The sequence below is a fragment of the Girardinichthys multiradiatus genome, chromosome X (assembly GCF_021462225.1).
Source record: "Girardinichthys multiradiatus isolate DD_20200921_A chromosome X, DD_fGirMul_XY1, whole genome shotgun sequence".
NCBI classification, from domain to species: domain Eukaryota; kingdom Metazoa; phylum Chordata; class Actinopteri; order Cyprinodontiformes; family Goodeidae; genus Girardinichthys; species Girardinichthys multiradiatus.
Window position 1 is genome coordinate 3,759,774 of NC_061817.1, and position 72,089 is coordinate 3,831,862.

At 42.6% G+C, this 72,089-nt stretch overlaps 2 protein-coding genes across 2 annotated transcripts; both read left to right on the forward strand.

The window, feature by feature from the left end:
• The first annotated feature begins 13,911 nt into the window (after window positions 1-13,911).
• Window positions 13,912-15,339, forward strand: LOC124863030 (vegetative cell wall protein gp1-like). The gene has a single exon (XM_047357270.1). The coding sequence runs from the start codon at window positions 13,912-13,914 to the stop codon at window positions 15,337-15,339; it is 1,428 nt and encodes a 475-aa protein (XP_047213226.1).
• A 42,960-nt stretch (window positions 15,340-58,299) lies between these two features.
• LOC124863031 (homeobox protein XHOX-3-like) lies at window positions 58,300-65,174 on the forward strand. The gene is made up of 3 exons (XM_047357271.1): window positions 58,300-58,360; window positions 61,374-61,591; window positions 64,716-65,174. The coding sequence occupies exons 1-3, from the start codon at window positions 58,300-58,302 to the stop codon at window positions 65,172-65,174; spliced, it is 738 nt and encodes a 245-aa protein (XP_047213227.1).
• Window positions 65,175-72,089: the final 6,915 nt, after the last annotated feature.

Below are 72,089 nucleotides of genomic sequence, written 5' to 3' on the forward strand. Positions count from 1 at the left end.
TTGGATATACTTGTTTATATTTTTGCAAAAGATAAGACAGATAACATGTGGCAGATAATATGTGGCTCCACACAGGCCTCTCCAGTCTCTCAGCTCCAGAATATGAGAACATGCTTGTTTCACTCCTCACTGCTTCTACTGTGTGTTTTACTAATTATTACATGGATTACACATAAGGATATAAGGATATTTATTGTAACTTTTATGGAGTTAACTGTGAGCAGTTACTAAATGTTGCATGGATTACATGGAAAGATCTCACCTTATTTTGACAAAACGGACCACAGTTCGTTTCCCCCATTGGTCCGGACCTTTTGTGCAGGTGTGAATACACTCAAGTGAACCCTGGTCCGGACCAAACAACCGGACCAAGACCCACTTTTTGAAGTGGTCTCGGTCCGCTTCCAAACAAACTCTGGTGCAGTTCTCTTATGGTCTGAATACGATCCGGCCCCGATCCAAACGAACTGCAGAAAACGTACGTCTCTTTGGCCAGCTGATTGTTGTAACACCGGGCATGTGGGACCGGGCACGCAGAGCACACCGTCTTCTTCGGCGTTCAGCACACATTCTCCAACGCTGTTCCAAACTTATAAATAGAACGTCGCAAAATCTGTGTTGAATGAGCTGCCCTTCACCCTCACAATTATATTGCAGCTGTAATAACGGCACAAATATGCATGCCTCTGGATCACGACCTTGTTTCTGCCTCTCGACCAAAGCCTCCTGCCTCACCCCTGGATTTGTCTGCCTGAGTCTGCCTCCCTGGTTTCACCCAGTTACTGCCCCCCCCTTGACTACCGAGCCTTGGATCTTTCCCCCTGTCGGCAATCCGACTTCTGGCTGCGGCGTGTTCTGCACCGATCCTCCCGGTCTGGAGACTGCCAGGACCGCACCCCGCAAAGGCGCCTATTCTGATTCCTCCGTCCTACACGGACTCTGTTAAGTGATCCCGGGTTCCCGGCTGGTGGAGTCCTGAGTATTTGTGCGCTGCTCCTGAATAAATCGTTTAACTTTTATTCTGTTTTTGGCTGAAATGCTGGGTCCTCCATCCTGAACCTCACATATACAGCTTTTATAATGCTCCAAACATGCAGATCTGGGCAGTCTTCTATCACAATCATTGCTATTTCAGGGTCTCCATTTAATAGCGTATGGATTATAGCAGGGCTTATTCCTGTTCCTGTGATTTGGGGGCCATCATGCAAAAAGATGTGGCCTAACATTTGTTGTGGAATTTTCTTATCAAAGTGGGTAGAAGTTGACTCACAACAAGAGAAAATCCGGACTTTGTCTTATAAGTTTTATTCAAAGGCATTCAGCGTTTGAAGACCCTGACACTGAGGTTAGTCAGTGAAACAGAGCCCCGATCAACATTTACACACAGTATTTATACCAGAACATGACAGTGTTATCTCAACTGCAAAGAGTTTTAGAAATATGGCCCCTAGACCCTCCCCGGGTCAGAGTTAACAAAGTTATTTATGAGGGCACCCATCTACCTTCCCTTGAAATATACACTTCAGGAAGTGTTAACCATAAAACTCTCCAGCATTTGAATTTAGAGTTCATCTGCTAATAAAAACAGAACACTAATCAAACACAGAGGTCAGAGGTGAGAGGTAGATGGAAGGTCACCTGTGAGTGATACAACACAGAAACAAATGAGAGAGGTGAAGGGAATATCAGAGCATTTTAAAAGAATTTTCCATCACACTCCTTTCTTCTGATTACAAGATAATCACAAAACTAAAAGAAAATTCTACAAAACCATCACCCAAGGAAAAATGACCTCCACCAACCGGTTATCTGGAAAGAAAGTAGCTAGAGCATAAGTAGTATCAATAGGAACTGGTACCAAAAATGGTTGATCATTAATAGCACGTGGAATCAAACAACAAACATAGCAACTATCATTTCTTATCTTCCTCACGGTTTGATGCATCAGTTGCCACCAGACATTATCAGCATGATCATAGATCAAAGTGATGAATCTCTCTTCGAATCCGCTGATGAGTATTATTAGCACAATTCCTCAAATTAGCCTTACATTGTCTTTGCTGTACCTTTTCCCAAATGAACACAAGAGTTATAAAAATACTTGAAATACCAATCATTAGCATCAGAACAGACAATCTTCCATTTAACTGCATCGTGACCTTGAAGTGGAATGTCCTTTCTTCTGGTACTGAAAGCAAACAGTTTCTTTTTTTAAAGAAAACAAATTATAAACAACTTTAAAAAAAAAAATAATAATAAAAAAAAATCCTGCTGCCTCTCCTGAGTGGCTTCTGCGCTTCAAGCTGCCCTGTTACCAGTCTGGTACAGGTGGGCGGTCGTAGGAAGCTCCTCTAGAAATATATTTAGAAACAGGAACTCTAACCTGCTTAAGAAATTAAGGAGAATAAGCATCGTGGCGCATATTTGACTGTCTCTCTGTTGCAGGCGTCACCAGTTCATCATCCAGAGAAAGGTTATGTGCAATGTGTAGAAGTCTTCCCTGTATGTTTCCTATGTGTCTCTCACTGTGGTGTGTGTGCAGTGAGGCAAATGACCTTATGACTTCTAACTTTCAGGTAATGCGATGGCCTTAAGTAGATTCTGAAAAACGTGGCACTGCCCAAGGGATTATTGTGCCCTTGTAAGAACAGTGTTCTTCAACCACCTCTTCAATCACTCGCCAGTGATCAGCTTACAGTTCTTTGTCTTGTGGTGGTCCGCTGTCCTCACACCTTTCAGCCGTGGATGATCCAGTTGGAAGATGACTTGTCCTGGAAGCCAGATGAAGCTGGAGGAGCTGGAGCTTTCCTGCAGCTTTCCTGGGTGTCTAGTAGGATCTGATATGGGCCATTCCAGCGCCTGGACTTCCTGTGTTTTCTCCTAGATTCTCTGACCAGAATCCAGTCGCCAGGAATAACGGACTGGAGGGTGGAAGTGGCTGTTTCTGGTAATGCAGCCTTCACCGTCTGTGAAACTTGAGAAAACACAGTGGACAGGTTTTGACAGTAAAACAACATCCTATCTTCACACAAAGATGTGGAAGAAAATTATCTTGGCAATATCCCCATGTCCAAAATAGGAGACCTGCCACACAGCACTTCAAAAGGACTGAGATTTGCCTGTGTCCTTTGTCTCAATCTCATATAAGTGAGAACAGGGCCTTCACAACGCTTGGCTAATTTTCAATTCAAAGTCCCATTCTCAAACCTAAGTGCTTAACTACATGAACTTCATCAAAACATCCAACAAAATCAAAAGAATTGATCTTCTGACTTCACCTGATATACTAGCAGTGACCATCAGCTAAATATTCTGAATATCAAAAATGTGACATGATGTTTGAGGTCAACATTTCATAGTTTCAGAAAACCCAAAAAGAATTTCAAAAATGGTCTAATCTGTGGAGATGTAAAATTTCACAAAAGAATCAACACCTTAATTTCAGAGAGGTTTTCAGAATGTGGTCTTAGGGAGCTATGCACCATTTATATAAACAAAGTACAACGTCTCTCTCGCATTGTCACTAAGTCCTCACTGGAGGTCTGAGCTACCCTTTTTCCCATGAGTGCTAAAACTTTTGGAACCCCATGTTACTTTATTCTGACATTCCCCTCTTCTGGCGCAGGGTCCAACCCATGTGACAATCCAGCAAAAAGTTTGTACAAAAATGTTCTAGTAACCAAGATCACATAACCTAGAACCAAAGAAATGAATTCTGACATAACTATGTGTCACTATGAATTTAAGAAAAGCAACATAAAGAAAATCCAGATGTTTTTAACTGCAATTCAGTTCCATTAACAACTAAACACAAACATTAGTTATTCACGTCATCAATGTCTCACTTAGAAATTAGTCACACATCATCCTAATTTGTCTTGTACAAAGATGAGTATTAGATTAATGGACATCCAATGTAATTTGGATGAATAAACCCTACAAATTGAATCAAATAAATAATTCCCAAGTATAAAGGCATGACTCTGATTCTTTATCAAAAATATATTCCTTACTTTTGCATATCTTGAACTGTCAGCTAGCTTAATGGCACCAGGGAAACTTTCAATCTAATAAATCACCAATGATTCTGCATGCAAAACTAATTCTTCAAACTAGTTTAAACTATTTCATTAACCTTTTAGTAATAAAACACATAAATCTAAAAGTCATGCTACATCCTTAATTATTATACAAAAAAACATGTTATTAAGGCAACAATCAATACAAGCATTTTGATTCTATTGTCTCTTAAACAGTGTTTAAACTCAGGAAGGGAGGTGCTGAGCGTTACCATGACAACAAAGGCATGAACCAACCTAGTAGGTGGGCGGAGTCAGGCAGAACTAACCTCTGATTGACAGCCTATGGGCGGGACCACAGTTTCTTCATCCCATCCCACATTAGTGTAACTTAAACTGCTTAGCTATTAACATGCACCTACCTCAGAAACAAGCTGCTTCTTAACTCTCCTGAAAACTCAAAGTTTTAATCAATCTGGGATTTAGAAACATTATTCTAAACATGAATTATTGTCATGCAACATATAAACAAACATTAATTCCAACAAAACAAAGACAAAACATCAAAGACAAACAAATGGCCAAATTTGAAGCTTCAAGAATTCAAAGAAATTTTTAACAATCTCTTTTCAGAATATGTTTTCTCAGCCATATCTTTTAATGCTATAATTGATCAATTTTGTTATGACAATCGTCAGGATCCTTTTTAAAAATGAGTGCACATAGTCCAAAGAGATCTCAAACTATTTAGAAGCACAGCAACAGTTTTCTCTTAAATGAATCCAAATTTACTGATGCTGAAACCTTTTGCTAATTCTTTGTACTGTAACTCTGTAATAATAACTACAATCCTGAGAGTTATTGTTATAGTTCTCTTTTGTTTGGCTCAATTTGATCGCAGCTGCATTGCAGAATTTCAAGTTAAATGCAAAGAAGTATTTTTTATTTAATTCAATTCAAATTCAAAGATACTTTATTGATCCCCGAGGGGAAATTAGAAAAGTCGGCATTGACATTTCTATGGTATACCCAAACTAAACAAAACTGCAGTGTTTGACTTAATCAGAAATTAAGATAAGAAGCTTGTCTCCAAACTGGACTTCTTCCCACATAGTGTTTAAAAAAGAACAAACATCATTTTCTTTAATTTGGCTATTTAAATTTTGAGAGTTGGGGAAAACTTATTACTAGAACCCCTCTTTAATAATCCAAATGCTGATAAATGTTTCAATATTTTATCTCTTAATAATCTGAAATTACCTTGTGTATCTTTGTACTCATATGTATTCTTTTAATCTTTAAACCTTAAGAAATCAAACAAGGAGACTGGAGTTTGAGCCGACCATCCTCTTACTGTTAAGAGGGCCTTTATTTCTTTTATTTTCCTAAAATAAAGAATTTTACTTGTCTTGATTCTGTTATAAAAATCCTAACCTTGGTTCCAAAACTAAACTCTTCAACCCCAATCTGTGTCCCCAGAGTATAATTTTTGAGTATTATTGCATTTCAAAGTCACCAAAATGACTGGAACTCATCATTGACTTAGATCTATTCTAATAGGTAATCGGTCTACCTTTAATTAAGTCTTATAATTTCATGGACCCAAAATCTATGGCTTACAGGCTTCAGGAGTCCAGGAACCACAAGTTGAGTACTACTGAATTGAACAATGGTGTTAACTTTCTGCAGAGATTGAAGGATTGGCTAAATATATTATTTCTGCTTGGACAATAATCAGATTTAAAATTATTAGTTCACAGCTCCTAATTTACCTCAAATCATATTTGCTTCTAACCCAGTTCATAAGAAGCTTCAGACAAACATTATGCTAAAAAGTCAAAAACAAAACAAAACCCAGATCTGTTTTAAAATAAAGAAAAAGCATCCTTAAAAACTTGATACTGTGGTGGAAAATAACTCCACGGTTCTGAAGGCCTTTTCATGCAGAGTCTTTTAGGAAACATGAGATTAGTTTAATTTTTGTGTGGTACCACTGTCCAAACAGATTCTTTCTAAATAACCCAATTTTTTCATACTCATTTTAAAGGTTTGTTTTACCAAGGAAAATGTGTTTAACAAAACCAATTACTCTCAAAAGTTTTAAAAGTTTTTAGCTGCTGATATCTTAGAAAACAACAAGTGTTTTAATATTTCTATGCAACACAGAACTGATCAGGTGTCCTTTCCTTCTCCAAAGGGAGAAAAAAGAACCTGCAGAACCAAACCTTTCATAGTTTTTATCAGGATCTGATATAAGGTACAGTGTAAATCAACACGCTGCATGAATCAGAAGAGGGAAGAAAAAAGAACCTAATATAACCTCTTCCCAGCAGCTGCTGTGAAAAACAATGAATTTGTACTTTCCATAAGTGTCAGTTAGCACTTGCGGACAAAAACTGCACCAAACTTTAAGTACTGTGTCAGAGACTGTATGAAGACCATCTGCAGTAGAACTAAGCCTGTTTTAATGAGGTCTCTACCCATTAGATTTATGGGATACAAACTCTGACAACAGAAAATAATATCTGAAGGAGAAACCCATCAGGTTTTACGCATGCGCTGGGTTTTAAAAATGCTCCTTCATGAGATCTGTCCTGAGAATAACATAGAAACACTTGGTTACTGCTGAGTTTTGGAGATGTTGTAACTTCCTCTGCTTTTAATAACTTTTAATAACTAGAATAATTGATCCTGAATATTCCACGACGAAAGAGAACTTGTTTCTCTGAAAGAATTAACCGGAAAGTATCAAATGAGTTAAGTTATCACCCTTTTAAAGATACTTTTCTAACCCTAAAATAATATTTTAACCCGCTATATCTGTCAACGTCAAGCAAGCGTAACATGAGCAGCGGTTAATAAGCGTTCTTCATTGCAGAAAATAGGAAAAGATTTATGCAAATGTGTGTGTTTGTACGTTACCCCCTCGGTTTCTTAATCGCTCCAGAGTCAGACTGTCATGGCACACAGTTCTCTATCAGTCCAAAAAACAACCAGGCCCTTCCCAGGTCTGTTGGTGAGACATTCAATCATTCTTTGTCCACTTTAACTTCTCCAGGAGGGAGAAAGAAGAAACTTTGCTCCGGTTTCTCTTCTGCCCGCATAAGATGCTTTCAATATAAATCCAGTGTATCGCTCTTCTGGCTCTTGCAAACAGCATGGATCGTTGTCCATCTCAGTGGGTCCAGACTTCTTCTGAGTTTCGTTTTTTTGTAGAAAGTCACACTGCGATTTTCAACATGCAGGAAGGCAGATCTCTCTCTTTCAGGCCTTGCTGGAGAAGCGTCTCTGGCGGAGTAGCCTTGGAGAAGGGCAGGTTTCTAAGGTCCAGACTCAAAAACGCAGATGTTGAACTTAAATCCCATATATGTGTGTATTTGTGTGTGAGAGAGGCAAAAGAAAAGTTTAGTATAGGTTCAGATTTTGTACAAATACATATTATCAGTCAGTCAGTCAGTTGTCCCCCTGCCTGTCACTTCCTTCCACAACATGAACTATAATCCTTTCTAAAACAACTTTCTTTTCGCATCTCTAATGTCCCTTTTCAATTTTACCTTCTTTTCCGACTGATCGCAATATTTAAGACAAACAAAACTTCCTTCAGGAATTTTTAACTCTTTAACCCCTTAATTGATGCACTCTGTGCTTTTTAATATTCTTCTTATGTTTTTTTTATTTATTTTTCCATCAACTGTTTTACTTGAAACTATTTAAACTATTTAACTTATTTACACTCAAACTCCCACGCTGTGAAAAACCAAACTTATCTTCCAAATTAAAGCACATTTAACACAATCATCCCCACTTTTTCCTTTCATTATTTTATAAATCAGAGTCTGAAGAAGGAGACACCCCTGATGCCTCAAGGTTCCGGAACCATTTTTTTTTACCTGTTCAGCGGCACGTCTGCCCACTGGCTTTTCTCCTTTATGAGGTGTAGAAAATTGCTAAAAACCACCCGCAAAACCCTGTGTTTTGCTTTATCTTATTGTTACCAATAAGAACCTCCCTGCAATTCCTTTTGCAGGGTAACCGGGCCCTCAGCTGATGTCCTCCCTCTCGCAACTCTGGAACCTAATTAATTAGTTAGGAGATGATGGTTAATGTGTAATAAAAATAATAATATACATTATATCATACAGAGCAACTTCTCACCCAGATATATTTGAAGACAAATTGTTCGGATCTAATCAGCCAGAAGCCGCAGGCGGACATGAGGACTCCACTACCGTAAAATGGAAGTGGACTGAGGACAACGTCTCCAGGCTGGCCAGGCGTCCGTGTCCCATCCTGCGGTCTCCTCTGGCACGCTAGATCCTGTTCGTGACGCTAAAATTGTTGTGGAATTTTCTTATCAAAGTGGGTAGAAGTTGACTCACAACAAGAGAAAATCCGGACTTTGTCTTATAAGTTTTATTCAAAGGCATTCAGCGTTTGAAGACCCTGACACTGAGGTTAGTCAGTGAAACAGAGCCCCGATCAACATTTACACACAGTATTTATACCAGAACATGACAGTGTTATCTCAACTGCAAAGAGTTTTAGAAATATGGCCCCTAGACCCTCCCCGGGTCAGAGTTAACAAAGTTATTTATGAGGGCACCCATCTACCTTCCCTTGAAATATACACTTCAGGAAGTGTTAACCATAAAACTCTCCAGCATTTGAATTTAGAGTTCATCTGCTAATAAAAACAGAACACTAATCAAACACAGAGGTCAGAGGTGAGAGGTAGATGGAAGGTCACCTGTGAGTGATACAACACAGAAACAAATGAGAGAGGTGAAGGGAATATCAGAGCATTTTAAAAGAATTTTCCATCACACATTCTTCCAGCAACTCAGAAGAGATTGCTCTCAATCAGTACTTCTGAGGCTGCTGGAACAAGGTGGTCTGGCTCCCCCTCAAAGAGCAGAGTTCAGCCTGTTCATCCTCAGTCAGTCAGTCAGTAATTTTCTACCGCTTATTCCATAGTGGGTCGCGGGGGAGCTGGTGCCTATCTCCAGCAGTCTATGGGCGAGAGGCGGGGTACACCCTGGACGGGTCGCCAGTCCATCGCAGGGCAACACACAAACAACCAAGCACACACTGATTCATACACCTAAGGGCAATTTAGAGAGACCACCTGGTAGCACTGTTGCCTTGCAGCAAGAAGGTCCTGGGTTCGATTCCCGACCGGGGGTCTTTCTGCATGGAGTTTGCATGTTCTCCCCGTGCATGCGTGGGTTCTCACCGAGTACTCCGGCTTCCTCCCACAATCCAAAGACATGCCTGTTAGGTTAATTGGTCTCTCTAAATTGCCCTTAGGTGTATGAATGAGTGTGTGCTTGGTTGTTTGTGTGTTGCCCTGCGATGGACTGGCAACCTGTCTAGGGTGTACCCTGCCTTTCGCCCATAGACTGCAGGAGATAGGCACCAGCTCTCCCGTGACCCTGTTCATCCTATCAGAAAAAAATTAAACATGGAATAAAGTTATGCACTAGATTTGACAAATACATTCCAACATAACTTGGAGGAAGAATGACATGACATTACCCAAATTTAAGCTAAATCCAAATTGCAGATTGGAAATTATGGTTGTCAGAAAGTACCGCATCACTCCCTCTCCAACTGCAGCATCACCTGAAAAGAGATGTTCACAGTAGTGCATGAAAATGGTAGCTGATTCAGCTGAGGACACTGAAGCAGCTAACGTATTTTTAGAAACACATATACAGTATACAGCGGGTAGAACAAGTACTGAACACGTCACCAATTTTCAAAGTAAACATGTTTCTAAAAGTGCTACTGACATGGAATTTTCACCAGGTGTTGATAACAACCCAAGTAATCCATACATTGAGAAACCAAAACAAATAAGTTCAGAAATTAAAGTTATTTTTAATAATGTAAAATGACACAGGGAAAAATAAACACGCTTACTGATGTTTAATACTGTTTCCAAAAGCCTTTGTTGGCAATGAAGGCTTCAAGACGCCTCCTGTATGGAGAAACAAGTCGCATGCATTGCTCAGGTGTGATTTTGGCCCATTCTTCAACACAAACTGCCTTTAAATCTTGAAGGTTCCGTGGGGCGTCTTCTATGAACTCAGATTTTTACGTATAAAGTTAGCCAGTATCATATGCAGAAAAACAGCCCCACACCATGATGTTCCCACCTCCAAACGTAACTGTCGGTATGGCGTTTTTGGGGTGATGTGCAGTGCATGTTCTCCTCTAAACATGGTCTGTGTTATGTCATCTAAAGAGTTAAATTTTGCTCCAGAGTATGTTCTCCCAGTATGTTACAGGCTTGTCCAAATGTTGTGCAGCAAACTTTAAACGAGCCTCAGCATGCCTTTTCTTCATAAATGGAGTCTTGCATGCTGAGCGTGCACACAGGCCATGGTCGTGGAGTGCATTGCTTATTGTTTTTTTGTTTTTATTGTACCTGCTAATTGCAGGTCTTTCTGAAGCTCTCCACAAGTGGTCCTTAGCTCTTTGACAACTCTTCTGATAATTCTTTTCACTTCTCTGTCAGAAATCTTGGCCTTGTTCCTTGTGTAACACCTATGTAATGACACACCTTTTTATAGTCCATCAGTTTGGACTGAACCAGCTAATATTAATTTGGATTGACAAGGAGCAGTATGGCTTTCTGATCACTGACAGATTTCAGCTGGTGTCTTGGTTTTCCATAGCTTTTTCCACCTCGCTTTCTGCGTATGTTCAATACTCTTTCTGTGTCATTTTACATTACAGGTCCTTCTCAAAATATTAGCATATTGTGATAAAGTTCATTATTTTCCATAATGTAATGATGAAAATTTAACATTCATATATTTTAGATTCATTGCACAATAACTGAAATATTTCAGGTATTTTATTGTCTTAATACGGATGATTTTGGCATACAGCTCATAAAAACCCAAAATTCCTATCTCACAAAATTAGCATATTTCATCCGACCAATAAAACAAAAAGTGTTTTTAATACAAAAAACGTCAACCTTCAAATAATCATGTACAGTTATGCACTCAATACTTGGTCGGGAATCCTTTGGCAGAAATGACTGCTTCAATGCGGCATGGCATAGAGGCAATCAGCCTGTGGCACTGCTGAGGTCTTATGGAGGCCCAGGATGCTTCAATAACGGCCTTTAGCTCATCCAGAGTGTTGGGTCTTGAGTCTCTCAACATTCTCTTCACAATATCCCACAGATTCTCTATGGGGTTCAGGTCAGGAGAGTTGGCAGGCCAATTGAGCACAGTGATACCATGGTCATTAAACCATTTACCATTGGTTTTGGCACTGTGAGCAGGTGCCAGGTCGTGCTGAAAAATGAAATCTTCATCTCCATAAAGCTTTTCAGCAGATGGAAGCATGAAGTGCTCCAAAATCTCTTGATAGCTAGCTGCATTGACCCTGCCCTTGATAAAACACAGTGGACCAACACCAGCAGCTGACACGGCACCCCAGACCATCACTGACTGTGGGTACTTGACACTGGACTTCTGGCATTTTGGCATTTCCTTCTCCCCAGTCTTCCTCCAGACTCTGGCACCTTGATTTCCGAATGACATGCAGAATTTGCTTTCATCCGAAAAAAGTACTTTGGACCACTGAGCAACAGTCCAGTGCTGCTTCTCTGTAGCCCAGGTCAGGCGCTTCTGCTGCTGTTTCTGGTTCAAAAGTGGCTTGACCTGGGGAATGCGGCACCTGTAGCCCATTTCCTGCACACACCTGTGCACGGTGGCTCTGGATGTTTCTACTCCAGACTAAGTCCACTGCTTCCGCAGGTCCCCCAAGGTCTGGAATCGGCCCTTCTCCACAATCTTCCTCAGGGTCCGGTCACCTCTTCTCGTTGTGCAGCGTTTTCTGCCACACCTTTTCCTTCCCACAGACTTCCCACTGAGGTGCCTTGATACAGCACTCTGGGAACAGCCTATTTGTTCAGAAATTTCTTTCTGTGTCTTACCCTCTTGCTTGAGGGTGTCAATATTGGCCTTCTGGGCAGCAGTCAGGTCGGCAGTCTTACCCATGATTGGGGTTTTGAGTGATGAACCAGGCTGGGAGTTTTAAAGGCCTCAGGAATCTTTTGCAGGTGTTTAGAATTAACTCGTTGATTCAGATGATTAGGTTCATAGCTCGTTTAGATACCCTTTTAATGATATGCTAATTTTGTGAGATAGGAATTTTGGGTTTTCATGAGCTGTATGCCAAAATCATCCGTATTAAAACAATAAAATACCTGAAATATTTCATTTAGTGTGCAATGAATCTAAAATATATGAATGTTAAATTTTCATCATTACATTATGGAAAATAATTAACTTTATCACAATATGCTAATATTTTGAGAAGGACCTGTATTACACATAACTTCATTCATTCATTCATTCATTCATCTTCTATCCGCTTATTCCATAGTGGGTCACAGGGGACTTGGTGCCTATCTCCAGTGGTCTACGGGCGAGAGGTGGAGTACACCCTGGACTGGTCACCAATCCATCGCAATGTAACACAGAGACATACAGGACAAACAACCATGCACAGACTCATTCACACCTAAGGGCAATTTAGAGAGACCAATTAACCTAACAGTCATGTTTTTGTAGGAAGCCAGAGTACCCGGTCAGAACCCATGCACATACGGGGAGAACATGCAAACTCCATGCAGAACGACAAGTACACCAGTGGGCAGAGACTCCAACCACCAGCAGGCGGTGTGGTGGGGAGGAAGCTGATACAGGAGAGGGAGCAGTTCAAGACCCAACCTGTCGCAAAAAAACCCCAAAAAAAAACAGGCACACACAGTCACAATCACCCACTCCCACCCTCATGCATACCCATAAAATCACTCACACCCAACATAAGGATAACAGCAATGGACGTCATACACTCACTCACACTCCCCATGCATACTCTATACTCCCAGGTCCAGGCGCCTGTACCCCCTCAGGGCAACCAGCCCCCGGACCCAGGAGGTAGTCCCCTTCCCTCCTGGGGCAGAGGCAGGCAGACAGCGCCGGTACTGCCCAGACCCGGGTGACCCCGGACCAGGTCCTGCCCCCCTGCCCCGAACCCAATCCTCAACAACCCCCATCCACCTCCGGAGAGGGGGCTATGTACCAAAGAGGGGTCCACATGGCCCAAAGCAACCCGCCAACCGAAGCCGCCCCAGGACGGAGCAGTCCCGACCCCCCAACGAGCCCTGATCTCAACCCCATGAGTCTCCCACCCCCAGTGAACCCCAACAAGAACAAGAACCTCCCCACAGGGCCACCCCCAACAAGGACACCGATATCGAACACATCCCCCCGAACCCAAATGGCACGAATCCCCACCCCCACAGGGGCACACCCCCACAGGTGAACTCCGTGGCCGAGAAGCCAATGAAGCCACACCCACACAGAGCAAGCTCCACACACAGCCCCGCTCTAAGAACCCCCGCCGCACCCCGCTCCCCCACCACACAGCACACCGCAACGGCAAGGCAAGGGCCCTGCGCAGCGCCACCCCCGCCCTCCGGCGCAACAGGGCAGACCCCACCCAGCACCGCACCCACAACCGGACCCCCGACCCCACACCATGATGGGACAAACTCATCCACCCAGAGGTCCCCAGCCAGCAGGTACCCAGGGCCAGTGACCCCACGATGCCCCCCTCAGCAACAAAAAACACTACATCACTGCCACTGCAATGACCGCCCAGGGAGAAACACTATCTAGCTCAGCTCCACCATCGCCGCCCAGCTGATCAAAACGCCAGTGACCCCACGCCCTAAACCCGAGTAGAGGGCCCATTCCCTCTCCTGGCCTCCGACCACAGATGGGAAATAGCAAATGGGGGTGTGAAAAGACCCCAAGCCTGCCTCCACCAGCTCAAATGTGGTGTTGATGTGCCGGGAACAATGTCCCCAGCCCCCCCCGGAACCACCCAGCCACTCAGACCCCGAACCCCAGCCCCGTTACCCAGTCCGCCGCCCGAAGTAGCCACCGACCCCCAACAAAAAGGACCCAGCCACAAGCGCCCAAGCGGCCAAGAATGCGGCCCCACTCCAAACAAAGGAGAAGACCAGCCAGCCCAGCACAACCAAAATACGCCACACAAAGGAGGGCACATGACCAGCACGCCCAGCCACCCCCGAACCCACGGGGCAGAGCCAACAGAGTGCCCAGCCCCCGAAGCCCGGCAGTCAAGCAGACCCCACGATGCACCACCCCGCCCACTACCATGCCCAAGGGAAAGACACCGGCCCAGCAAGCCGAAGGGCGCCACAGAAAGGCCCCAGCACACGGAGCAAAGAGGTCACACCCCCATCCGGAGACGCAGACCCACCTACATCCAGGTCAGCCAAGCAAAAACGATAGAGCCAAGCCAGACCGCAGATCCCCCCGAGCCAGCACCACAGCAACACCACCCATCCTTCTGTGCATTCGTAGGGGCATGGCGAGGACCACTAACCCCAAGCACACCGAACCCACCAGGAGCCATCCAGCAAACGAGCAAACCCCACCCCAGTATGAAGCCTAGATGCCCGACGCACAGCGACGCCCGCCCTGCCGCACCCACGCCCGCAGATCAGAGCCGCCGCGCACAGGACCACCACCCCAACAAAACAGCACGCCATACAGTGGAGGATGAAATGCAGCAAAGAGCACCCAAAGCAAAAGCTGCACACAAAGCCCACACTGCGCAAATGTGCCCCCACCAGCCCCCCAAAAACAAAGCCCCCCATGAAAGTGCACCCCCACGAAAAGAAGACCCGCACCATCCAGGTCCTAGAACATGCCCGACACCCATACCCCTGCCAGAAGCAGCCCCGCAAAAGGACCCAGTCCGTGGCCCACAAAAGGCAAGAGAGCCCACAGAGCCAAAACCAAAACCCATCCGGAAGCCGAGACCAATCCACCCCGAGACCTCCCCGGCCAGCCTGCACACTCGGACCATGCAGACCCCTCCGAACCCCCTCCCCCAGACAGAAAAGGGACCGGCGTCAGTAACCGGAACCAAGACAAGGAACCAGAAACCAAGCCTGGCCCAAAACCAAACAACGTCCCCAACCATCCAAGCCCAACCACCCCACCCCAGAAGGAAACTTACACCCATCCCAACATTCGAACAACTCCCAGAGCACATAAGACACTGGACACCCAGGCTGACCCCGCCCCACCCCCTCCCGCAGACCCTCCTCCCCGCCAGCAGAATGTGCTCCTTGAAGGAAGGAGCACCTGCAATGAGATGGGACCTACCTGCCAGTTTCGGAGGCCCTTATGCCCACCGATACACCAAAGGTCCCCGAGCCAGGGCCGGGCGCCCGGGCATGCACCAGCCCTAAACCCCGGCAACAAGGCCCAGCCAGGACCCCAGCCCGGGGGGCGATACGCCCCAGGGACCCCGAGCCCCAAGCCCACCCCAGACCCACCCAGGAGCAGCACGGGCACCAGGCCAGTGACCTATGTCCGTCGCCGCAGGCCCCCCAAAAGCATCGCATGCAGGGCTTTACAGATTATTTTGAGATCGACGTTAATAAGGGATATGGGTTGGTAGCTGGTAGGGAGTACTGGGTCTTTTCCTGGTTTTAACAAGAGAGTGATGTTGGCAGAATTTATATTTGGCAGAAGTCTGCCATTTTTTTCGGGTTTCCCACACCATTCTTTGGAATATTGGGGCCAAAATATTCCAGAATTCTTTGTAAAACTCTGTTGGGAATCCATCTGGGCCTGGAGCCTTTTTATTGGGGATGCTTTTTAGAGCTTCTTGGATTTCGGCTGAAGTCAATGGTAGAAATCTCTGAAAGTGCTGTTAATTCTTTCAGGATCATAAACTGTATTCCCTGTCGAGTTTTTTACAGCAAATATCGTTGTTCTTTCTTTCTTTATTTTTAGTTGGTTAGCTAAAAAGCTACCTGATTTATTGCCATGTTCAAAGTTTTGTATACGAAGTCTTTGTACTAAGAATTGGGTTTTTTTGTCGATGATTTCATTTAATTCTAGTTTGGCTTTACGTAGTTTGCCCAACTTTTCCTCTTCCTGGGAAGCATCTAACAGTTTAATGATTTCTTCTAATTCCTGTATACGTTTGTTTTCTTTTTTCTTCTTATGTGATGAGAATGAGATTATTTTACCTCTCATCACTGCTTTCCCAGCCTCCCAGAGAACAGATGTTGATGTTCCCGGGATATCATTGAATTCCAAATATGAAGTCCACTCTTTTTTTAAATATTTAATAAATTCTTCATCCTTAAGCAATGATGTATTAAACCTCCAGTTTTTGCTTTGTGGGTTTTCTTTCTTATTTACTAGAGTTAAGGAGACAGGTGCATGATCGCTGACAGCTATAGGGTGTATCTCAGTGTCTGAAATGTCAGTCAACAATGACCTGCTGACTAAGAAATAATCCAGACGAGAGTAAGATTGATGGACATGTGAGAAGAATGTATATTCTCTGTGATTAGGGTGAAGAGATCGCCATGCATCGCAAAGTCCATAATCACTCATGTACTGTCTAACTATATTTATTGATTGCCAACTGCGCTGAGTCCCTGTTGTACTCCGCCTGTCTATTTCTTTGTTTAGACCAAAGTTGAGATCGCCCCCAAGAAGAAGTGAGCAATCCAAGTGTTTAGACAGTGCAGAAAAAAAAGAATGGAAAAATGGGGGGTCATCAACATTTGGGGCATATATACTGACAATACATATCTTTTGGTTATGTATAGATATTTTTATTATTATAAATCTACCCTCTGGATCTGTAACTGTGTCTAATACTGTAAAGTTAACATTTTTGTGAATTAAGATCGCTACTCCCCTTTGCCTAGAATTATAGCAGGCGGAAAACAGATTAGGAAACTCAGGTGATTTAAGATCATTTGCAGCTGTGGCAGATTTATGAATCTCTTGTAATAAGACAACGTCTGCCTGTAGTCTTTTAAGCTGATTAACATTTTTAACTTTTTCTCTCTGGTGCCGGCTCCATGCACATTCCATGTGAGAAACCTTAGTGTGCCCATAGTTGTGCGTGTATTGCTAACATTGTACAGCGCATGTCACCACAGAAACAGATAGACCCAAGTGAAATCATAGTCAGTGCTTGGGGTTGCCTGATATGAAGTCCCGAAGCAGAGATATGGCAGAGAAAAAGACAGAAAATTAAGAGGCTGCTGGGGGGAAGAAGGGATGAGAGATATAAGGTTATGTTAATAGACATTTGTGTGAGTGTGCTTTTTGTGTGTGACAGAGAGAAAAGAGAGTGACAGAGAGGGGTGGTAACAAGTGTAAATAAGATGAAGATGAGAGACAAAAAAGGAGCAGATACCCAATAGCCCATCCTTGGGCCCACCCACATCAAACAATGCAAACAACATGAGCTTTGCTTTACATTAGATTTGCCAGATATCTTACCTCTTATCTAACCAGTGTTACATGTTATATATTAACCTGCTGTTGCTCCTAATAAAGCCAGGGAGTGATCTCCCGATCTCTAAACAACTGACCATTGATATAAAGTTTGTCTACAGCCACTGTAGCTCTGATGCCTTCACTGATATATTTATTCCTAATTGGGAATAAAACTCGTCTCCGATCGAGGATCTCCTTTGGGAACTGGTCATTGACGCTGAAGTTCGTTCCCCCGCAGCTCTCTGCCCCGACCTCTAACCTGCTCTTTTTGTTTATAGTGCTCGAATTTTGCTACAATTGGACGAGGTCGGCTGTGTTCAGGTTTCTTACCTCCGAGCCGGTGAACACGATGGAAAGTGATGTTTTTTACCTCGTCACTTGGGAGTTTTAGCTGACGTTGGAGAAATTCACGGACCGTGGATTCGGCGTCCTCCTCTGCCCATTCCGGGATACTGGAGAAAACAAGGTTGTCCCGCATGCCCCGGGCCTGTATATCCAGGATGGTCTCCCTCATTTTTTTATTTTCTCCGGACAACTGCGTCATTCCATCGGTGAGTGTTTTCACGCTATCCCTCAGTGTTTGGTTCTCAGCTGCTAGCGAAGCGAGTTGTTCTTGGCTAAACTCCAGAGACTCCCTCAGAGCTTGAAATTCCCTATGGAGAACCTCCACCAGGGCGAGACGGGCATCCATGCTGGTTAGCTTCTTATCAATAGAGTCCAGGACATCAGCGTAGTTTTTCTCTGGAGAGATAGTGGAGGTGCTGGTCGAGCACTCTGAACGGGTGCGTTTTGATGTTGGTGTGGCCATGGGTGGAGATTTTTGTGGCTTGCCCATTACAATGTTATCAAAACATACGTCCACGTAGCTCTCCAGGCTGTCCAAGGTTTCCTCGTCCAGTTTGTTTTATTGGAAATATATGAAACAGTGGTTAGTATTTTACACGTTTCTATGTTCGGCTTGAATTTATTGGCTTGTTTTACCTGAATTCTGTCGTGTTTGTTTTCCAATATACCGCCATATTACTTACGTACAACTCTCGCGAGATCTCAGCTGCTCATCACCACCTGCGCTCCATCTTTTTTTTTACCTTTACTTTCCTTCCCTCCTTTCTGTCTCAAAAAGGAACTTATTTCTGACAGGTGATACAGGAGAAATTTGGTCCAGATGGGCAACCTGAATTCTCCTACAAAGAAAAAAATTAAAAATAAGAAAAGAAACATTCTTGTCACACTTGCATCACATGTAAAATGTGATCATATGTATAGTTACTCGTTGTATAAATGTAATTACACAATCTAGTGGGAGGTCCTGCTGAAGTGGATGTATGTAAACTCTAGGCTGCCCAATCATTGTAGCTGGATCTTTCAGATAGGCAAGAGAATATCCAGAACTGGGACACTGAAGCAAAGCTAGATTTTGGCTACGAGGAGATCCTGTAATTTTCAGAGGTTCAAAGCCTCCTCCATCTTGCAGCTTTGGAATCACCTCCATCAGCTTATTAGCTGCAACCATTGGGTTATGGTCATGCCCTGTATTTAAATAAATGTAATGGTCAAATGTTAGTAAATGGAGGTGATTTGTCACTGCAAGCTAACAAACTTAAGCATAATCAAACTAAAGGCAAATATGACACAAAAATTCACTAAATGCACCATGGGTTTGTGTTTTACACAGTACAAAAGTCCAAAAATGCAGTTGGTTTTATTACAAGTTAGCAGGCAAACCCCTAAGTGTGTGTGTGTGTGTGTGTGTGTGTGCTCCTGTTTAGGCAGAGTGAGAACCATTTTTTTGATTTCACCATCAAATTGAGGACCGTTCGTACCAAAGTGAGGAAATTTACGGTTAGGTTTAGGACTAAGGTGTGAATTGAGTTTAGGTTAAGGTTAGCATTAGGTATGCACTGGTAATGGTTAGGTTTAGGTTTATTGTCAGGATTAGGGCATAGAAAGGGTTTAAAATGACTGAAAATCAATGGAAGTCAACACATGGTCCTCACTACATATAGCAAAAACAAGAGTGTGTGTATGTGAGAGAGACTAAATGTACATCCTTCAATCAAATGAGGTGTGAAAATTTTGACAGGTCGGTGGGACTTCCGGACATCCTAGGGCGGGACTTCCGGCAACGGGACTTCCGGTGGCGTAACCGGATATCGTCATTAACCGGATGTTGTCATCACAAGGAAGCGAATCTTTCTAATTGTATGTTTTTAGATGTTTTTACATTTAAAAAAAACATGTAGTTTCTCCACTTTAAAGGTCACTCAGGTTAATGCAGGCACATCACACAAAATTCTGATAAAATTAAAAGTCACTCAGGTTAATGCAGGCACGTCACACAAAATTCTGATAAAAAGAGAGTACCTGACAGAATTGTAAATTCATTTTATTTTAACGCAGGGGTTATTTAGATGGATGTTTTTACATCTAAAAAACAAGAAAGACAAAAAAGTAGATACAGAACCTTTCTTCCTCTGCTCAAATGTTTGAGTAATCTAATCTGCACCGGCAACTTGCAGAGATGATCTAAAAACAGAGAAACAAATGAACTGAAAAAAACAGTTAAAAAGTAAGCCAAACATGGAATTATCTAAAATTTTATGAGTGCTCAGTATGCTGTGTCCAAATTAGAAATTGATTCTACAGCTAAAAGACTTTGTTTGAATCATGAGAGACTCCATTTGGTAAAATGGATGATAATTTTACCTTAAGCTTTTCTTTTTTCATCTTAGAGCAATAGTTATTGAGGATTTAGAGAAAACTGTTTTCTCCTCATCCCACGTGGGAGCCAGAGGTTGTATCCTGTAGGTGTGGTCTATGTTAAACATCACAAGAAACTGAACAAATAAAAAATAAAAGTTATAAAGTCCTCAGACATGTCACTGTCACTGTCAGAGGCTTCTTCAGATCTGCTGTAAGACGGAGCGCTACAGGAGATCCTTCCTGCCCACAGCCATCAGCATCTACAACGGCTCTTTGAGGAAACCTTCATAATATGAGCTATAACAACATTTAATTTCCTTTTGGGATTAATAAAGTATTTTTGAATTGAATTGAATTGAATTAAGTCATAGTAATTCAAATGACTTTAATTCACTTCTGTTTTGAAAGATCAGCTGACTCCTTAATGCTTCCTGTTGGAGAGCCTTCCTGGCATTCTTCTGCTGGAAATATTTTGTTTGTGGCAACAAAATAATGAGGGACACCACCACCCTCCTCCTTGGCTTGGTCAGTGTCACTTCCTCCACCAGCAAATTGGCTCTGCTTTCATCCTGAGTCCTCCGATGACTCCTCTCTGGCTCTCTTTCCCTTGCTTTTTCCTCTGTCCTCAGGAGAAGATGAGGGTTCTGCCTTCAGCCAGAGAGCCACTATTCATAGTGGAAGGGAATATGCTTTGCTTGAAGAGCCCTCTTATCTGGCCGCTTCAGTTGCAGCAAGGCTGAGGACGTAGATCTTGTTGACTGTGGAGGTACTGTGGCACATGAAGGTTGACAGCCTGGTCCAGACCGCCATAGAGTTGCTGGTTTTGGCTTGAAAACAAAGAACCCCGAAACATTAGTATAGAAGAGAATGCTCTGCATGATTAACATGGTGGGGAAATTAAGACTCATGTGGGTGGCCACCCGTGAAGGTAGGCAGACAGACCCATGTCTGCCCATGCCCTCTGAAGGAACTTGACCATATATTTGTCGCTCTCCCTTGAACCAACATAAAAGACTAGGTTTGTCTTTGGGAAGGAGACCCATGTGAATTGTCAGCCACTTCTCCAGCCAGGTGAACTAATTTGCTTTTAGAAAAATCTAGGCAGAAGCACAATGGTTTATGGATAATTCAGTCCAGAGCTTTGGTTACCAGAGTGAAAGACTTTGAGATTAATGCATAAGGTAAATTCCTTTGTATGTATATGTTGTACAGCTTTCCATGGTCCCAGTCTGCCTGAAGTCCTCCCCTGTTGTGACTGTGCCCAACAAATAAACCATCACCTGCCTTAATGATTACCGTCCTGTTGCTCTGACCCCAGTCATCATGAAGCGCTTTGAAAGGATTCTCCTGACGTACATCAAGGACGCCATCCCTAATGGCCTGGACAGCCTGAAGTTCGCCTACAGGGAGAATTGCTCCACAGAGGATGCTTTCACGTTAGCACTTCACATGGCCCTGACTTATTTGCAGCACCCTAACACCTATGTTAGGATGCTAATTGTGGACTTCAGCTCAGCCTTCAAAACCGTCCTTCCATGCTGGCCATGAAGCTCCACAACCTTGGTTTATCTGCACCACTTTGCTCCTGGATCAGTGACTTCCTCGCCAACAGGCCCCAGGTGGCGAGGATAGGGAAGTTCACATCTGTCCCACTAATCCTCAGTACCGGCACTGCACAGGGTTGCGTTCTCCACCCTGTGGTGCTCCAGGAACAACCTCATCCTGAACACCAGCAAGACCAACAAAGTGATAGTGGATTACAGAAGGTCCAGGAACACGCTCCTCTGTGCATAGAGTGGGAGATGGTGGAGTGTGTGGACAGCATAAAGTTCCTGGGAATTCAAATTTCCTCTGACCTCTCTTGGACTGAGAACACCTCCCACCTGTTAAAGAAGGCCCAACAATGGCTCCTTTCTCTCAGAAAGCTGAAACGGACTCAACTCTACTTAGATGCTCAGAAACTTTTAGAGCCATAACTGAAAGTATCCTGTGCCTTAGTGTGATACTGTGGTATGTGAGCTGCACAGCACGCGAGAGAAAGGACTGAAATACAAATTAAAGTGCACTGGTGGTGAGGACAGAACAGGGGATTGTGGGATGTCGTCTACCAGATCTGGACTCCATCTATGCTGCACGAGTAAAGAAAAGGGCCAGACACATTGCTACAGACCACACCCATCCGGGCAATGCACTTTGTTTGTCCCACTTCTGTCAGGAAAACAATTTAGGACCAACACATCAAAAACAAACAGACTCAGAAACAGCTTATTTCCCAAAACAATGAAGACAATTGTCCCCCTGCAGGCAGACATTAAACATCCCTACTGACAATCAAGCAAACCACCAGCCTATCTCAGACTGTTTCAGCACAAGCTGCACGTTATTAAATACTAAATACTACCTGCCACTCTCTGAACTACCCCACTCTTTTGGCGGACAGACGCCTTGGATCTCCCCCGAATTCTTTTCCCCAGAAGCGTCATATCTGCTTGCAATCACTTTCGCTGAAAAGGACTGACTCAAACTGTTCTATGCTCTCAACACTTTTATTCTAAATAAGGCAGAGGAATGGTTACAGAGATCAGCGCCGATGGCTCCCGTCCTTATTCCGCTCTGTGATTGAAGTGAAAAATGGCCCGAAAGAAGGTCACACATGGTTTTTATCTCTGGTACTCCCTCCATGGGATGTACACTCCCTCTGTGTTTTTCAGTAGACTATGTGTCACCATTCTGATGTCTATCTGATAGTGTGTGTAATAGCAGGTGATGAACCCTGAATCTAAGTGTGGCTGCAGCAATCTAATCGCTCCTCTTACAGTATGTACCATAATCAACCCAATGCACTAAACTTCATGTCAAAGTGTTGGTCACTGAGGATTATTATCCTATTCTAAGAAAAATGAAAACATTGGCATTCATACTTTATCATTCTGGTCTGTGTGAAAGCTCGTCTATAAGTAATACTAAGCAAAGTTATTCCTAACACCACATCCCATGTACATACAGTACAGACCGAAAGTTTGGACACACCTTCTCATTCAAAGAGTTTTCTTTATTTTCATGACTATGAATATTGTAGCTTCACACTGAAGGCATCAAAACTATGAATTAACACATGAGGAATTATATATTGAACAAAAAAGTGTGAAACAACTGAAAATATGTCTTATATTCTAGGTTCTTCAAAGTAGCCACCTTTTGCTTTGATTACTGTTACGCACACTCTTGGCAAAAGGGCCAACAAGTGCTAAGCATCTCTGGAAACTCCTTCAAGAATGTTGGAAAACCATTTCAGGTGACTACCTCTTGAAGCTCATTAACAGAATGCCGAGTGTGCGGAGCAGTAATCAAAGCAAAAGGTGACTACTTTGAAGAACTTAGAATATAAGACATATCTTCAGTTGTTTCAAACTTTTTGTTCAGTATATAATTCCACGTGTTAATTCATAGTTTTGATGCCTTCAGTGTGAAGCTACAATATTCATAGTCATGAAAATAAAGAAAACTCTTTGAATGAGAAGGTGTGTCCAAACCTTTGGTCTGTACTGTATATATAACAGAATTTGAAAAAATATATTTTACATTTCTCCCTCTTTTCCCCTCCCTTTTATCAGGTAGGGCAGCTCCCCATATAAGCCGGCCACCATATATATATCTTTGTTAAAGTTAACTCCTGTAGTCATTCTTGTGAAATTGTGGTGTTCTCACATTTTATTGGAGTAAATTGGTGAAAAGTGGTTGAAGTAAACATTAAATTATTTTCTAAGTTCCTAAATTAGATAGTGGAAGCACTATCCTTATAAATGTTATTAGTTTTAAAATGTAATAAGATTTAAATTGTTTTTCCTGTTTACCAAGTAATCCAGTCCACTAGGTTCCTGAACACAGGGCCCCATCTACAGTACTATCCAACCTCATTCAACTACTTAGTGAATTAGACAGCTAATTGAAATGCAATTTAATACTGGAACTGACTTTGAGGGGGACAAAACCTTCTTTTTATAAGCTTTCTTTTTGAGAAGCTTAGCCAACTAAGATTAGTCTGCTGGTTAAGGTAGCATTAGCGTAACTATTACCACAGTTATATTGCTTTAGTCTTAGATCGCTAGAGAACATTCCTCCCTCCACTGTCATTGCTCTCCATATATGTCTTTTTGTAGATAATTCTGCCCCTACATTTGAGTTCTCTGTTTTCCTTTTCCAAGTTCCTCTGTGTTCGTTTCTCTTTTCTATTTTCTCAGGTAGCAGTTCATTCTAAGCCTAGTTATGCTGAATGTCTTCCTGTTTACAGAGAGTTATTTCTCTCAGTGTGTCACTGTGCTTTCTCAGGTTTTGGAACTGCAATAAACTGTGGATTTAATGAAATCTGCTGATTTTTGACACATTGGTAGTTTTTGTGTTTTATTGTATTGTAGTATAAAATGGAATCAAAACCTGACCGTTGAGTTGTAAATGGATTGCATTATGTAGAAGAGTGCAGCCTTACTACTGAGCTAAAGCGGTTAACACAAAAACTCAGAGATCTCTCTCTTCCCAGCCTTCACAGGGGGAACTTTTGTTTCTTACAATGCAAAAAACATCGTCATCAAAAATTCCAGACGTTCCCTGCTTTCAGCTCTTACAGGGTGTTTTTATATATACAGGTCCTTCTCAAAATATTAGCATATTGTGATAAAGTTCATTATTTTCCATAATGTCATGATGAAAATTTAACATTCATATATTTTAAATTCATTGCACACTAACTGAAATATTTCAGGTCTTTTATTGTCTTAATACGGATGATTTTGGCATACAGCTCATGAAAACCCAAAATTCCTATCTCACAAAATTAGCATATCATTAAAAGGGTCTCTAAACGAGCTATGAACCTAATCATCTGAATCAACGAGTTAACTCTAAACACCTGCAAAAGATTCCTGAGGCCTTTGAAACTCCCAGCCTGGTTCATCATTCAAAACCCCAATCATGGGTAAGACTGCCGACCTGACTGCTGTCCAGAAGGCCAATATTGACACCCTCAAGCAAGAGGGTAAGACACAGAAAGAAATTTCTGAACGAATAGGCTGTTCCCAGAGTGCTGTATCAAGGCACCTCAGTGGGAAGTCTGTGGGAAGGAAAAAGTGTGGCAGAAAACGCTGCACAACGAGAAGAGGTGACCGGACCCTGAGGAAGATTGTGGAGAAGGGCCGATTCCAGACCTTGGGGGACCTGCGGAAGCAGTGGACTGAGTCTGGAGTAGAAACATCCAGAGCCACCGTGCACAGGCGTGTGCAGGAAATGGGCTACAGGTGCCGCATTCCCCAGGTCAAGCCACTTTTGAACCAGAAACAGCGGCAGAAGCGCCTGACCTGGGCTACAGAGAAGCAGCACTGGACTGTTGCTCAGTGGTCCAAAGTACTTTTTTCGGATGAAAGCAAATTCTGCATGTCATTCGGAAATCAAGGTGCCAGAGTCTGGAGGAAGACTGGGGAGAAGGAAATGCCAAAATGCCAGAAGTCCAGTGTCAAGTACCCACAGTCAGTGATGGTCTGGGGTGCCGTGTCAGCTGCTGGTGTTGGTCCACTGTGTTTTATCAAGGGCAGGGTCAATGCAGCTAGCTATCAGGAGATTTTGGAGCACTTCATGCTTCCATCTGCTGGAAAGCTTTATGGAGATGAAGATTTCATTTTTCAGCACGACCTGGCACCTGCTCACAGTGCCAAAACCACTGGTAAATGGTTTACTGACCATGGTATCACTGTGCTCAATTGGCCTGCCAACTCTCCTGACCTGAACCCCATAGAGAATCTGTGGGATATTGTGAAGAGAACGTTGAGAGACTCAAGACCCAACACTCTGGATGAGCTAAAGGCCGCTATCGAAGCATCCTGGGCCTCCATAAGACCTCAGCAGTGCCACAGGCTGATTGCCTCCATGCCACACCGCACTGAAGCAGTCATTTCTGCAAAAGGATTCCCGACCAAGTATTGAGTGCATAACTGTACATGATTATTTGAAGGTTGACGTTTTTTGTATTAAAAACACCTTTTTTTTTATTGGTCAGATGAAATATGCTAATTTTGTGAGATAGGAATTTTGGGTTTTCATGAGCTGTATCCGTATAATCATCCGTATAAAGACAATAAAAGACCTGAAATATTTCAGTTAGTGTGCAATGAATCTAAAATATATGAATGTTAAATTTTCATCATGACATTATGGAAAATAATGAACTTTATCACAATATGCTAATATTTTGAGAAGGACCTGTAGATAAAAGCAAAGGTGTGTATCTGGTCCTCTTTACCATCCTCATTTACGTAAAAATTCTGGCACCCACAACATTGATTCCTAAGCGCAGTTCCGGGAATACAGGACCAGCAGGAAATCAAACTGGTCTACGTGACAGTTGAACCATACCAATTTTATTAGTCTTATCAACTCTTCATTCCTGAGCTGTACTGGACTCCTGTTTTTTACTTTTTTGGCCCAGCAAGACTCGACTTCCAGGAACAGTTTGTCTGAGACACACAAACTCTTTCTAACCACATAAAACGCCTCCACAATTACATCTAAGATGGCGCCGCTGATGACAGCCTTGCAGCTTAGCTGTCTCGTTTTCTGCATGTTTTGGTGTATTTGTGGTGCTTTCTGTCACCATTCAGTGGTCTCCTTCAACAGAGAGGAACTTCTAAACATCAGACAGTCTTCTCTTGGCATTTTTTCACCATCATCTATTGACGAAAGCTTCACAGAGATCCTGGCCAGGGGAACGGCGGCTCTCTATGGGCTAAACTGCCGGAGACAGGGGAGAGGGAAGAGAGCTGGCATACTCGTGAAGCTCCGACAGCAGGGACTATGCACAACCTTGCCTTCAATCCACCTGGCAAATGTGCGTTCCCTAGCCAAAAAGATGGACGAACTGATTCTCCTCACCTGTAAAAACTCAGACGTAAGCGGATCTGACGCCCTCTGCTTTACCAAAACCTGGCTGATTGAGGACGCCCCAGACTGCGCAGTTCTGATACCGGGGTTTCAGCTGTTAAGAGTGGACCACGACGCAAACTTCTCGGGAAAAAAGCGAGGAGGCAGAATCTGCTTTTATACAAACGAACGTTGGTGCAGAGATATCAAAGTGTTGAACAAGTCATGTAGTCCTGACCTGGAGTAATATCTCATAAACTGTAAATCGTGTCTACTGGTTGGTGCATGCTGAAAAAGAATTGGCTGAGCTGACAACAGATGTGAAGAAAAAAACACCAGATTCTCTCATTATTGTTCTTTGGGACAGTACAAACCTCTCCAATGAACTTCCGAAATACAGACAACACATTAAGCATCCCACCAGGGATAAAAACACTCTGAACCACAACTTTAAAGGATGAATATTATGCTGTCACCAAGGGCTGCTTGGGGACTGTATAAAATGCTCGGACATTCTTTCTTTCTCTCTTTGTAATATTGGTTTAACTACTATTAGGAAGTGACGTAGGTATAAGTTCAGTGTGTTTTGCTGCCAGACCAGAGAGAGATCTATTACGTCCAGTTAAATTCGTAGCATGTAGCATGTTCCTGTTTGCAGTCCTAAACACTGATGGTCCGAGTGTTAAATTAATGACTGAATGTAAGTTATCACGTTCGGTGCTCTGTTTATTCATTATATATTAAGCTTTGTCTGTATGAACTGCTAAGAGATAAGCCTGGGACGTTCATGAATCTTCCCAAGTTCTTAAAACCTAGCTGAGTTCTACTGGCTTTCTGAAGTTTACCTTAAACCTGTTTATTTACGATTTGGATTTTCGCCGCTTATCTGCTCTGTGTCGGCATGATATATATATATATATATATATATATATATATATATATATATATATATATACGTTGTGTTTAAATGTATGTGCCGCCAGCTGCCACCAGTGTAGTACACTTATTTGGCCACACTGTGGCGTCGAAGCTTTTTGCATGATAATCTGATCCAGTAAACAACTCTGCTTATAGTATTTCACTGAAACTGTGCTCGATTTGAGTTCTTGCATTGTCTGAACTAAGGAATGTGATATTATGTTGTGGAAATGTATATCCACAGATTGATGTTTAAGTTTATCTTATTAGATATATTAGAGTTTATTTGGTTTAAACCTCTGTGGTTGTAATATATTTGGCCTGATGGTAATTTATTTGTTATTGCACACTACTGGCAACACTGAGCATTGAGGTGAAATAAACCCGCTGACTTCAACAGCTAATCAAATGAAAGCCTCTTTGTCCTCCTCCCTGTATCCTGACTGATACACCATCTTGTTGACTGCTGAGACCTAAAAGAACTAGTCCTAACCTATTACTTCAAAACAGGGACGTTCTGACCACTCTCTGATCCACCTTATCCCAACCTACAGGCAGACATTAAAAGCTTCCAAACATGTGGTTTGGACTGTTAAGAAGTGGATCAATGGGTCAAAGCATATGGTTTTAGCGGTCGACAAAGGACCCAGCCCACATAGACCGGGTACTTTGAAGGATCCAGCCCCTGAATTGGGACATACCCTGAGACAGGCGGTCCCTGTAGAGAACACAGTTGTGTCACGGTGGGGGCGGTAATGTTTGAAACATCACCACAGTGTATACTGCACATTTTCATATATAGATGCAGCCACAAAATGGTATTGGACTTTACAGTTTTTTTTTAAAACACTCAGGTTTTTTTTAAAATTGTGTTCCACATAGTTCACCTCCCACTCCACCGCGGCACCGCGAATGTGCAATTACGTGCACAGGCAGAGACGGACTCCATTCTGGAGAAGTCCAGAACAGCAGTTCACTCCAGGGCCATCGACCTGCCTCATTCATTACCTGAAGAGTTACACTGAGCGCCTCAAACAGGGATCATTTTAGAGCAACCGCGGAGCCAACCAGAGAGTGGGAGGCTGGTGCGTGTGTGTGTACAGGAACAGGTGGAAGCAGAGTGGTATAACCCAGGCTGAAGATGGCGGTAAATCTACACATGCTGGATTTGCATCATGATGTGAAAATATCTGATCCTTTACTTCATTCAAAATAAAAGCATTTAATCCTAACGTAGCTAAACACATTAAAAGTCCTTCAGATCAACACATTGCACCTCATTGCTGCAGCCAGTCCTATAGTCCAGTTCTAGACAGAAAAAGTGTTGTTCAATAAACCAGAAAAATATCTCCTGGTGCCAGTAAGACGTAGTAGAAAGTACAAACGTAAGCCTCCCTCTTCTCTTTCATATTTTCTGTGCTGTTTCTAAACATACAGCTTTGGGTTTAAAGATGCGGTATAATTAAGAAATAAATCATACCAATTTACCACAGATGGACCATTAATTAGTTAACTATTTTATTTTTCTGAATTACACATGTAATATTATATAGACTACACTAATTAAACAATGATACCATATGTATACAGATGTTAATAGCAGAAGGTGAGTCATTTTACAGATGTTAATAACTGTAATATTAACACGGAGGTCTGAGTTTTTACCGATGAGGAGAAGCAGCTCGTCCATCTTGTTGTTTAGAGAGCGGACATTTGCCAGGTGGATTGAAGGCAGTGGTGTGGGAAGTCCTCTTTTGCGGAGCTTTACCAGCGAGCCAGCACGCTTTCCCCTTAGACGCTTTCGGCGCAGTATCCCGTATGGTGCCGCAGTTCCGCTTGCCAGGAGCTCAGTGTACCTCGGATCGATGAAAGATGGTGAAAAAATCCCAAGAGAGGACTTTCTGATTGAGAAGTTCCTCTCTACTGAATGAGACCACAGGATTGTGGCCCGACACCACAGAACTATGGCTCGAAAAGCATAAAAACACACAAAATACAAAAACAAAGAGAGAGCGAAGCTCCGAGGCTGCCATCGTCAGCGCCATCTTGACTCGCGGATCAGCGGTTCTCTGCTTCACCGAGACATGGCTGAGTGAAAACATCCCGGACCGCGCACTGCTGTTGCCGAGCTTTCAGCTGTTCAGAGCGGATCGCAGCGCGGAGCTATCGGGGAAGAGGCGAGGAGGCGGAATCTGCTTTTATATAAATGAAGGTTGGTGCAGAGACGTAAAAGTGCTGGGAAAAAAATGTAGCCCGGATCTGGAGTCATTTTCCATAATCTGTAAACCGTTTTATTCACCGAGAGAGTTTTCCTCGTTTATAATAATCGGCTCATATTTTCCACCGCATGGCTGCGCTTCTGCCACGGAAAAACATCTTGCTGAGCTGATTACAGACTTGGAGAAAAAATACACGGACTCTTTTATCATAATACTGGGAGATTTTAACAGCGCAAACCTCTCCAATGAACTCCCCAAATACAGACAGCATATTAAGTGCCCCACCAGAGACAAAAACACACTGGACCATTGTTACACAGCTTTAAAGGACTCATATCATGTTGTTACCAGAGCTGCTCTGGGTTTTTCGGATCATTATCTAATCCACCTCATCTCAACCTACAAACATAGACTAAGAGCTTCCAAACCCAAGGTTCACACTGTTAAGAAGTGGACTGAGGAATCAAAGCAGATGCTACAGGCCTGCTTTGAATGCACAGACTGGACTGTTTTTGAAACTTCAGCCACTGACCTAAACCAACTAACTGATGTGGTGACATCATACATCAGTTTCTGTGAGGACATGTGTGTGCAGATCAAGACCTTCTGCACCTTTAGGAATAACAAGCCATGGTTTACTCCACACCTCAGGAATCTGCGCAGGGATAAGGAAGAAGCTCACAGCAGTGGAGATTGGGTACACAGGCAGGCCAGGAACAAACTAACAAAGGAGATCAAAGCAGCCAAGAGACGCTACAGTGAGAAGCTTAAGAACAGCCTTTCTACTGGTGACACTTCAGCTGTATGGACCGGTCTGAGAAACCTGACTGCCTATAGGAGCCCCCCCACCCATCCTGAACAGAGTTATCTCCTCGCCAACCGTCTGAATGGCTTCTACTGCAGACATGACAAGAAGCCATTCACACCTCAAATCATCTCCTCCACATCCAAAACAACCAACCCCCTACCTTCAGATCCTCTGCCTGGACTAAAGATCTCCAAGGAAGATGTAAACAGGCTCTTTCAGCGCATGAGAACAAAGAAAGCTGGAGGACCTGATAACGTCTCCCCATCATGCCTGAAAGCCTGTGCAAATCAACTCGCTCCGATCTTCACAAGGATCTTCAACAAATCACTGGAGAAATGTGAGGTCCCCTCCTGCCTCAAACGATCCACCATCATCCTGGTTCCCAAGAAACCCACCATCCTAGGATTAAATGACTACAGGCCTGTAGCCCTGACGTCTGTGGTCATGAAATCCTTTGAGCGGCTGGTGTTGAAGCACCTGAAAGACATCACAGGCCCCCTGCTGGACCCCCTGCAATTTGCTTACCGGGCAAACAGGTCGGCAGATGATGCTGTTAACTTAGGTCTACACTTCATCCTGCAACACCTCAACCACCCAGGGACGTACGCCAGGATCCTGTTTGTAGACTTCAGCTCGGCCTTCAACACCATCATACCAGACATCCTCCACCAGAAGCTCACCCAGCTCAACGTCCCAGCCTCCACCTGTCAGTGGATCAACAGCTTCCTGACGGACCGACAGCAGCAGGTGAGACAGGGGAGCATCTTCTCCCGATCCAGATCAATAAGTACTGGTGCCCCCCAGGGATGTGTTCTATCCCCACTTCTCTTCTCCCTGTACACAAATGACTGCACCTCATCGGACTCATCCGTGAAACTCCTTAAGTTTGCAGATGACACTACTGTCATTGGACTGATCCAGGACGGTGATGAGTCTGCATACAGACAGCAGGTGGATTGGCTGGTACACTGGTGCGGTCAGAACTACCTTGAACTGAACCCACTCAAGACTGTGGAAATGGTGGTGGACTTTCGGAGAACACCACCTCCATACACCCCCCTCACCATCCTCAACAACACTGTGTCAGCCGTGGACCACTTCAGGTTCTTAGGAACCACCATCTCTGAGGACCTGAGATGGTCTTCACACATAGACATTGTTCGAAAGAAGGCCCAGCAGAGACAGTACTTCCTGAGGCAACTCAAGAAGTTCAACCTTCCACAGGAGCTGCTGGTCATCTTCTACACTGCCATCATTCAATCTGTCCTGTCTTCATCCATCTCAGTGTGGTTTGGCTCATCCACAAAACAGGACAGGTGCAGACTGCAATGAATAATCAGGAATGCAGAGAGAATAATCAGGGCTGACCTTCCCTCCATCCAGGACTTATACAGGTCTAGGGTCAGGAAAAGAGCTGCTAAAATCTCTGCAGACCCCACACACCCTGCACATAAACTGTTTAGAGTTTTACCTTCAGGCCGCCGCTACAGAGCACTGTTCACTAAAACCAGCCGCCACAGAGACAGTTTCTTCCCCCAGGTTGTTTCTCTGTTGAACATTCAATAGAGTACAAAACAACAGCATACAGATGTTGCAAATGCACCTTTTTATTATATATGTGAATATTGTACATTGTAAATATGTATATTCTGTAATGCAAAAACAAAACAAAAGAGCAAAGTGTACCGGAGTCAAATTCCTTGTTTGTAAGTACAAACTTGGCAATAAAGCTGATTCTGATTCTGAATATTTGTACTGATATGGTCCAGGATGCTATATTTTAAACACCATAACTTAACACCCTTTTCTCTCAGAAAGTGTTTAATAGTAAGAACTGCACTAATGTCTCAAATGCTCGATGCAGAACAAAAGACTGTGTTGTAAAATGTTTCATTTATTATTTTTGACAGGCCAAATTTCTTCAGAAGTGGAATGAAGGGCTGAAAAGATGGCGATAAAAGAGAACAGGTTCATAAAAGAAGGAACAAATATTAATGAAATGTTTCGAAAGCTCTTGTCAAAATTAAAATAAATAAATGTGTTTTAGGATTTTACAATTTGATTAAGATTTAATAAAAATCTACTTTATACCAGTTTCCTTTTTTGAAATTAGACAATGGAGGCTTAGGAGTGGAACACTTTGATGAGAGTGTAATGTTTAAAAAGGTAATTTATGTAGACAAAACAAGCCAATTTATCTGGCCCATAGTATCCATCTCTGAGTTTAAGAAAAACTTTTGTCATCAAAAATTCAGATTACGTTTTTTTCTAAATACCTCAAAATGTGTTATTATTTGCTTCAACAAAATGGTTTTTCATGAGTCCTAAACTCTGTTTCTTCTTATCATTCATTCAGCTTCTAACAAAAATAAAAAACAAGTAAAATGATTGTAAACCTTTTTTTGTTTGATTCACAATAACTTACATTCAGTCTAAACCCAGCCGAGACAGAGAACTAGTACAATATGTCCTATGTTATTTTAACTTTAAATTACTTATGAACTGTGTTAAGGAAATATAAATATTTTGGGTTTGGGCTAAAGCCCCCAATGTTTTTAGACCCTAAAAACATCCCTGCACAGAACCTTATTGGAGCTGAATGGTTGATAATGACCTGAAGTGGTAAATATTTTATGTAGTCTTGATATGATTGTGCAAAAGGGTCATTTACATTTAAAAAGTTTGTAAATCTAGTTCAAGTAAACTTTAGCATGCTATAGTCAGCTTTAATCATATTAATCATAAATTCTCAACAACATTGTGGCTGGTGAGAGTGGCTAGTAACTTTGGAAAACCACTAGCCACAGTGGCCGGTGAGCAAAAAAGTTAATGTCAAGCCCTGGGAATGACTACACAAAAAAATCAGATTCCTGAAAAAATCGGATTTGAGCATGAAGCTGTGCAGTGAGAACAAGGTGTTCAGTGGTACTTTAATCCTCCAGCAGGTTCCAACTTTGGAGGAAGCTGGGGGTGTTTGATCCGCTCAGTCAGAAAGATTCTGAGCACCACTGTTAAAGAGCAAATGTTGGATGAGGATGGCCTCCATACTTTACTTTGTGAGGCAGAAGCAATCATAAACTGTAGGCCCACAACAAAGGCCTCTGAGTGATTTTGAAGTTTTGACACCTAATCACCTGCTTCTGCTCAAAGTCAAACCTGATCTATATCCTGGAGTGTTCAGTAAGGATGACCAGTATGCTAAACGCAGATGGAGATAGATTCGATATCTTGCAAATGTTGGTGTAAGGAAATACCTCACACAACTCCAAGAACGACAGCGTCTTGAAAAGATAATGGAGACATTGCCTGACAGCAAAGGGTTTGTTCAACAAGTTAAAGTCAAGACCAAGACTAACGAGCAACGTCGCCCTGTGACAAAGCTGTGTCTCCTTCAAGAATCTGAAGATGCATAAAGATCTTGGTAAAGGTATATGTTTATAAGAGGCATTGTAGAAATGGAACAAATTGTCTACATGTTTTTCTCTAAAAACAGTTTTGGTGCTCTAGTTTAGGAGTTTAAGTAATTGTTTCAAAGACATTGAAAACAATTAGGGGCCGGTGATCTAGGATCTTAAACTTATTATTGTGGGGACTCTAAATGCATAACTGAAACTATTTGCTAATTAACTTTTTTATGCAAGCCTTTATTGATTTGAAGCACAGTCATATGTTTGGTTAGATAACGCACAAATTGCCAAAATGTAAATCTTATCTAAATGTAATATAATTTGTTGCATAGGTAAATTTTTTGGCTAAGGGATAAGCTGAACATGTTTAGTCTGTACGGGGTTGCGTGCGAGGGGTTACGTGTCAGTGGAGTGAGAGTGCCAGACAGACAAGATGGGGAGTGGAGCCGAACAGCTTTTTAACCTCTCTTTATCTCTGTTTTTTTATGCCCAGTTTGACTCAATAACAACTCGTGGATATGTAATTTCCCTTAATTTTTTGTTTGATGTATATTGTAAATTAATAAAGTAAACAGTTATAGCAAGCTGACAATTTATTTTTGGTTTTTTGATAAGAATTATGCCGGAAGTTACGGGAGCGTCTGGCTGTAGTTTCACTCATTAAGGATCTATACACATATATAAAAAGGGAAACCATGCCACAGGCATGGTGGTGGGCCCCCAATGAGCCCACCACCTGCAGGGGGAGCCCATGATGGACCGATGCAAAGAGGATCGGCAGCAGACGAAGGTGGAGACCTCGACGACTCAATCTCGGGATGCTTAGGCTGGCTCTAGGGAGGTGGGAAGGAGCCTGAACTTGTGTGGGAGGTCGAGAGATATCAATTAGAAATAGTTGGGCTTCCGGGTCGGGCACAGGTTTCTTACTGGTGTTTTGGCCTATGGGATAGTCCATAATGAAAACCATGTTCAAGCATAAGGGTGTTCATCAGTGCACTTGGATCCTGGTGCCGTGGCCCGGGCTGTAGCAGAGGCAAAAACACGGGGCTGGGAGGAGTTCGGTGAGGCCATGGAGAAGAACTACCGGTTGCCCTCGAAGCGATTCTGGCAAACCCTCTGGCGCCTCAGGAGGGGGGAAGCAGTGCTTTGCCAACACTGTTTACAGTGGGGGTGGGGAGCTGCTGACCTCGACTGGGGACATTATCGGGCAGTGGAAGGAGTGCTTTGAGGATTTTCTCAAACCCGCTGTCACACCTTCCCTGGTAAAAGAACAGACAGGGAACTCTGGGTTGGACTCTTTCATCACCCAGGCTGAAGTCACCGAGGCGGTTAAAAAGCTCCACGGTGGCAGGGCTTCAGGGGTGCATGAAGTCCGTCCTGAGTACCTCCAGTCTCTGGATGTTGTGGGGCTGTCATGGTTGACACACCTCTTCAAAATTGCGTGGCAGTCGGGGACAGTGCCCTTGGACTAGCAGACCTGGATGGTGTTCCCCCTTCACAAGAAGGATGACCGAAGGGTGTATTCTCACTATAGGGGGATCACGCTTCTCAGCCTCCCTGGTAAGGCCTACACCAGGGTATTGGAGAGGAGAGTCCGGCCGATAGACGAACCTCAGCTTCAGTAGGAGCAGTGTGGTTTTTGCCCCAGCCGTGGAACACTGGACCAGCTCTACACCCTCTACAGGGTGCTTGAGCGTTCATGGGAGTTTGCCCAACCGTTCCACATGTGTTTTGTGGACCTGGAGAAGGCATTCGACTGTGTTCCTCATGGTGCCCACTGGGGAGTGCTCCAGGAGTGCAGAGTCTGGGGCCCTTTATTAGGTCTCTCTACAAGCGGAGCAGGAGTTTGCTCTGCATTGCTGGCACTAAGTCGGACATGTTCCCGGTGAATGCTGGACTGTGGCAGGGCTGCCCTTTGTCACCGGTCTTTTTCATAACTTTTATGGACAGGTTTTCTTGGGACAGCCAACGGCCGGAGGGTGTCCGGTTTAGGGACCAGTGGATTTCGTTACTTCTTTTTGCAGATGACGTGGTCCTGCTGCCCCCCTTTAGCCAGGACCTTACAGCATGCGCGGGACCGCAGCTGGGTGTGAAGCGGTTAGAATGAGGATCAGCCCCTCCAAATCCAAGCACATGGTTCTCGACCGGAAAAGAGTGTCTTGTCCTCTTCAGGTTGGAGGGGAGTTCCTGCCTCAAGTGGAGGAGTTCAAGTATCTTGGGGTGTTGTTTGTTGTGGTGAAGAGAGAGCGGAGCCGAAAAGCAAAGCTCTCAATTTACCGGTCGGTCAACTTTCCTACCCTAACCTATGGCCATGAACTTTGGGTCATGACCGAAAGAACGAGATCCCGGATACAAGCAGCTGAAATGAGCTTCCTCCGTAGGGTGTCCAGGCACTCCCTTAGAGATAGGGTGAGGAACTCGGCCATCCGGGAGGGGCTCGGAGTAGAGCTGCTGCTCCTCCACATTGAGAGGAGCCTGTTGAGGTGGCTCGGGCATCTACACCAGATGCCTCCTGGATGCCTCCCTCGGAAGGTGTTCCAGGCATGTCCCACTGGGAGGAGGCCCGCTGGAGGAACGATGGCCCAGTCCCAATACTCGCACTGCCACCCTTGTGTCCCTGAATTGTGCTTTCCAGTAAATGGGTTTGAGTGCGTAGCGTGTCCCAATTCTCAAGAGTGGTCCTTAGCCCTGCCCGCTTTGTGCCCTCAATCCACACTTCGGCTAAGCGCGCATCTAAGCTGACTTCTGAAATATATTACCCACAATTCACTGCTGCAGATGACATTCTGAGCAAAAACCAATCACAATCATCAATGTAATCAACCTTCAAATCTTAATAATAAGAACTGCGTAAACTTTAGACAGCAAGCTGACAAATATATATTTTTTACTGGTTTTCCAGGCTCAACATTGTGAGATACCACTGGCTTCAGAGTGAGTATGGCCAGTCAGTAGGCCATAACACTGGAGTTACCTTTCAAACTAACACTGGCACGGTGAGCGTCTGGAGTAAAAGCCTCCTTCGCTTCCTGCACTTTTTTCTCCTCAAAACAATTGCTTGTTGCAGTTTTAAAATACTTTTTTTTAGCAGCAAGAGTGCAAAAACAGCACCATTCCTGCCATTTTTGATGTTGCAGTTATGGTGCAGAGGTGCAAGTCCATGACATAACTACTGTCCCAATTCTCCAATTTTGCACGCTTGTAACCTGCGCACTTCAATACCTACATGCACTTGTACAAAGTACACACTCCATAGAGGGGTGTAGGGTCCCGCAACCCGGTTTTGGATAAAGCGGAAGATGATGAGTATGAGTACAACAAGATATATATACAGGGGTTGGACAATGAAAGTGAAAAAGCTGGTTTTAGACGACAATAATTTATTAGTATGGTGTAGGGCCTCCTTTTGCGGCCAATACAGCGTCAATTCGTCTTGGGAATGACATATACAAGCCTTGCACAGTGGTCAGAGCCATTTTTTAAGCCATTCTTCTTGCAGGATAGTGGCCAGGTCACTACGTGATACTGGTGGAGGAAAACGTTTCCTGACTCGCTCCTCCAAAACACCCCAAAGTGGCTCAATAATATTTAGATCTGGTGACTGTGCAGGCCATGGCAGATGTTCAACTTCACTTTCATGTTCATCAAACCAATCTTTCACCAGTCTTGCTGTGTGTATTGGTGCATTGTCATCCTGATACACGGCACCGCCTTCAGGATACAGTGTTTGAACCATTGGATGCACATGTTCCTCAAGAATGGTTCGGTAGTCCTTGGCAGTGATGCGCCCATGTAGCACAAGTATTGGGCCAAGGGAATGCCATGATATGGCAACCCGAACCATCACTGATCCACCCCCATGCTTCACTCTGGGCATGCAACAGTCTGGGCGGTACGCTTCTTTGGGGCTTCTCCACACCGTAACTCTCCCGGATGTGGGGAAAACAGTAAAGGTGGACTCATCAGAGAACAATACATGTTTCACATTGTCCACAGCCCAAGATTTGCGCTCCTTGCACCATTGAAACCGACGTTTGGCATTGGCATGAGTAACCAAAGGTTTGGCTGTACCAGCCCGGCCGTGTATATTGACCCTGTGCAGCTCCTGACGGACAGTTCTGGTTGAAACAGGAGAGTTGAGGTGCACATTTAATTCTGCCGTGATTTGGGCAGCCGTGGTTTTATATTTTTTGGATACAATCCAGGTTAGCACCCGAACATCCCTTTCAGACAGCTTCCTCTTGCCTCCACAGTTAATCCTGTTGGATGTGGTTCGTCCTTCTTGGTGGTATGCTGACATTACCCTGGATACCGTGGCTCTTGATACATCACAAAGACTTGCTGTCTTGGTCACAGATGCGCCAGCAAGACGTGCACCAACAATTTGTCCTCTTTTGAACTCTGGTATGTCACCCATAATGTTGTGTGCATTTCAATATTTTGAGCAAAACTGTGCTCTTACCCTGCTAATTGAACCTTCACACTCTGCTCTTACTGGTGCAACGTGCAATCAATGAAGACTGGCTACCAGGCTGGTCCAATTTAGCCATGAAACCTCACACACTAAAATGACAGGTGTTTCAGTTTCATTGTCCAACCCCTGTATATATATATATATATATATATATATACACACAGTATATATATATATATATATATATATATATATATATATATATATATATATATATGTATATATATTGTTATACACATTATATATGTCTTATATATAAGACATTGCTGCATTTACAATAATACAAACATTATTAGTATTTAGTTTTTTTATGTTTTTTATTTTGTGTTTAAATTTTTTTTTTATTCTAGTCATCAGTCAGTCATTTTCTACTGCTTCTTCCATAGTGAGTTGCGGGGAAGCTGGTCTCCAGCAGTCAATGAGTGGGAGGCAGGGTACACCCTGGACAGGTCGCCAGTCCATCGCAGGGCAACACAGACAAACACACTGGACAAAGATCCACGCACACACTCATTCACACCTAAAGGCAATTTAGAGAAACTAATTAACCCAACAGTCATGTTTTTGGACTGTGGGAGGAAGCCGGAGTACCTGGAGACAACCCACGCATGCACGGGAAGAACATGCAAACTCCATGCAGAAAGACCCTGGCCGGAATCGAGCCCAGAACCTTCTCGCTGCAAGGCAGAACTGCTACCAACTGTGCCACTGTGCAGCCCCTTTATTAATTTAATTCTATTTAATATATTGTTGGAATTATGAATCTGAGAATATTATTTAATATTAATATTTTATCAAATAATATGTCGGCCTGTTAAGGGTTGTCCTGTGAATACCAGCCCAGTAAGGCGATGGTATTAGGACAAAATAGAAAGGTGTGAGACGAGCTCTGACATTATTGAACAGCATAAACTCTGCACATATATGGAATGAATTCACACAATTCCTTAAAATACAAGAATTTATTAACAAAAATAAGTCAACTCAAAGTCAAACATATTTCAATCAACAAACTCTTTACTATGCTAAAACAATCCAACTGAACTACCCAGCAGAATTAAAGAATAACGAAGACTAATGGGCTATGTACAATATAAACAAGTTGATTAAAGATTATTGAAAATCATGACCAAAAGAGTGATGCAACATTACCATGCAATGTTATTTATGTTTGAGGACCAAGGATTATCTTGAAGAATCTGGAAGTGAAGTGAAGTTAATCTTGGAACCAACTTAAGCAATAATCAGCAAACGTTTAGACTACCACTCACAATGCAAGATCGGATTAAATATTATTTTAATAAAATAATATTTTAAATAATGATCTGCTGAATAAAACCAACCTTCTAGATGACCATTTCTCAACGGTGTCTAATTAGCTGCCTTTATTTCTTGAAATAATATTTGAAGAAATATTATTAAGAGAGTATTTTGGAAAGAGCCAAATCTTTCTGGAGAAATGGGGCCTAATTGTGTTTACTTAGTTATCAAATCTAGTAAATGATGTTCAGGGACTATTATTCACTAGCTTGTGTTGGAGTTTGTTACCTAGAACTCCTGCGTGCTCGTTTGTTTTGGTAAAGCTAAGTCCTGCAATACTGTTTCAGTAAAAACTGTATAAAATAAAATAAAAAAGACTGCGCAGTCAAGTTATTCTGGCCAGCCAGGAGAAACGCTGCAGCCCCGTTGCTGCTCACCACGAACGCTTCTGCCTTTCTCCCCAGCTTCAGCAGTTTTTATTGAAAAGCCAGGCATGTACATACAAAACAAAATATATATTCTATCAAGTGTCAGTTGGCCTGTCTGAAGTATCTTCATTGTTGCCGGGTAGAAAAACATACATTCTATCAAATGTCAGTTGAGCTGTATGTCAGTTGGACTGACTGATATATCTAAGTCAAACACACACAGAAGCTTGACTGTTAGCCAGGCAAATTATATCCAAGTCAAACACACACAGAATGCCCGCCAGACAGGCCACCAAGCCACACAATAAATTTTATTTCACACATTATTAAACATAACTTGAGCATAACAATTCAGACCCTATTAAGTATTTTAAATGTTTCCAACACTTGAAAACTAACAACCTTCCTGTTAAATACTCTTTAGTAGCAAGCACGTGTTCTTACTGTTTAGCATTTGAGCTAACAAAAGAAGCTAATAGCTTAGCACCAGAATCAACACATACCTTTAAAATACCGTTAATAAAAGGGTTAAAATGCATAAGCGCGGACAGTGCATTATGATCAATCTTTTGTTTAAAATCACCCTTCAAGTAAAGTTTGTCTTAACTTTAAAAACACACAAAGAACACAACCTGAACACGTGTGCTGCAGATAGCCTGCTAGCACCAAGATAGCTGAGTTCAACACAAACAAAACTTCATAAAATGAAAAACATTTAAATCATTTCATTCTAAATTTCTCTCTGCCCAAAACACTTAACCTCATGAACCGTGGTGAGGAAACGTTGTCCAAGGACGAAGTTTGAAGAAAGTATCCACAGTCAACAAGCGGTTAGCTGGGTAGCTTCGCGGGGGGTTGAAGGTGCTTTCGCTCTGAACAAAAGGGTTAGCTGTGGAGCTGTAGATGGGCGGCCCGTCCTGTCCGCTCCTACAGGGCTTGGAGAGAAAGTCAAGCAATGCTTGTACCTTAATTACCCCCGTTCATGAATGGAAACACCGGATACACTGACAGTATTTCATTCGTACTTATCTTTGCATATGATCGATGATCGTATGACACTCTTGGATCCAGTTTGAAGAGTTTATGTATTTTTGCCAGCAAAAGACATTAGCGCGCTGGGCCTCTCCTGACCGGTCCCTCTCGAAGGCCGTGTGGAAAGAGGGCGGATGTAGCAACAGCTGTGCCTTTATTTGGGTAGTGGTGTCACAGGAAGTCCGCAGTTATCCCATTTCCTGGCTGTGTCGGAAGAAGGTTAATGCACTTTATTTTGAAAAGTTCCAGAAGAGTTCGTACCGGAGTTTAATGTTGAAATCCATGGTTGTGGGTCCCAAAAATATATTTTTTTGTATATTTATACTATTAAATTTAATATGTTTTATTGTTTCATGCAGATTACTTCAATGTGACAATGTCACAGAGTAACGTTAATAGCAGCACAGCGACTACAGAGATGGCTGGAGAGGGAGGGGGAGAGAAAATAAATAGGATTTAGAAAATAGACCTCAAACATAGTTTGTGAAATATTTCACGTTAGTCTTGTTGGGTGTGTGTGTTTTATGGTATCTTAAAGTGAAGGGTGTTTTGGTGTGTTTGTAACAATCTTGTCCTTGTGTCCAGGTCTGTCAGCTAAAAGAGTCCTGTGCAGAATGAGGGCCTTTAACAAGGTTCCGGGCTGGACCAAGGCAGGGAAAGGTATAGGAACCAGGTCTAGCTGTTTATTGATTTTTTTGGGTTAGTATAATTTTTGCCATTGGTTTTAGGGTTTATGTATATAGCTTGGGTTTTTATATAGTTCATGGTTGTGGTCATTGTGGTGGTGGTTTATGGAAGGTTTTAGTTAGTTGTATGTACATAATAAGTACATCCCTGAGAGAGTTCCAGTGGTTTTAGCCATTTAGTGAAAACAGTATTTCCATCCCTTTCTGTTTTCTTTTTTTTTTTTGCCGCTACTGGAGAAGACACTACACCTCTGCCCTATTTGCACTTTCACTTTTGGCATGTGCAATTTGTTTTGTAAATAGGGATTATTGCAGAAATTAAACATTGTGGATCATGCCACTTCCTGCCTCTGCGTGTCTACTTCTGCACTAGAGGTTGACATTTTTTCGGGAGTCCCACGGGTCACGGGAGACAGCGTCAGTAAAGATCACGTGATTGGGACGGTACAGGATAAAAAATGAACGGGAGCAGGCGGGAGCGGGAGCTAACCAATAGGAGGGAAAATAAACTAGGATCAATTGTCTTTGGAGATGTAAAACTGAGACTTTGTTATAAACTTTAAGAAAAACAAACCTGGATCGACGCCGCCATTGTGTAGTTTTTTTCCAAGAAGCCTATACTATAATGCGAGTCAAACGAAATACACGGCCCACAAGCCAACAGTGCTTCTGCTCGATGTTTTCCACCTGCGTTTGCTCCCTCCATTCTGAACTGGACGTGGTAAAATTGGATTTGCAACGTAAAGTCAGAAATAAGGACTTATCTATTAAACTCATAGAGCTGACAGGAAAGTCGCAAATATTACCGGACTTCAGGAGAGTTGAATGTAGCGGTGTCTGCTGCTTGTAAAACGTGTTTAGTTGTAATCAAGTTCACCAGTAATTAAGGGACACTTGTAAGGCAGATTCTGGATTAAATCAGCCCTGCATCTCTTCATGCGTCAAACCAAAAGTACCAACATGTGTCATGTCTCATCTGACCAACAAAATTGCTGCATGTGCACTAAGGATTTAAGAGGTAAGGTACGGAAGCCCATGAGGGGACATGGGGAAATTTATTACTTTTGCGTCCCCACGCAATACTTTTGCGTTCGGCATTTTGGAACAGCAGCACAGATGACAAACTGCTCATAAAACAAACAGCACTGATATGGCATTGATATGGTTTATTTGTCATATGCAGGTTAACACGCAGTAAACAATGCGATTAAATGCTTAGGATAAGAAGAACCGTTCAAATCACAATAAAACAAAAACACTAATGGCGTACAAAAAAAAGTACACATCATGCAGCAGTAATAAGCAAACAAAGTGTCACAGATGTGGTTTCGTGCAGTATTATTGTCCAGAGTTCAGTAGTTTGTCTGACAGCTTGTGGATAAAAACTGTCTTTTAGTCTGATTTGAAGATAATTTTATGTAAGGCTGATTTCAAAATAAAACTCAATAAATCTCAATACGGGTGATTTTGTTTTTGCAGTTATCTGGTTTGGAAACTATCCCACAAAGTATTGTGAAATAACGCAAAGACTTGCGTTATGTCCCTCGCAGACCCCGTAGAAGGCTTCATTAAGGGAAGATATTAAATAAATATGTTGTGAAATAGAAAAAAATTGAATGTACCATTAAATGTACAATTTATTTAATACATCATTAAATATTAAGTGTACCACTAATTACGTCATGTCGTCTTTAAAATTATACTTAATTATTCAGTGGCACATTTAATTGCATAATAGTCCATTTCATGATATAATGGTACATTTATTGTTTCTAATGATGTATTAAATAAATAATAATAAATAAATAAATGGTACCTTTAATTTAATGGCACATTTAATGTTACATTTCTTTCATGTTACATTTACTTCACTTATGGGACATTTACAACATTTATTTATTTAACGATGATTTTATTGTATTCATTTTGTCCAGTTTGACCCTCCATTCTTGATGCCTGTATAGGAGGTCATGTCAGAATTTGAATCAGGTGTTCTGGAGCAGACACACATCTAAAACTTGCAGGGAAGGGGCCCCTGAGGACCAGGGCTATGAACCATTGAGGTACAGTTTCTAAATTGTGAAGGTAATGCCTTTTTGGCCTTTTGTTCAACAAGTACAGTTCTCTTACTAGGTGCATTTTTCTCTCGTTTCAGCAACTTGAAACAAAAAAGTGATGTCATTGTTCAAAGGAAACGATCACTTAATAAATAAGTAAAATACAACTAGGTACATTTTGTTTATTCAACTAAGATAGGCATGGTCTGTTTCCTTGTTTGATATTTTATTATTTCTTCATTATTATTCTTTTTACTTTAACTGGCCTTTACTACAGCTAAAAACAGGGACCTAACTGGTCCTTCAAAGAAAGAAATTGCCAAAAGACTAAATGAAGAAAACAAAAATGGGAGTAGCACAGGAGTGGGAGTCGTTCTGAATGGGAGCGGGACGGGAGTGGGAGTCAATTTACCAGGAGTTGACAGGAGAGAAAATCCACTCCCGTGTCACCCTCTATTCTGCACCTCACTTACTCCACCCCTGCACCTGACTTACTCCACCCAACCTAACAGTGGGTCAGTGGAAACACAACTACCTTTAAACTATCTTAAAGCAGAAACACTGCTTTCACAAGTGGAGCATTACAGCTCACGCTTTAAAGCTCTGCTTGATATATATAAAATAAACTTTATTAGAAACTGCTTTGGGATTATTTCAACTGTTACGGACACATGGACGGAAACAAAAAGGAAAAAATAAGCACAAAAGAGAGGTGGGGCAAAAAGGAAAAAGGGAGAGAAGGAGAAAGAATGGAGGAGAGAAAGCACCCAACGTAAAGACAAATAACAATGGACGTTGTACACTCACTCACACTCCCCATACATACTCTATTGTCCCAGGTCCAGGTGTTGATACCCCATAGGGGCAACCAGCCCCTGGACCCAGGAGGTGGGTGGTCCCCTTTCCTCCGGGGGTGGAGACAGACAGACCGCCCCAGCACCTGAACCTGAGCTGAGCTGGGCTGGCCTGGGCTGGTGCCTGAACCTGAGCTACCACTGCCCGGACCCCGACCACCCTGCCCTGACCCCAGTCCCCAATGACCCCCATCCTCATCCGGAAATGGGGCCATATGCAAAAGAGGGGTCTACATTGTCCAAACTAGCCTGCCAACCAGACCCGCTACAGGATGAAACAGTTCCAACCCCCCAATGACTTCTAATCCTAACCCCATGAGCCCCCCACCGCCAATGAACCCCAACATGAATTTCCCCACAGGGCCACCCCAACCAGGACACAGATATCGAACACATGCCCTCGAAACCCAAATGTCATGAATCCCCTCCACACCCCCACAGGTGAGCTCCATTCCAGAAAAGCCGGCAAAGCCACACCCACGTAGCGCAAGCTGCACACACTCCAAGCACTCCTGCTGCATCCTGCCCCCCACCACACAGCGTGCTGCGATGGCAAGGCAAGGGCACAATGCAACCCCAGCCTCCGCCCAGGCGCAACAGGGCAGACACCACCGAGCACCGCGCCCACAACTGAACCCCTGACCCCACACCAAGACGGGACAAACTCACCCGGCAAGAGGTCCCTGGCCAGCAGCAAGCACCCAGGGCCGGTGTCCCCCACCATGTCCCCGCAAACACACAAACAAACTACGTCACTGCCACTGCAATGGTAGCCCAGGAAGAAACATTAACCAGCTCAGCTCCACCATCACCGCTCAGCTGATTCAAATGTTGGTGACCCCACATCCACATAGAGGACACAACCCACACCCCACAAGCTGCAAGCTGCAACCCATCTACGCCACCCTCCAGCCTGCTGCCCTGATCCTTCCCCAGACACGACAGCCAGCAGAGCAGCACACCACCAAGCCCACCCAACCATCTGGCCAGTGCCAGCAGCCCCAGCCTGCCAGTTCATGAGAGGGAAACATGCACCAGAGCCACAGAAGGAAGCATTGGAGGAAGGCCCACAGCACCCCAAGGACAATGAAGCCCATCAACCCCACACCCAAATACCGGAGGTGCCCCAGCATCCCGGCTACCCACACTCCGGCACGGTACAGCCCACCACACCAAGCAGGCCAGCCAGCCAGCCCCTCCTCCAAAGCAACACTGAGCAGCTCTCGTTTATCAAATAAAAAAATATCCAAAAATGAACTCAGTGGTAAACTATGCTCTCCTTCTAGAACAGAAAATCCTGAGTTTTACCAAACTTAGGGTTAACTAACTAAGAGTTTACTGTCAGCAATAGCCCCTCTTAAATGTATGTCTATGCTCTTCGTGATTTTAAAGCACTTTCCTCCTTTTTATTTTAGCTTAAAGTTAGTTTTTAATGCATGAGGTGAGCTGTGATCCCTCTGGTCAGAGCAAAATATTTTAGATTCCTACAAACCCTCCTCTCATCCAGGAGACTGTCTGGTCATTGTCTGATGTTCTAAACAAATGTCTCCTGTCCATATGTCCAAAATAGAAAATTAAAAAAATCTCAAAATATTTCATCACTGACAATGCATATTAGGTTTTTAATTACTTTAGTTGTGGTCTATTTTCCCAAAAATGCATACTCATACTTTACAAGGCATTTCTCAACAAGTACAATGCCTAAACTGCTAATCTTGGTATCAACTAACAGAAAGGTCCTGGAGGATGACCAAAAAATCATTTCTGCCTAAAAAAAAACAGATGTTTACATACAAAACGTATTGCTGTAAAGAAGGAAATAAACACAGTAAATTTTAAGTACAACATCTGAGTGACACTTGTAGCCAGTCTGGTGTCAACACAACAAGCAATTGAAAAGTTATACATGTTTAGACTGAAACAAATCCAGGCGACCCCTACTGAGCCATTTTGGCACACTGGCACAGTTTGGCACCATTATTAATATTTTGAATTTATTCTTGAAATTGAAAATGTGGGTTGCCATTATATATTTATAAAACTACAGCTTTTCCAAAAGAAAAAAGAAAACACAATTTTAATTTTTTCACTACTCTTTATTTTCACACTCTAATTCCAAACTAAACAAACTATAATGAAAAAGGGTGAAAAAAGAAAATGCAAACAGTTCACTTTGAATCATGCCACACTGCAAAACAGTTCTTGGTGCATTTTGGCTATCTGCATGCTTTTTTCCATGGCGTTTGAGCTGTGGTCAGTGGATATAAGAATCAAGTTAATGCTTTCGTAGAGGAGTCTCAGATGAAGATCTGGACATATGACAAGTGTGTGTAAATCTCAGAGTTAGTCAGCTACAAGCTAAAGAGGCCAAGTCCCATTGTAAGGGGACCATCAGGCTTAAAATTATAAAACAAAAAACATACTCCTTGTGTATGTATGTATGTGTAACTCTGTTACGCAAGGACCTTGTGTAACAGAGTCCAATATAGACTGTGCATCCTGCTGCAACTCAGGAAGTACAACCTTCCTCAGGAACTGTGGATCATCTTCAATCCGTCATGTCTTTGTCCATCTCTGTCTTGTTTGAATGATCCACAAAACAGGACAGGTCTAAACTGCAACGGACAATTAGGTCTGCAGAGAGGATCACCAGGGCTGACCTTCCCTCCATTCAGGACATGTACAGGTCAAGGGTCAGGAAAAGGGCAGCCAACATCTCTGTTGACCCCTCACTACCTAGACACAAACTGTCTACAGGGTGCTCGAGGGTTCATGGGAGTTTGCCCAACCGGTTCACATGTGTTTTGTGGACCTGGAGAAGGCATTCGACTGTGTCCCTCGTGATGCCCTGTGGGGGGTGCTCCAGGAGTATGGAATCGGGGGCCCTTTATTAGGGGCCATCCGGTCCCTGTACGAGCGGAGCAGGAGTTTGGTCCGCATTGCCGGCACTAAGTCGGACCTGTTCCCAGTGCATGTTGGACTCCGGCAGGGCTGCCCTTTGTCGCCGGTCCTGTTCATAACTTTTATGGACAGGATTTCTAGACGCAGCCAAGGGCCGGAGGGGGTCTGGTTTGGGGACCAGTGGATTTCGTCTCTTCTTTTTGCGGATGACGTGGTCCTGCTGGCCCCCTCTAGCCAAGACCTACAGCATGCGCTGTGGCGGTTCGCAGCCGAGTGTGAAGCGGCTGGGATGAGGATCAGCTCCTCCAAGTCCGAGGCCATGGTACTCGACCGGAAAAGGGTGGCTTGTCCTCTTCAGGTTGGAGGGGAGTTCCTGCCTCAAGTGGAGGAGTTTAAGTATCTCGGGGTCTTGTTCACGAGTGAGGGAAGAATGGAGCGGGAGATCGACAGACGGATCGGTGCAGCTGCCACAGTAATGGGGGCGCTGTGCCGGTCCATTGTGGTGAAGAGAGAGCTGAGCCGAAAAGCAAAGCTCTCAATTTACTGGTCGGTCTACGTTCCTACCCTCACGTATGGCCATGAACTTTGGGTCATGACCGAAAGAACGAGATCACGGATACAAGCGGCTGAAATGAGCTTCCTCCGTAGGGTGGCCGGGCACTCCCTTAGAGATAGGGTGAGGAGCTCGGCCATCCGGGAGGAGCTCGGAGTAGAGCCGCTGCTCCTCCACATTGAGAGGAGCCAGTTGAGGTGGCTCGGGCATCTATACCGGATGCCTCCTGGACGCCTTCCTCGGGAGGTGTTCCAGGCACGTCCCACCGGGAGGAGGCCCAGGGGACGGCCCAGGACACGCTGGAGGGACTATGTCTCTCGGCTGGCCTGGGAACGCCTTGGGCTCCCCCTGGAGGAGCTGGAGGAGGTGTCTGGAGAGAGGGACGTCTGGGCGTCTCTGCTGAGTCTGCTGCCCCCGCGACCCGGTCCTGGGTAAGCAGAAGACGACGAACGAGCGAAAATTAAAGTAGGCAATCTTTATAAAACTGCATTTAAACAAAGACACAATGTTAATTAGCTGTTCAAAAGATCATTAGGCTTAAAATGTTGATACTTGCACATACTGTAATTATTGCTTTAATGTTATTTTTTTGTCAGCCATAAGGCCCATAATGATGCTGAATGCAAACCAATAATAATAAGGTGGGACCATACACAACAAAATGAAAGGTGGCAAATACAGACCCTGGAGAAACTGACCCTGGCATGGAAGAAAATACCCAGCCACCATCACCAACAGTTTCTAGTCAGAGATTGCAAGAGCACTTGTTATGGAAATTTTTTGTGCCTTGCTTGATTTGCTCTTTGATACTCTACAGGAACTGACAAAAGTATTAGAACCCCTCAGTGTTGTTCCATTCTTCTCTTATTTAGTCTTAGAGTAATGGTTTCTCAGCCTTCTGCTTGCAGCTGTGTGAGATAATATGTATGCCACACTGTTAAGATTATGTCTAGGACAACAGGTCTCATGAGAGGCACCTTGAAAACTGTTGTAGCTTATAGGAGAACTTTTGCTTTGTCTAGGCAGAACGATTTAGCAGAACTACTGAGCACATCTCCAATGCTGTAAAAAATCCTTCTCTCTTGCAAGATTAAAATAAAGCTGATTCTGAGTGACAATCATCGGTCTCTGTCTTGGTAAAAACAAATTTTTCTACAACAGCACTTACATTTTTTACATAAGTAGAAGTACAGATACCTGTGTAAAAAAATACTTTGGTAAAAGTACAGATAGAACTATCTTACTTAAGTACAATTTAAAAAGTACAGGTTCTGCAGTGTACTTAAGTTTAAAAGTAAAATAAATTGCCTTAAATGATACAAAATAACTTTCCGAAACATCTCAAGATAAAAAAAAAACAGTAATGGGCGCACAAAATAGGTTAGGCTTCCTTTTTAACCCACAACTGCAGTGTGTTGGTAGAGAGAAAATAAGAAAATTATTGACTTGGTCTAGTTTTTTTGCTAATTAAATTTCAGACAGGATAATATGGATTGAACTGAACAGATGTCCTGAAAGAACAGCTGGATACCTTTTGTAGAACTTTGGTATTCTCAGCACTAAAGTGAAAATACAAATTGTATTTTTGGAAAACGAAAACTTGAAATAGAACTCGAAACAGAATCAACATGCAAACTTCACATCTAATAAAGTATTTTTCTCTCAAGACTACAAAAATCTTTTCTTAACCCTCAACAGAAGCTGGTTCTCAAAGTTCTTAGAATCAAGATGTGCCCTTTTGGATCTGAAGAGGAGTCCTGAAGTCCGAAAAAGCCTCTAACAAGCAGGGTGTGTTGAGCTTCAGTGACAAATTGCACACTTCTAGGAAAGATTTCAGGAAATCCATGGTATCAGCTGGGCCACCCAGGTAGGTGTGACATACCTAATTCTTCATTGGAGGAGGACTTCATCATCAAGCAGGGAAAACTCCAAGCAGCTATTCCCAGTTCAATTCAGTTTATATAGCACCAATTCACAACACCTGTCGTCTCAAGGGGGAGAACATAAACTCAACATCTGAAATAACAGAAAATAAGGCAAAATTGGAGAGTAGTATGAGAATGTAGCAGAGAGAGTGAAAGTCGTCATTATGTCCTCCAACTGCCTAAACCTATAGCAGCAGAACTACACTCTAACTATAAGCTTTATCAAAAAGGAAAGTTTTAAGCCTAGCCTTAAAAGTAGACAGGTTGTCTGCCTCACAGACTAAAACTGGGAGCTGGTTCCATAGGAGAAGAGCCTGATAACTAAAGGATCTGCCTCCCATTCTACTTCTAGAGAGTCTAGGAACTGCCAGTAAACCTGCTGTCTCTGTTAGGAATATAAGGAACAATCAGATCTCTGATGTATGATGGTGTTTGAACGTGAGAATGAGAATTTTAAATTATATTGTGATTTAACAGGGAGCCAATGAAGAGAAGCGAGAAACATGATCTCTCTTTTCAATCTTTATCAGAACTCTTGCTGCAGCATTTTGGATCAGCTGAAGGCCTTGAAGTAACAAATGCATGGACTAGTTTTTCAGTGTCACTCCTGGATAGAATAATACTGTACCACAGGTTGTTCCTTGTGATGGCTTTTGATGAAGTCCTATAGAATAGAAAACCAAAGAAGGATTTTATGATTTCCCTCCAAATGCATTACTTTTGCAATATCTGAATTAAAAGATCATCATAGAATTATATTAAAATTATTTTAGCTAACTTGTTGCACATCAATTAATCTCTGAAGAAACTGATTCACATTCCTCAATTTATGATCTACCAGGTGTGAACTCATCACATGAAGTCATAATGACTTGAACATTAATTTGGTTTTGTTGTACTTCACGAAATATTCTACAGTAACTCAGACACTTTATCATACACAATTGGTATGGTTCCATAGAAGGGCATGACTGGAACACATGGTTATTAGCCTTATTTTCAGTATAAACGTTTTTTTCTAGCAGAAAACATTATAAAACCCAAACTACCATTTTACCCACAAACCTTAGTGAGACATTTTTGTCAGATAGCCCAGAAAAGTCAGGTCTCCCAACAATGGCATGTTAGCTATGAACTGACAGGTATCTGGAGCAAATTGGCATTAGCTAAGGTCTATATGGTGCTAATGATAACCTGCTCATTTAGCATTACCAATGTTGTAAACTACTAACTTCCTAAACTAGCTCTTTAACAAATAAAAATACATGGTTACCTTAATGTGTTTTTCAGATTTGAAAATTCTTGAACACCAGAGGGTCATAGTTTTTAGATTGGCATAAAATACAGCACATCCACCTTGAATCATTCTTGGAGCCGACAACATCAAACAGTTCTCTGAAATAAGGCCATGGATGGGGAATGTCATGTCTTGATGTGACTGGCTCAGGGCCATAACAAAAACGGAAGACCATGACACAGGTAAAAATGGCCAAAATGAACAATTCTTTAAAGATATAAAACATCTCTGGATCCGTTTCCCAGCCCACTGTCTTTATCCATGTCACTATCAGTGTTTCTGTGTCACAAAGTCCTGTTGGACGCCATCTCTCCTCGCAGTAGATTTTCTTTTGTTTTGTACGGGTTTAATGTCATGTCGTTACTGATATGTATCTGTACTCGAGGTACAGATACCAGATAAAGCTACTTAAGTACAGTAACAAAGTATTTATACATTAGTAAAATTGTATAAATGACAGAATTTATATAGTGCTTTTTCAGTCATACCAACCACTCACAGCACTTTACACCAAAGCCACATTCTGTCAGGATGTGACATTTTGGACTTTGTGTTTTGTTTACTGTTAACTAGAGGTTTCTTGTTTATGGTTTTGTATTCATGTTTTCTGTTTTTCCTACAGTTCTGGTTTTCTTCTGCCTCCCAGTGTGTTCTCCTCTCACCCTTTGTTCCCTTGGTGTTGCTTTCCTGTTCTTAGAATGGTTTCATTATTATTAGGTCTCCGGTCCCCCTTAGCCTTGTTCTTCTAGTTTATCTTTGTTCTCTAGTTCCTCCTTTATAGGTTAGCTTTAGTTATTGTTTACTTTTTTTCTAGTCCTCGTTTCCTCTGCTTCATCCTCAGTTTGGTTCAGTCAGTGTCTGTTTAGGTTTGTTTACTTTTTAGTCATGGTTCCCTTTTGGTTCCTATTTTGTTAAGTGTTTAGGCCTTAGGTTGTTGTGTTCCCTCAAATTTCTCAGTTTCCTTTAGTTCATGTTTATTCTTGATTCTTATGTTTTATTTATCTTTGTTTATAGTTTTGTTTTAGGTCTGCTCATTGTCTTGTTAATTAGTTGTATTAGGCTCACCTGTTCCCTCTGCCTTCCTGCCTCCTTGCCTCACCTGTCCTTCGTTCCTTTGATTATCTGCCTTTGTTCTCTCTGCATATTAGTTGGTTTGTTTCATTATGTTTTGTGGGTTCCTTGCATTTCAACTCGCGTCCATGCCAAGTGTTTCCATGTTCCTGCAGAGTCGGTTTTGTTAGTGTTTGGATCTCGACCCTGATCAGTACCTGTGTGTTTTTGTTACGTCTGTGAACTTGAATAAAGCCCTGGATCTTTCACAATCCTGCTACCAAGCTCTTGTCTGCGCTTTGGTCCAACCCAAAACCACTCCATGACACATTCACCCAATTACACTCACTAACACACACACACACACACACACACACACACACACACACACACACACACATTCATACACTCATACATTTATGCACCCATCAGTAGTCAACTTGGGTTTAAGTGCCTTCACATTGACATGTGACAGAAGGAAGCTGAAATTAGACCCATAGCTTTCGGACTGCAGTACAACTACTCTTTCCAATGAACCACAGTTGCCCAAAGACATTTAGGTGTATCCTTGTACATGAATGTGTTTGTGAATGTTGTAGCTGAGACAGCAACTGGGAATCACGAAGATGCATTGAAGGGGATATATAATGCAAAATCCACTTTTTAAGCTTTTTAACACATTTAGTTGTGTACTTGTAGTCTGTAGGAGTGCCAAAACGTTTAATTTAGTCTCTCCAGGTGCTGCATAGATATCTTTATATTCTATTTAGGCCATATTTTTCAGTCCATCCAGTTTTCTCTATCCTCTATTTAATTTTTTGAACTATTACGTCATAGTGTTTGCTGCAGAACAGCTAAACAAAGTAATGGACCTCCGGCTGACCAATTCACATATCCAAAATTTTTATTTTTCCCTGCGATTTTGTAGGCCAAGCTCAAGTATGCAAACCCTGCAAGTAGGTAAGTCTATACATTCGGTTGTTGGGTGTATTAACCCACATAATTCATTACACCGTCCCCCAGCATCAGAGCCTGTTTAAAGTGGTTAAATTTTGTTTTTCATGGAAATGTTCCCACATCATTGGGGAGATTCCTATTTTCCCCACTGCAAGGATGAGTGCCTTCAGCAACCTCTGCCAGTATCACGTAGGATTTGCTGAAACATTTAATCTGATTAAGGGGTTGGTTCCTTCTATCTATGGAAATGACGGACACAGCAAAGCGATATGCTGCAAATAACACTAAAATGTGATGTTCTGGGGTTTGTGATAGGACCAAAGTGCAAAAATGTCTGCCAGGACACGGAGAATGAAAGTAAGAAGGCTTTTAATATCTTTACTCCCAGAAATCAGAGCAGGAGTATAGCATACTCCAACCAGACAAGGCAGGACTGACACGACCAGGACATTCCGACAGGGTTACTCACAAGGAAATAACATAAGGAACACACCATGGAATGTAACAAACACAAGGAACCAGCCGAGAACAATGAAGACTGAGGAACTCAAATACGAACAAGGAAAGCAGGAGAACCAATGAGACAACAGGACCAGGTAATCAGAGAACTAGGAACAGGTGTAGGCTAGACTGCATGGAGTTAAACCAATTAACACAACAAAACACAGAAGGTTAACCTAAGGACCAGACCAGGTATAATAAACAAAAACACAAACTCAAAAACTCAGAAACTGGCTGGCATGACATAGGCCCCGCTCTTTAAGGGTGGATTCCAGACGCCCACAGAGTCCAGAATAACAAAACAAAAACAAACACCCGACCAGGATGGGTGGTGGGGGCCTCGGACGGCGGCCAAGAACCAAAACAAAAACAAAGTTCAGGTGGGTGACCTGGAGTTTGTCCCCGGCAGGCCCGGAGTTCCGGAGATCTGCAATGAAGCTTGTCAGGAGGCCGGTGTCGGAACCAGAAGCACCCACGGAGCAGGGTGTCCGGAGGAGCACGGCCACAAAGAAGCCGGCGGTGGAGCTCAGAAGGTTCAGAACCACCGTGGAGCTCTCAAGAGCGTTGTAGAAACCACTGGGATCCTGGAGTGCAGAGCAGAAACCACTGGAGCCCTTGGTGAGGGCGTGAAGATCTGCAGCGGAGCTCTGCAGACCTGCGGCAGAGCTGATGGAGGCAGTACGTCCTCGCACCCCTCACGGACGGGAACAGGTGGAGGCAGCTCGTCCACGTGCTCCTCCGGAGCAGGAACTAGAACCAGGACTGGAGGCAGCTCATCCTCGAATCCTTCCGGGACAGGCAGAAGAGGCGGTTCATCCTCAAACCCCTCCGGGACAGGCAGGAGTGGAGGCAACTCGTCACTGAGCTCCTCCGGAACCGGATCAGGCAGCAGTTCGTCCGCGAACTGCTCAGGAACAGGATTAGGCAGCGGTTTGTCCTCAAACCGCTCAGGAACAAGGTCAGGCAGCGGGTCGTTCTCAAACCGCTCAGGAACAGGATCAGGCAGCGGCTCGTCCTCGAACCACTCAGGAACAGGATCAGGCAGTGGAGACAGCTCGGCTTAGAGCTCGTCCAGGACAAGAACCGGAAGTGGAGGCAGTCCATCTTCGAACCCCTCACCAGCAGGAACAAGATGTGATGGGGGCTCATCTTTGGACCACTACAGAACAGAACTATAAACGGGAGCAAGATCAGGACCAGGAACAGGAATGAAAACAATCAGGACCAGGAACGGGATGCGGCCGGCAGCAGTGATGATTGCTGCTTAGAGGCAAAGCCAGGAGCCAAAGCGTCGCAGCAAACCTTAGTGGAGAGAGGAGTGGAGGAGAGAGCAGAAAGCCTCGGCATTGGGAGCCGTGATTTCCTCCAGTGTTCTGATGCTCGGCCTCGATGGAGAGGTGGATCAGAAGATCCTGGGGGAAAAAGCTTCCCCATTCTTCCATCCAGTACTTCAGGTTGTTGACCACCTCCAATCTCCTCCATGGTGAGCAGGGTGAGGTCGTATGGTGTGAAAACAACTTCGCTATTATTTCGTCCTTTTTGAACTCCTTCTCCATTCTTCTTGCCTTTTCCATTAGGCTGGTTCCTTCTGTCATGATTTGGGGTTTGTGGTAGGACCAAAGTGCAAAGAAGTCGGCCAGGACACGGAGAATGAAGGTAAGAAGTGCTTTTAATATCATTACTCCCAGGAATCAGAGCAGGAGTATAGCATACTCCAACCACACAAGGCAGGACAGACACGACCAGGACATTCCAACAGGGTTACTCACAAGGAAGTAACATAAGGAACACACATGGAACATAACAAACACAAGAAACCAGCCCGGAACAATGAAAACTGAGGAACTTAAATACAAACAAAGAAAGCAGGGTGAACCTATGAGACAGCAGGACCAGGTAATCAGGGAACTAGGAACAGGTGTGGGTTAGATTGCAGGGAGTGAAATCAATTAACACGACAAAACACAGAAGGGTAACCTAAGGACCAGACCAGGTATAATAAACAAAAACACAAACTCAAAAACTCAGACACTGGCTGGCATGACAAAATGACGACAAACTTTATTTTAGACATGAATTTATTGTGTGTTGTTATGAGGCCCTGGCCTTTGTTTTGATAGCAGTAGCATTGTGCCTTCTGCTTATGTTAGTGCTGTGTCCTGCTTTTTGCACCTTCAGGACATAACCGCACTGCGTCTTTTGAATAGTATTATTACATAAACAGTTTATCATTGTTTTTGCTGTTTTTATCTTGTTTCTGTGCCCCAAGATAATTGTTAGGTTTGTCAATATTTCTGCTATCAAACTACAAAAGTGATCGAATGGGTTAAATTGGAGCGCTCTTTGACCTGGAGGGTGCGTTGTGTGAAGAACCTTAATAGCATTCAAAGACATTGCACCAAAAAAAATGTTGCTTCCAGACGCACCTCGGAGCTACAATGACAAGGAATTCCGACCAAAGCATTGCAGTTCCACTTTATATAGACCACGACTGAATGATTTAAATGTGAAAAAGAAGGATTTAAAAGCATGATATGTCCTCTTTAAAATATGAGTAGTGAGTCCAGGCATTTGGAATTCCACCACATATTTACATCTAACAAGCAATGTGTGTCTTATAGGAACAATAAAATTTTGTTTTCAAGTTCTCAGAACATTTTAGCAACATGTGCTGCATTCAATATGTTTCACATATGTACTGAAAGCTCATGCAACAAGTGCATTGTTCCTCAAATGTGGTCATAAAGAAGAGAGTGACTGTGTGATCAGTTATTCAGAACAAGACACACAACAGCCTACCAAGCGTTTTTTTTCCCATGATCTAAAAGTGGGTCAGAGCATATTTCTAAAACTCAGTATCCAAAATGTTAAATCCATTTTGTCATGGTTGAAAATGGTTTTAGATGTGGCCTTGCTCCATCTCAGTTCTTTAAAATGAAAGACTTACCCCTTCAGAATGTCACATATTTTTTGCAAAAACCTGCTAATGAACCATTTATTTGACTCAGGTGTGTTGAATCAGGGCAACATCTAAAACATGCAGGACTGTCAAGACTGAGAGTTGCCACCATTGCATTAATGAGTCGAATATTCACACAACATACTTTCTAATTTATTTTGAGAGAGTACTATATAATAAGGGAACAAAAATGACTTGTGAACATCTCTGACACACACATGCACACACATTCCTACGGTAAACTCATGTGTTTCAGAACTGGAGAGGAACCACACAGCACCTAGGGACCACCTGCACATGCCAGAGATTTCAGAGGGAACCCACGAGGAACCCTAGGACAAACCCTGGAGAACGGCAATGGAACCACTTGAACCCCTGGGAGATCCCTGAAGACCGGCGGTGGAACCCTCAGAGGAACACTGGAGAATGGCGGCGGAAACGCTGGAACTCTCAGACAAACCCTCAGAGGAGCCCTGGAGAACTATGGTGGAACCCTTAGAGGAACTCTGGAGAGTGGCGCTGAAAGATTCCTTTAAGGGAACTTTAAAATAACGTTGCAGAACCGTTGGAACTGCTGGAATCCTTGGAGAGCAGCACTAGAAGCTTCAGCAGAGGTCTGGAAAGGGGCATGGAAGCCAAAAAAGCCCTCAACAGAGCTCAAGATCAGAAAAAACGATGCGTGTCCACCTGGACGCCCTAGTCAACAAACTCAGGCACAGGAACTAAGACTGCTCGTCCATGAACCCCTCGGAGAATTCATACACAGGAACATGAGGCAGCTTAACCTCAAATTGTTCAGAGAACTCAGGCGCAGGAACGTGAGACTGGAGTGAAGCTGAAGAAGGCTGAACAGAAGTTGCGGAAGGAGTCTGAGCTCTGATACAAGGAGGCATCAGTGAGTTGGCTCTGAAGGTCTGTGGCAGAATTCTGGAAGGCCCTGGAGACTCTTCAGGCTGACAAAGAGCTAGACCGTAGAGACAACTGTAGCTGGAGAGCCCGGGGGATGGTTGCCCATGCTGATGACATTTGGAATCCAGAAGCTGAGATCTTGGAGCTCTTTAATGGTTGGTCTCAATAGTCTCCAGTTTAAGATCACGATGAGGGTAAAAGCTCCCCCTTTCCTCCAACCAGTTCTTGAAATGACTGACCACCTCTAGTCGACACGGTGAACTAGGGGTAATGAGGAGCTGCTGATAAACATCAGCACAGTAGAAACACAACAAAACTTGTATGTTATTACCAAACACGTTGTGTAAACAGGGCCACCCATGACACATACCAAAGTAAAGACAAAATGCTAATTATTTATTTACAGTACCAGTATATCCATGCTTACTTCATTGTTTTTAAAGATAAAAATAAAACAGATAGCACATAACATAGTTTTTTAATCTGCTAAATGTACAGGGGTTGGACAATGAAACTGAAACACCTGGTTTTAGACCACAATAATTTATTAGTATGGTGTAGGGCCTCCTTTTGCGGCCAATACACCGTCAATTCATCTTGGGAATGACATATACAAGTCCTGCACAGTGGTCAGAGGGATTTTAAGCCATTGTTCTTGCAGGATAGTGGACAGGTCACTACGTGATACTTGTGGAGGAAAACGTTTCCTGACTCGCTCCTCCAAAACACCCCAAAGTGGCTCAATAATATATAGATCTGGTGACTGTGCAGGCCATGGGAGATGTTCAACTTCACTTTCATGTTCATCAAACCAATCTTTCACCAGTCTTGCTGTGTGTATTGGTGCACCGCCTTCAGGATACAATGTTTGAACCATTGGATGCACATGGTCCTCAAGAATGGTTCGGTAGTCCTTGGCAGTGATGCGCCCATCTATCATAGGTATTGGGCCAAGGGAATGCCATGATATGGCAGCCCAAACCATCACTGATCCACCCCCATGCTTCACTCTGGGCATGCAACAGTCTGGGTGGTACGCTTCTTTGGGGCTTCTCCACACCGTAACTCTCCTGGATGTGGGGAAAACAGTAAAGGTGGACTCATCAGAGAACAATACATGTTTCACATTGTCCACAGCCCAAGATTTGCGCTCCTTGCACCATTAAAACCAACGTTTGGCATTGGCATGAGTGACCAGAGGTTTGGCTATAGCAGCCCCGGCCGTGTATATTGACCCTGTGGAGCTCCCGACGGACAGTTCTGGTGGAAACAGGAGAGTTGAGGTGCACATTTAATTCTGCCATGATTTGGGCAGCTGTGGTTTTATGTTTTCTGGATACAATCCGGGTTAGCACCCGAACATCCCTTTCAGACAGCTTCCTCTTGCGTCCACAGTTAATCCTGTTGGATGTTGTTCATCCTTCTTGGTGGTATGCTGACATTACCCTGGATACCGTGGCTCTTGATACATCACAAAGACTTGCTGTCTTGGTCACAGATTCGCCAGCAAGACGTGCACCAACAATTTGTCCTCTTTTGAACTCTGGTATGTCACCCATAATGTTGTGTGCATTTCAATATTTTGAGCAAAACTGTGCTCTTACCCTGCTAATTGAACCTTCACACTCTGCTCTTACTGGTGCAATGTGCAATCAATGAAGACTGGCTACCAGGCTGGTCCAATTTAGCCATGAAACCTCCCACACTAAAATGACAGGTGTTTCAGTTTCATTGTCCAACCCCTGAATGTCTTAGTGCAAGTCCATTAGTTATTGTTAGTTTGTTCTGTTTTTTTTTTTGTTGTTGTTGTTTTTCTGTGGCACAACAGTGACTTCACCCCAACTGGCGTCTTTCTGTCTCTGCTCATTTTATTGCCACATGGCTGGTAGTTTATCAATGAGAACAGATTATAGCCATAACACAATTCAAAACACAGGGTCAGCACATCCACTGGAAAGCAAAGTCATACACTTAACCAATGCATTCTGGTATAACTGCAATCCACAGCTGTAGGGGACATGATCAACTGATCACCTGTTGTTTTTAATAGATCTGATAAAATAGAGAAAACATTTGGGTTACCAAGCAGAAGCATTAGGTTGGTTGCCTGAAGCTCACAAAAGGACTCTCTTGACAATGAGACCCAATGTCTCTGTGGGATGTTCCTGTATAAATAGTATCTGTATAAATAAAGCTTGTGAATAAGTAAAAAGCATAAAGTATTTCAAAATGTGTCCAAATTACTATGTTATTTGCAAGGAAAATGAAATCAAACTTAAATTCAGTTGATAAGTAACCTCTCACCATATGGTACATACTATTACAACCTTAAAATTATCTAAATTACTAACTCCTTTCCCCCATGATCTGTGTGTCTCTTTGGAAGCAGTAAACCAGTGATAATTCGCTCCCAAACTCCCACACATCAAACAGACGAAAACAATACGTGTCTGTTTGCAGTCTCCCCATTCAGGTCTTTAATTCTCCATAACAAAAGTACAAAGACTGTGAAGGAGACCAAAGGCTTTACTTCTGAACACCTTTAACACCTCTCAGAGCCACGGCGCCAATTCTGCTCCACCTGGAGGAGCATGTGGGCTGCAGACTGGAGAGACAGAAGCAGCATGGGGATAGGTGCAGAGAAGACGAGGTGTTTGTGTGTGACCAGGGGGTGAATGGTATAAATGTCTCTACATGCTTTTGCATCTCCACAGGTTTAGAAGAGGAGCTTGAAATAAGGACATAATTAACCTGAAGGGAGGCATACAGCGATATACAAAAACCCGACAGTTCCTCTGATTTAAACTTTGGACATAGAACTAATTTATGTGTAAGTAGTTTAATAACAAAATGTGTTTCTATCAAAAGTTAGCGGGGGGAAATCAAACTACCGTCATACAAGCAGTATGAAGTGTGATAAAGAAGACAATAGGATTTTTGTTTTAAACCTTTTTTAAGTCTACAGGTGACCCTCAGAGAGCAGTTTAGTTAAGAGTAGCTAGTTCACTGGTTTCTTATTACATAAAAACGTTTATTTGGAACTCACACTGAAACATATTCAACATGAAATCGACTCTGAAACAATGCCTACATGGTGTGATGATGGAGGACTGTTTTCTTCTGTACCAGCAGTGGATCCTTGAGCTTTTGTTGTTTTTGTCGTTTCAGTGGCAGAAGGCAGACAGCCAACAGTCCGGGCTGCTGTGATCAGCCCCAGCCCAGAGGAAAAGCAGGGTTCACTGGATCCCAACAGACGGCACAGGACGGCCTTCACACAGGACCAGCTGTCCCGTCTGGAGCAGGAGTACCGCAAGGAGAGTTATGTGTCCCGGGCTCGGCGCTGTGAACTGGCTGCAGCACTCAACTTACCAGAGACCACGATAAAGGTATGTTTTGCTTTCATAGAGCAGGAACGATGAAATCAAACTTGTTATGATGATTATAATACATACACTGAATACTTTTTTCGTTTTGTTGATTTGCAAATCAACAAGAAATTATTTGCTATTGTTTATCAATGCTTCTTTACTTTCATGGACCTTATGGTGTTGTTCCTAAAAAGGCTGGTTTTGAAAAATTTTAGTAAAATCAAAACATTATGTTTTACTGAAAACTGCTATGAATACAACCTGTCAAATACTGAAGAAGAATGTCTTCTATTATTTATTATTTTGGAAAACAATGCCAGTAACACATTTTTTAACTGCAAAAGGGCCAGTTATTTTTTCATCCCATCTTTGAACAAAGTTGGGAAATGTATATTTCCTATTCCTTATCTCAGAATGCTTTGACATGTCAGTCATTCACAAGGCCCCCTCCTCTGTTGACACCATTAGCGACCTCATGCTGTTACCGGTAACGTGGGTAGAAGTAGAGATGTCAGGTATCTATATAGCTTGGGCCAGTGTGCATCAGAGTAGATCAGAGTGTAACAAACTGAGCTTTAATGAATGCTTGTTTTTCACTTTTTCTTATTATCTGATGGTATGGACTTAAACGGTTGCATCGTCATTGAAGGAATTTTTATTAACATTGTTAGCCTATGATAAAAAAGGTTGCCATTAAAGTTTACCTCTAAATGATACAAATAGAAAAAGAGGTAAATAATTTTTTTTAAATTTTATTTAAGAAATGAATGCCACAGATGAGTCTCTTGACATTTGACTTCAAATGTGGACATAGTAATAAACCTTATAGTAATAAACTACATTTTCTCAATATATATCAAGGTTGGTCAGCAATTTTGTCCAAGTTTTGAATTCGGGCCCACTGTGTATTTGAGTTTGAGACCCCTAAACTAAAGGTTCTGAAGAGCAGTTATCTTCTAACTAATTATTTTTGAAAGAGGAGAAAAAGAAAAAAGAGATCTCAAAAAGTAACGCATCCTGCCCTGACCTGCAGAAATTCAAGAACAGATGAGAAATAAACATCTCTCAGTCTGGAAGGGGCTACAAAACCGTCCAATGTGGCTGATCTAAAACAATTCTGTCAAAGACTCACTGGCAGTTAATGAAGCTGCAAGGATTTTTCACCCAGGTATAGGGGGCAATTACATTATCACATAGGAACAGGTTGGCTTGAAAAGCCTTTTTTCTTAATAAATGAAATCATCATTTGACAAAGGCTTTTTGTATTTACTAAGGTTATATTTGTCTGTTATTAACATTTGTTAGATGATTTTCAATAATTAATTTTGGCAAAAAAGAGAAAACAGAAATAATACTTTTTAGCAGCACTGTATGGAATATGGGTCATAGTCATTCTACCCCTTCACTATTTCATACTTGAACTTTTTAGGAAGAAAACTAACCCATCTGCTGCTGGAGGATGTTTGGGACACACGTTAAAAAAATTATCTAAACAAGTTTTCTTTGTTCTATTAATTGCCTGCTGTATAGGGGTTTAGGTTTAGGGTTAGTTAGGGACTAATGTTTAAATTACTTCAATAAATAATACTTCTTTATTATCATTATTACTGTTATTATTATAATTTTTTTATCATTATCATTATTATATTTTGTCCATTTCAGCATTGCCCTTTAACAGCCTTTACATTGTCCATTGTAATATTCACACTTTGGTCACACTTAAATAATAAATGCAGACTGTGGAAGAACCACAGTGCTGGTATTATTGGACCTTAGTGCAGCATTCGACACTGTTGATCACTCCATTTTATTAGAGCGCCTGGAAAACTGGGTCGGCCTTTCTGGTACAGCACTCAGTTGGTTTAAATCCTACTTGAAGGACAGGGACTTTTTTGTGTCAGTAGGTAACTTTACATCAGACACCACAAAAATCACATGTGGCGTTCCCCAAGGGTCCATCTTAGGGCCCCTTCTATTCAATATCTACATGCTCCCCCTAACTCAGATTTTAATAAACAACAACGTAAGCTATCATAACTATGCAGACGACACACAGCTATACGTTACGATGTCACCAGGTGACTATGAACCCATTACCCGCTGGGTAAATGCTTAGAAGAAATCAATGCATGGATGGGCCAAATTATTCTTCAGTTGAATCAAAACAAAACTGAAGTAATGATCTTTGGACCAAAGGAAGAGCGTTTAAAAGTTAGCGCACAGCTTCAGTTAATACAGCTAGAAACCACCAGTCAGGCTCGAAACCTGGGTGTAGTGATGGACTCAGACCTGAACCGTCAGAGGCACATAAAGACAGTAACAAGGTCAGCCTTCTATCACCCAAAGAACATCTCCAGGATTAAAGGACTAATGTCTCAGCAGGACCTTAAAAAATGAATTCATGCATTCATCTTTAGTAGAATTGATTACTGCAACGGTGTCTTCACAGGTCTGCCTAAAACGTCGATCAGACAGCTGCAGTTGATCCAGAACGCTGCTGTCCACGTCCTCACTAGAACTAAGAAAGTGGAGCACATCACCCTGGTTCTAAAGTCCCTACACTGGCTCCCTGTAGCTCAGAGAATATACTTTAAAATACTTCTGTTGGTCTATAAATCACTGAATGGCTTAGCACCAAAATACATTACAGACTTGTTGTCAGTGTATCAACCATCCAGACCTCTCAGGTCTTCTGGCTCAAATCTACTCTGCATACCCAGAACCAGAACCAAACATGGAGAAGCAGCTTTTAGTTCTTATGCTCCACTAATCTGGAGCAAACTCCCAGAAAACTGTAAAATTGCCGAAACCCTAAGTTGCTTTAAATCAAGATTAAAAACCTATTTGTTTAGAGTGGCCTTTGACTGTGCCATCTAAACATCATTGATTACGTTTTCAGTCCAATTTTCCTTTCATTTTCTTATCCATCATTCTATTCTCTTTATTTTATTATTTTTTTTAATTACCTCTATTGTTTGACTTTTTGTATCATTGTAATGTTTTTCCTTATGTACAGCGCCTTGAGTGCCTTGTTGCTGAAAATCGCTATATAAATAAACTTGACTTGACTTGACACTTCTTGTTTTCCTGGTGTCTCAACATTATTACCTTTTCCTCTTTTTTCCGCTCTTGCTTTCTCCAGGTGTGGTTCCAAAACAGGCGGATGAAAGACAAACGTCAGAGACACTCTCTACCTTGGTCTCACCCACGCATCAACCCAATAGGGACACTTCTGATGGGTCATGTTTCTCCATCTTCTAACTTGACATACCCATTTTCCACACCCCACCTTCACCACTTACATTTACAGCACTACTCTTCACTGACTCTTTCCTCTATGATACATAGTCCAAACAGTGTACTAATAAAGCGGCCAGATTGTTTCACCCTCTCCCAACAACACAACAATCCTGGGGAGATGCCTCCACCGGCTGTACTTGTTTATCCCTCTGCTGGCATCATACACCATCATGTTTCATGCCAGTGCTCACTATGCTCTCAGTGGGGACAGCAACATCTTCTTAAGGTCCAGTGGGAGGCGATAGGGCTCAGCCATGCTAACAGTTCTGCAGTCAAAACACAGGCTACTTCTTTCCAGTAGAGGGAATAATTGTTGTGAAAACATTTAAAACATATATCTGCAATACTGTGTTGTCACCAAACAATTACAGATACAACCTGATATTTATTCACAATGTATATAGAAACAATTTTTTCCTCACTTGTTTCATCTTGTTTTAGGTGAGTTAGGATTACTTAAATTATTTCAGTCAGTCATTTTCTACCCCTTGTGAAAGTAATTATTGGGTGATCAGCATGCTAAAGAAAACAGAAATTCTCTGATGAACAGTCAACAAATAAACTTACACGTCGCCCTTCTAGAAGACTGCTGACTAGAACTTGAGGCTATTTCAAATAATGCTAAACTTTACAGCCCTCCAATTTATCCAACCCGTTGGCAGCCTTTCTTAAAAGATCCAACACAAAACGTCGCGACAAAGCCCCCATTGCTATTTTCTTCTCTTACAATTCCAATAAGCACATGCTTCTCATACGTTCAGGAAAATCCAAGCATGAAGAATCGAGCTCAGCATCTGTTTGCTATGAGCTAGGCCCTGGCCAATAGGTGTAAAGCTCAGCCGATGACACTTTAACAAAGTCTGCCCACTCAGTGTCCGCTCTGTCCCCTCTGCTTTTATATAACTTGCTGTCTGCCCAGACAGAAAAGACAATACAGAGACAGAGAAATGTAAAAACGAAAGACTGAAACAAATGGGTGGGAGAAATCCGCTGGGGACAAAAATACCACAGGGATATATTAGAGGCGAAAATATATCAGTGTTTAAAAAATAAAAGGAGTGTAGAATAATTGGAAAAATAAATATATTTTTGAGGGAAAAAAAAACTTGTTTTAAATATATTTGAGCGGCAATAAATATGAAAGAAATAAAAGGGGTAGGAAAAATTAAACAGCAAGAAATTCACTTGTTTTAAATAAACAAAGGAAAAATATGGAGTTCAAGAAAAAATATATGATTTGAAAGTTAGTGGTTTGAATAAAAATAGTGAATAAAATATAAATATAAATATTTTTATCTGATGAATTCATCAATTATTGAATAAATATCTTCATTATTTTGCGCACTAATTTATATTTTTGGCCCAGTAATTATTTTATTGAGTCATTTATTTAAGTATGTATTTATTCTTAATTATGGCAGGATTGGTCCTCCATACTCAGGGGGGCTGAGTATGGCTCTAGCGTTCTATGGACAAGAGGCTGGGTACACCATGGACAGGTTGCCAGACAATCACAGGGCAACACAGAGACACAAAGGACAACCAACCATGCAGACACCCTTTCACACACCCTGAGGGAGGAAGCTGGAGTACCCGGAGAGAACCTACTCATGCATGGGGTGAACACAGGGAGAAAGACCCCTGGATGGGGGTCTATTTGTTAGATGCCATAATAATGGCTGAGAGAATTTTGACGAAGAATTTTCGTAACTTTCCTTAAATTCTGAATTTATTTTGGAAGTTTACTAAGTTTCTGTTTTATACTTTATGACTTGTGTCAAACATTTTGGGTCACACTGGGGTCACAAGCATTTCACAATAGTTTGCTGGACGTTTGTCCCATTCCTTCCGGTTTAAAAATTATCTTGGTCACACACCTTTTCAGCTCTGCCCACAAATTTTCTTTGGGACTGGGAATAATTTACTTCAATGTCCTTAAGGCTCTTATGGCATTCATTGTTTCCCTATGTATGCCATTTAAAGTCTTATTTGAACCTCAAACCTTTAAATTCCTAAACGATGTCTTAAGGCGTTGCTTCGATATTGACACATGTTCTTACCTCATCCTGCCATCTGTTTTATGAAGTGCTCCTGTTCCTGTTGCAGCAAAACAAACACACCACTTGAGGCTGCCTCTCCCTTAATTCACAGCTGGGATAGGGTTCTCCAGTTTGCAAGCTCCCCCCTATTTGTTTTTCAGTATTGCCAAACACTTAAATTTTTGTTTCAGCAGAACACAGGTCATGTCTCCAAAAATGTAGGTCTTTGTCCCTAAATACGGCATTACACCCATGGGGGATGTGGGTGTTTCAACACCAACACTTTTCCTGGTGACAGGATTCAACACCCAGACTTTTTAAACAAACACCTTACTGCAGCTGCTCAGTTACTCTGGACCTGATGTGTTTGTGCTCAGGGTTCCTGCCTCCTCCACACTCCTGTCATTTCTTGATACCAGCTCTTAGGGAGACTGGCTGTTGATTAGCTACTGGCTCTTGTATTTGTTTAACTCAAACAGGTGTCCTGCCAAGGTAGCTACTCCCCACACAATCTGGTTCTCCTGCGTCGGGAACAGGGAGAGTGGCACATATTCACCTTTAAGGTTGCTTATTTAATTCCTAAATGTTGTTTTTGTGGGTAAGCTTGCGTAAGTAAGTACTATTTAGCAGTCTCATCAGTCTTATCAGCTAGACTGATATAACTATTAAACTTACCATTGACTTTTTGCCAGACAATATCAGTAAGATAGAGAAAAAGGCAGAGGGGGAGAGTGATTTCTTTTTCAAGATAAAGCCTATAAGTGAAGTTGAAAGAAGACAAAGGAAAAATGTTTGTGTAAAATTACAGCCTTTTTCAATTAGACATTGTTTATATTTCTGTCAAGATATAATTTTAGTTTAAGCCTGCTTTCTTGTTTAGGATAAACAGATATTGGAGGCATCAGTGTCAGAGAAAGTACAGAGGTAGGGAGGTAAGCAATTAAATAAATTTAGGCATAAAATAACAAGATGATGTTGTTTAACTACAGCTTTTGCATGTGTGTGTGTCATGGATGAAAACGTTTTACAATCCAAGATGCACATCTGTGTCTGGCATGAATGTAGGCCTATATTCAATTCAATTCAATTCAAAAATACTTTATTAATCCCAAAGGGAAATTAAATGTTGTTATAGCTCATATTATGAAGGTTTCCTCAAAGAGCCGTTGTAGATGCTGATGGCTGTGGGCAGGAAGGATCTCCTTTAGCGCTCCGTCTTACAGCAGATCTGAAGAATCATCTGACTGAAGACACTCTGTTGTTGTAGGACAGTCTCATGAAGAGGATGCTCAGGGTTCTCCATAATGTTCTTCATTTTATGAAGAATCCTTCTTTCCACAATGATCTCCAGAGGTTCCAGAGGAGTCCCCAGAACAGAGCCAGCCTTTTTTATCAGCTTATTGAGTTTTTTTAAGTCCCTGGCTCTGATGATGCTTCCCCAGCAGATGATGGTAGAAGAGATCACACTTTCCACAACAGACTTATAGAAGATATGCAGCATCTTGCTGCAAACACCAAAGGACCTAAGCTTCCTCAAGAAGTACAGTCTGCTCTGCCCCTTCTTGTAGATGGCTTCACAGTTGCATCTCCACTCTAGTCTGTTGTCCAGGTGAACACCGAGGTATTTATACTCCTCCACCACCCCCACTTCTTCTCCCATGATAGAAATAGTTTTTGACTTATTCCTGTTTCTCTTAAAATCTAAAATAATCTCCTTTGTTTTAGTCACGTTCAAAATGAGATGATTGTTTCCACACCATGCCACAAAGCGGTCCACCACCTTCCTGTACTCATCTTCTTGTCCATCTCTGATCCACCCCACGACTGCAGAATCATCCGAGTATTTCTGCAGATGACAGGAGTCTGTCTTGTACTGGAAGTCTGAGGTGTACAGAGTGAAAAGGAATGGTGAGAGTACAGTTCCCTGTGGTGCTCCTGTGCTGCTGACTACCTGGTTAGACTCACAACCCTTCAGTCTCACAAACTGTGGTCTGTTTGTCAGGTAGTCTTTGATCCAGGAGATTGTTGAGGCCTCCACCTGAGTCTTCTGGAGTTTCTGACAAAGCAAATCAGGTTGGATTGTATTAAATGCACTGGAGAAATCAAAGAACATGATCCTCACAGTGCTGCTGGCTTTGTCCAGATGACAGTGGGTTTGTTGAAGCAGGTGTATGATGGCATCTTCAACTCCAACTCCACAGCGATAAGCAAACTGAAGGGAGTCCCGATAGTTTATTGTTTGCTTACTCAGGTGGGCCAACAGGAGTCTCTCTAGGACCTTCATGATGTGAGATGTCAGGGCAACAGGTCTATAGTCATTGAGGACTGATGGGTGAGTTTTCTTTGGTACCGGAACAAGACAGGAGGTCTTCCACAACACCGGAACCTTCTTCTGGGCCAGGCTAAGGTTGAAGAGGTGCTGCAGAATCCCACAGAGCTGCTCTGCACAGGCCTTCAGGACTCTAGGGCTGACATGATCTGGACCTGCAGCCTTATTCCTATTCAGTCTCTCCAGTTGTCTCTTCACCTGACTTCTTGAGACACACAGGTGGAAGGGGGAAGCAAAGGAATCATCAGCATCTTCTGATATGGTTGAAGGCAAATATGTAGAAGCAGAAGGGTCTAGGGCTGAGGTGGAAGATAAAAAATGTGAGGTGTTACTGGACAGCTGTGGGTCCTGTGGGTCAAAGGAAGATGGAATGTCTGTTTGGCTGTGAGCAGGAGAGGAGGATGCGAAGCTGGTTTCTGAACTGAACCTATTGAAGAATGTGTTCAGTTCATTGGCTCTGTCCAGACCTCCATCGGTCTGATCTTCTTTCTGCTTGAAGCCTGTGATCTTCTTCATCCCTGTCCACACATCTCTGATATTGTTTTGCTGGAGCTTGCTCTCCAGCTTCTTCTTGTACACCTCCTTGCTGTCTCTTATCTTGACTTTAAGTTGCTTCTGTATAATCCTCAATAATTCTCTGTCTCCCTCTCTGAAGGCTCTTTTTTTCTTGTTAAGCAGGTCCTTCAGGTCACTGGTGATCCAAGGTTTGTTAATGGGGAAGCATCTCACGGTTCTGGTGGGGATGATGTTATCCACACAGAAGTTTATATAGTCGGTTACACACTCAGTCATGGCATTGATGTCCTCTCCATGTGGCTGGCACAGTGCGTCCCAGTCTGTAGCCTCAAAGCAACCTTGCAGAGCTTCTTCAGCTTCCTGTGACCATTTTCTCACAGTCCTCTTTATTACAGGTTGTCTCTGAACAAGGGGCTTATATTTCTAGCAGAGAAAAACAAGATTGTGATCTGATTTGCCTAGAGGAGGTTGTGCTGTAGAGATGTATGAGTCCTTGACATTTGCATAAAACAAATCCAATGTTTTGTTTTCTCTGGTAGAGCAGCTGACAAATTGTTGAAACGTTGGAAGTGTAGCAGAGAGTGAAGCATGGTTAAAATCACCAGAAATTGTCACAAAAGCATTGGGGTTTTGTGTCTGTAGCTTAGCAACAACTGAGCTGATGGCATCACATGCAGTGTCAGCAACAGCGGAAGGTGGAACGTAAACTGTTACCAAAATAACACTGGTGAACTCTCTGGGTAAATAATATGGATGAAAACTTACTGCCAACAGTTCAATATCTGGACTGCAGAGATGACACTTCACAGTAACATGTCCTGGATTACACCATCTGTTGTTCACAAGTACTGCCAGTCCACCTCCTTTACATTTGCCGCTCCTCTTTAAATCTCTGTCTGCTCGTATGGTTAAAAAGCCCGGCAGAGAGACACTGGAGTCGGGGATATGATCCTGCAGCCATGTCTCAGTAAAACACATGATACTGCATGCCCGGTACTCTGGCTGGGTCCTTTGTAGGGCTTGGAGTTCATCCAACTTGTTTCCCAACGATCTCACATTGCCCATCAAAATCGACGGAAGAGATGGTTTGAACTTCCTCCTTCTCTCTCTTCTCTTAGCTCCTGCTCTGCATCCACGGCGTCTCCTTTTCAACTCATCAGGTATTTGGGGTTGTAGTTGAAGTATTATTTGAGCTTTTGAGATATTAATCAGCTGCTCCCGGTTGTAAGAATCAACCCCGTTGCCATGGCAATGCATCATAACAAATGTCCAAAAATAGAAAGTATTAAGAAAAATCCTCCAAGTTGCACAGCATACAGCATACAGCACAGTAAAATTAAAATAACTATTTACAAATTTTAGAAGCAAATGGAAAAGCCACAAAGTAAAGCTTGGTTTTCATGGTGTTTTTAAAGCTTTGCAATATATGAGCTATATGATTAAACTTGCCTTGCCTTGCTGAGTGACCTTTAAGCCTGTGTCCATACAGGACATGTTCACTGTTGATGATCTCACTCTCTTACCAGCATCAGCCAGCACTTTCAATGAATGATACCTACATTTCACATCCCTGGAACAACGAAAGGTCTCCTTTCTGAACGCTTTGATGATTTACTTCCCATGGTGTTTTTATTTTGATAGGGATAATTTATTAATACCCCTACAACTAGTTTAAATAGTTCCTAATTTCTCCTGAAAAGTGATTTAAATGTATATCAGCATGCCTTCAGAATGTAATTAAATGAACAAAATTGGGAAAAGAAATTACTTGTTTTTCAATTAAAATAGTCTGAACAGATTTTAATCCTAGTAACCATGTGTCAAATAATGTGTTAAATCTGTAATTAGTATCACAGATGCTTTCATGCTTTTCATTAAACATTCAGCCAATTTGAAGGAGGAAATAACATCAACCCACCAGTTTCCTTATCTGCGTATCCTTGCTGAGTAATAGGGGAGCTGGTGAGCAACTATTGGGTGTTGTGTGCTGCACAGTCGAAATCAAAAAGATCTGACGGAATATACCAAATACAAAAGGCAGAATTTAGCAGCAACGCATCTTTTCATCAACCTATAATTGTGCATGTTCCATTAGCACAACAAACAAAAACAAATCCTTAGCTTCTGTTCCCCAAAGAAATATACACCCTTCATTAAAGGCTTTGCATTTGCAATAAAATTCTGGTAGACTGGCATCAAGTAAAAGAGAGTCAGATTTTGATTACCAGAATCACCCAACCTAAAAGTAACTAAATTTAAGATTTTAAAACTATTTGACTGGAGGACAAGTGTCAACACCACAGGTTCTCAGCAAATGTGGGGATCTTTTTAA

Bases quoted from the DNA above. Each gene is read 5' to 3' on its own strand.
- LOC124863030 (XM_047357270.1), top strand. From the start codon at position 13,912: ATGTCCCCAGCCCCCCCCGGAACCACCCAGCCACTCAGACCCCGAACC.
- LOC124863031 (XM_047357271.1), top strand. From the start codon at position 58,300: ATGGTTGCCCATGCTGATGACATTTGGAATCCAGAAGCTGAGATCTTG. The intron at 58,361-61,373 runs GTTGGTCTCAAT...TTGTCGTTTCAG, and splicing joins GATCTTGGAGCTCTTTAATG to TGGCAGAAGGCAGACAGCCA. The intron at 61,592-64,715 runs GTATGTTTTGCT...TGCTTTCTCCAG, and splicing joins TACCAGAGACCACGATAAAG to GTGTGGTTCCAAAACAGGCG.